This window comes from Sinohyriopsis cumingii, chromosome 8 (genome assembly GCF_028554795.1).
Source record: "Sinohyriopsis cumingii isolate HCF-2022 chromosome 8, ASM2855479v2, whole genome shotgun sequence".
NCBI classification, from domain to species: Eukaryota; Metazoa; Mollusca; class Bivalvia; order Unionida; family Unionidae; genus Sinohyriopsis; species Sinohyriopsis cumingii.
In genome coordinates this window covers 2862326-2923273 of record NC_142968.1, presented here as the reverse complement: position 1 = coordinate 2923273, position 60948 = coordinate 2862326, and the positions used below count along the sequence as shown (strand labels likewise).

Sequence of the window (60948 nt, the reverse complement as noted above, 5' to 3'; positions counted from 1 at the left end):
TTAAACTCTGTACGAAATGCAAATGTGTGTATTTATCTGTGGCATATTTTTGGGGGCTGATGGTGAAGTGCCTATCTTTTGCGTCAAAAGGCTTCAAGTTGCTTTAGGGCAGAGGGGTTGATGGAAGGTAAAGACTGTTAAACCGTATTTCTGATATTAATTTTGTTTTATACACTTCTCAAATTCAAATGCGGCTATGATAAGAAGGAAATAAATACTTCGACGGAAATGTACTCATTACAGATCTATACTTTATCGGTTTTTCTCTCTGAAAAGACCTGGCCAGTTTCAAGCAAATAATTCTAAAACGTTTATGTGAATGATTGGTGTAAATTAAAGGTATTAAAGGTGATATTAAGCACCAAAATCAATTGATTATGGGCAATTATGGGCAATAACTGATTATGGGCAATTGATGATGTCAATGGGCAATTGATTATGGGCAATTGATGGGCAATTGATCATGGGCAATTGATTATGGGCAAACCTTGTTCAGGACTATCATACATATTGATGGTCTTAATGAATAGAATCCAGCTATGAAGAACTCATGAGAATTGTTCACATCAATCGAAAAACAAATTTCAATTTAGTAAAACCTAACTAGAAAGCATTTTATATTGGAATGTCAAACTTACGTATGTATTTATCCGCTTGTTTCCGTCTTTAGAATGCTCCATATACGGAGACACATTGCTAAGATAGGGGGCTCTGTTTTATTCTCGAAATTACTATGGAAAGGGAGAGTATATTGTACTAGTCTTTTGCAGACAACGTTTAATGTGCCTATTTAATATTTTGTAAAACAATTCAACACCTGCATTCTATAACAAGTACTCTTGAAAACATATAGTGCTTTGGGGGATACAAAATGAGATTATGTTAAATAAGACTGACTATCAGTACAACATTAAATGCACAATTACAGAAGTGCAGTCATTAAGTGTGTGCGTCATTGCAGTTATCTATAGGTTGTAGGCTAAATGCACTAAAGAGCTCGTGAAAACAGATCCATATCCAGATGTTGCAACACCTAAGAATGCTGATTTCTAAGATATAGTTACATCAAAGTCGTTTGTTGTCCTCGTTTAGTCATATATCTCCAGGGAAACTGGAAATGATTTATACGTGTTGCATTTATCTTGTTCACTGTCCGTGATTCTAGAACATACTTAAGCTGCATCTGTACCGTTGTTTCTGCCCAGGAGAAATGTTTAATTTTATCTTAATTTATGTACTAGCTGTTAGCAATTTAATGTTCGCTATCAAATTTAAATTGTTTTGATATACTGATTAAACCCTCATTGATTTATTCTTTTTTACGGTTTATCTCTTGCATATTCATCACGTTACATTTTGTTTTGTTTTTTAAATATGATTTTATCTGTTGTTTCTGGCTTTTTCACATGCATTCTAAATGCATTCTAATCGTTAATGTTCAACGATTTTAATCAGTCCTAACCTGCAATTTTGTGATTGAAAAACAACATATAGTCACCATTCACCTGTATATTTTGTACCTCATTAAACTTCCTTAATTATGCAAACATAAAAATATCAATGCTGTCAACATCCTATAAAAGGAAGTTGCTTCTTGAAGGCTTTGGATAGTCCCCTAAGTAAAACGAACTTGGGAGGTGACAGCCTACGGAGATGGGATCTTTACTGCCCCCGTTTGTGTTCATTATGGCTGCATTATCCACGAAGAACTGCATTACAGCACGTAAGTGTACTTTTTCTTCAGAAAGATAATAGCGACGACCATTGATATCAAAACTTGTTTTCTTACTAATTTTCGGAGATTTGTTTTGAACAATATTTAGTTTCTATATTGTTTCATAGATTTACATAATTTTCTTCCTTTCTTATATCAGATGTGGTAAATATTGTGTACAAAGTATGAGTCAGACAAAATGTATGTATCTAGTGACAAGACTGCCTAATGTGTATTGCAGAAATAGCATCACCAATGGTGACATCTTCAAGTATAACTGAAACGTTTCAGTCTCAACAGAATGAAAGCCCACAAAACAACTAAACTCGTAGCAACATCAAACGAATAAACTCGTAGCAATATCAAACGAGTAAACTCATAGTAATATCAAACTACTAAACTCGTAGCAACATCAAACGACTAAACTCGTAGCAACATCAAACGATTAACTCATAGTAACATCACACGACTAAACTCGTAGCAACATCAAACGACTAAACTCGTAGCAACATCAACAAGAAAAACAGAACCAGAAACATGTATCTGATGATTCGAGCAAGTTTTAATTTTTGACAACAAACAGAAGGTGTTTAGAGTAACGTTTAAATTCATTTGACTTTTAAGAAGTGCATGAATTAATAATAATAATAATAATAATAATAATAATATTATTATTATTATTATTATTATTATTATTATTATACTTGCATAAAGCAACGCGTTATTTGCATAGGAGAAGAATTATGACGTGGTCCAGTGCTCGGACAGTAACCTAAATGATTACGTCATGAATATATTAATGTTTTTAAGTATGCATGTATATACTGAGTATACACACGTTTGTGAATATACATTATAACACAGAAAATATGTATATTACTATATTACTACAAGTTGTATACACAAACAAGACTTATGTATCAAGTCTACCTGCTACGTATTTACAAATGTTGTTGAGATACAACATTTACGTGACAAATGTATTTAACAAAAAAAAAATCTAATTTCCTAATTTATTGACAAAATCTATATTCAAAATATGAAAATAGTAAGTGTACAAATTTTGTCACAGTTGCAGATCTCAAATTTCATTTTCCTTCCAACCTATTTGGTGATGATGTTGGATAGTAATACCAAATGCAGATTTCAGTAGCGTACTTTTCACACCGCTAGAAACAGAGAAGTGTTTGACGCATGCGTGAAGCATGTGTAGTGTCAAAGAAAGACAGTGCAGGGAAAATATTAACACGATTCCAATTACCCACCACTGTCCAAGCTTGATCCCAGTAATGTGTGCCGATATATAGCATCTGAATGGCGGGGGTTGGGGGTTGGTGGTATTTTATTTGTGAAACTTTGTCTCTTTCTTTGTAGTAGCGCTCTACGGCATTTCAGTACAATGGTGGCCATAAAGCACACTGAGTACGCACTCGGTCGAGTTTCTCCTTTCAGGAGGCATGCATGAGCGCCATGCCACCTCATCGTCCGCACACTTCAATAGTGGGTTGGATGATCTTACGTATTACAAATTCTTTAAATTTAAGATTTATGTCATCCAAGAATTGGAACAAAAGAAATAAATTATAGAACGTAGTTTTATTAATAGAAAAATCACTTTTGATGAATTTTACTCAGATAAATAAAATTTGGAAATTAAAGTCGATATGTAAAACTACTCAGAGCACCATCTCTGCAACCGAATCTGAGTAAATTAGAAAGGATATTTGTTTCGTATTTATTCGTAAGCACAAGCAAAACAGAGCATTAAACAGAATATGTAGAACGATCTATATTTTAATATGTATCATACTCCAATCTAAATTTTGTATGATGTATCGAAATATTGTTTGGGAAGACAGCATGTCCTCAAAAGAAGAAAGAAGGTAAAGAATATCCAGTCTATATCACTGACTGTCGTAAAATGGGAACATAATAGGAATACAGTCTACTCTTCTTATAACACAGTTTGTTATTTCTTGATGTAATTGCACATTCAGATTGAACCCCACAGTGCTCTTAAGACGTATACGTGGTCTGGACCCCACATTATTTTATTGAGTTATATGATCTTTTTATTAAGTGAAAACACTTTAACCAGTTCAGTTGAAATTTTTTTTAATAATTCGGAAATCTGAATCTTTAAATTGGTAGATCGTTAGTTAGGAATGATTTAACCTACCTCCTCGTAAAACATAAAACTTTGTTCGAATTCCTTATAATTATTTGTCTTTGTTTGTCTTTGTGTGTCTTTAACAACAGGTTTGTGACGAGTCATCATGCAGCCATGATGACTATAAAATAATAATACTCATAAACCAGATAAGAAAAATGTTTCCCTGCAATTATTAATAAGACTTGATCTCATTTATAATTTAGAAACAACTTCACCAGAAATTGCAACAGCACCACCTCATATAACAACGGCAGCGCACAGTTCAACAACATGGAGGAATACTACGACGCCAGCCCCAATGACACCAAAAACAGAGAGTCAGAAAGCAGACGTAGGAGCAGGTATGCGTTCATCTTATTTGGTTTGAATTGCTACCTTTAATTTCATTTAATAATTTCTACTTGAGTTAAAATAGTACGGATCATATCAGAATTTTACAACTGAAGTGGACCCTTATAATTCGACCCACTGTTTTATCGTATCGTTAAATATTACCTTACCAAAGCAGCACACAGTCTAAACTGTCATTGTTAAATAAATGTTGAAAATTCCAGCATTTATCATATGTTCAAATGTCTTTACATTATGGCGAATTCTCTGGTAATGGAGAATCCGTGACATTATCCTTCGCTCTCATAATAAAAGGTTCGCTCACATGTAAACAAACTCATATAATTATCGCGTGCCTGATTCTCAGATTGAATCCTAGTGCCGCACCTGCACTAATTGAAAAGGTTTATATTTCAAGCTGGGAGTGTCTTAATTAGAGTTATCTGATAGACATTTAAATCTCTTTATTTCGACGAATAGCATAGCAAGCCATTCTCTTCTTTAATCATTTTTGTTAATCTGAATAACTTCGGGGCACAGAGTATCATGCGACATGGTACAGGAAATCTTAATAGAACAGCATTTTCTGAAAATGGCGCCTGAAGAAAAGCTTGGAAAGGTAAAACAAAGGTATAAAGTGTTGTACATTACTGTAGGTACGAATGTTCACCATTGAAATTATGTTGTTTCGATTTATCCTCAGGTATCAAACTAAAACTACTGGGATAATCGTGGTCCTATTGAATTGTTTACCCCCACACCGTATTGAAATGAAAATGTCACAATGACGAAGAAGGTGATTAAGACACTGTATATGTACAGCAAACCTGATAGTTTCGAAATTCCAACTTAGGAACAAAGTGTTCACTCTACCGAAGAAATTTGGTCATACATATAGCTTGCATCCGCCAATCTCTGAGAATGCAATCACAATATAGTAATTCCGTCTTAGAACAAAACTCTATTACGAATACATTGATCTAACGAACACCCACACTGGGATCCAATGACGGAATATTGTATTCAGAAAAAGCTTAAATGTTCTTTTTAAAATAAAACCAAAAATACAAAATCAAAACAGAAGGAGAGACTTTTCTGAATGCTGAAGCTAGAATTAACATTGGATGGGGAAGTATGAACACGACAACCTACCAACAGTTTTATTTCTTCTTGCAAAAAAAATTGGCCAACAATAGTATAAATTGTTCAATCTTAAAAACCGAATCAAAAAACAATTTCTCTATAATCAGTAATAGGACTGTATTTCTGCATTACATCATCAGCAACGGCAGAAACACCATCGAATATGGCAACGGCAGGAACACCATCGAATATGGCAACGGCAGGAACACCATCGAATATGGCAACGGCAGCACAAGTATCGACGCAACTTCCAGTACTATCAACAAGGCAAACAACAAAGTTATCGACAGGTATGAGTTCATAAAATATAACTTAAATATATGTTGCATGACCAGTTTTTGCTGCACACACACACACACACACACACACACACACACACATATATATATATATATATATATATATATATATATATATATATATATATATATATATATATATATATATGGCCTTAGTAGTTAAGTGGGATACTATAGGGACAATGGGACTTAGCATTAAAACGACCCCTGGGACACTTTAGGGACAATGGAAATTTAACATGGAGAAAAATCGTGGGTCACTTTAGGGACAATGGGAATTTAACATAGAGTTTGGGTCTGTCTAGGGACAAGGGAAATTAACATGGGAATAGAGTTTGGGTTTGTCTAGGGACAAGGGGAATTGAATATGGGATTTTTTTTTTTTCAAAAGTTCTTTTTTAAATTTAAATTTAAATTTAAATTTAGAAAAGGGGTAGGCAATGGAAAGGCTATCTCTTTTCGAGAAATATGGCTGGCCCTGAAAAGGGCCTTTGGGTTTATGTTAATATTAATATTAACATAGATGGCATCTGTCACATCTTCTTCTTCTTCTTCTTAAACTCCTTCTAACTACCGGTCCATACACAAGTACCCTCTTGAGACATCCTTGTCTTTCTATGTAAACTCTCCTCATCCATTGACTAGTATCTGTCCTATCAACAACAGTCCACTTTGACCTGACATACATGAGCATGTCCGTCCTAAACATCATGGAAGACACAAGGGTGGATGACTCAATGAGCGGGTACAAACACAAACACACAAACACAAACACAAATACACGAACACATACGCTAAGAAACAATAAACAAATCCATAATCTACTATCCACACAATCGTACGTGAGCGGGTACAAACACAAACACACAAACACAAACACACAAACACAAACACACAAACACAAATACACAAACACATACGCTAAGAAACAATAAACAAATCCATAATCTACTATCCACACAATCGTACGTGAGCGGGTACAAACACAAACACACAAACACAAGCACACAAACACATACGCTAAGAAACAATAAACAAATCCATAATCTACTATCCACACAATCGTACGTGAGCGGGTACAAACACAAACACACAAACACATACGCTAAGAAACAATAAACAAATCCATAATCTACTATCCACACAATCGTACGTGAGCGGGTACAAACACAAACACACAAACACATACGCTAAGAAACAATAAACAAATCCATAATCTACTATCCACACAATTGTACGTGAGCGGGTACAAACACAAACACACAAACACAAACACACAAACACAAATACACAAACACATACGCTAAGAAACAATAAACAAATCCATAATCTACTATCCACACAATCGTACGTGAGCGGGTACAAACACAAACACACAAACACAAGCACACAAACACATACGCTAAGAAACAATAACAAATCCATAATCTACTATCCACACAATCGTACGTGAGCGGGTACAAACACAAACACACAAACACATACGCTAAGAAACAATAAACAAATCCATAATCTACTATGCACACAATCGTACGTGAGCGGGTACAAACACAAACACACAAACACATACGCTAAGAAACAATAAACAAATCCATAATCTACTATCCACACAATTGTACGTGAGCGGGTACAAACACAAACACACAAACACAAACACACAAACACAAATACACAAACACATACGCTAAGAAACAATAAACAAATCCATAATCTACTATCCACACAATCTTACGTGAGCGGGTACAAACACAAACACACAAACACAAACACACAAACACATACGCTAAGAAACGATAAACAAATCCATAATCTACTATCCACACAATCTTACGTGAGCGGGTACAAACACAAACACACAAACACAAACACACAAACACATACGCTAAGAAACGATAAACAAATCCATAATCTACTATCCACACAATCGTACGTGAGCGGGTACAAACACAAACACACAAACACAAACACACAAACACATACCCTCACACTATCTTACAAAAGAGTTAGTGTTTATATTCACACTACTCTACCTACACATTGGCAAATTGATGGTTATTTCTTTTCTAGAGTATTGGGTAGCCCTGAAAAGGGCTGTTGTTTTTGGAACTTCATGGACACCTGGTTAATGGTGGCACCTTCCAGGCCTGGCGCCACATACACATCTTATCCCCCAGTTACTTTTTACTTTTTTGGGGGAGAGAGCAGATGCAGGATATGTCGCTTCAGAATCCCAATTTTCGCTCTCTGGGATTCTGAAATTTATTCTTCTTCTCTTCTTTTCCTTCTCCTCCTCCTCTTCTTTGTTTCTTCTCTCCTCCTCTTTGTATCTTCTTTCCTCTTCTTCTTCTTTATATCTTCTCTCCTCCTCTTCTTTTTTTCTTCTTTCATCCTCCTCTCTTATCCTTCCCTCCTCCACAATGGCTTCCGCGGCCAGTTCATTCAACAGGCGCCTGGCATATTCCAGATGCACATGAAGTTCCAACAATTTAGACAGTCTCGTGTTCATTTTTGGTGTTGATCAATCAACAAGGGTAGCTAAACTGCCCAGCGAGTTTCAATTTATAGTGAAAGCGCGGACGTGAAGGAAAACATCCCCCTAAAAAAACATAAAATTGATGTTACCTACATCATGACCAAAAACAACAACGCGCGGACCTAAAAGAAACACTCACTCACTTTTTTATGCTACCCATCACTATTTTAAAATTTTTTATAAATCACTTCAATAGACTATCCACATACGCAAAGCAATCCAATCTAACTCCAAATATACACCTCAAACACCAAAAAAAAACATGATTTTAATCTACTATTTATACCAACTTACTTAAGCACTTACTAACACACAAACACATACCCTCACATTTTTTAAAAAGAGTTAGTGTTTATTTTCACACTACTCTACCTACACACATTGGCAAATCGATCGTTATTTCTTTTCTAGAGTATTGGGGTAGCCCTGAAAAGGGCTGTTTTTTTTTGTTTGCTATGGCATTCTTTTTTTTAGTTTCTAAGAATGCGATGTCCTCTGAGGATAGACTTTCTGGCGATAGGTCTGCTTCTTCGGAAAGAAAAGAAGAACTCTTTGGTGTCGATACGGCAATCGACAAAGCCTCTGTCAGGTTCAGGTTGCTGCTGCTGCTGCTGTTGTTGCTGCTGTTGCTGCTGTCTCTGAAGTCTGTACTTCTCTGTCCATTCTTCTTTCTCCCTGTTCATTTCTTCTCTGAAGAGCTCTTCTATCAGGTCTTCAGTGATTTTTAACATTCTCACATTCTATATTTCTTCTGGCTTCGGTATCAGACTGTGTCTGACCCTATGCAAATTCACGTAGGCTTCGTTGAGTTTAGCTAGTTTGGAGCACATCTTCTTAGGAGGATGAGTCGACAATGGATGGTTAGACTGGAAACAACCCGGTTCTTAAAGTCAAAGCGCGGACGTGAAGGAAAACATCCCCCACACGGTTTTTGAGTCGCAACGTTTAGTGAGTGTCATGAGAGGGATAGTAAGAAATGAAAGAGCATCAATCCAACATTCTTATAGCTAAACAAAAGACAAAGGCATTTTTTTCAAAACACAACATTTTTTATTCAAAAATCACTTAACACTAAACAACAACTCTAACATTTTTTTAACAACAATGCAACACTAAAAGTTTCTCCACTAGGTAAAGAGGGATAACAGTCTTCCATGGTTTCTAGTAATCTAGGATGACTTCTCTCAAACTGTTGATTTCTATGGTATTATCGAATTCTGCATACAGGATGACGTTCACCGTTTCATCAGGGTCTCGGTCTTTAAACTGAATTTCCACACGAATCTGGCCGGATTTTATAGGGTGGAAATGTCCCTCGTCGCTGCCTTGGTCCGGAGTGAAATCGAAAGCCCACAAAGCGTAGCCTCCTGCATAATCCTCGTACGTAATACCGTGACTGGTATTGGTTCCTAACTGTCCGGTGGCTTCGTACAGGGACAAGTACGATCTCAAGTAATTCTTCTTGGTAAAGTCAGGTTCGAAAGGTCGGGTACACAAGGTCTTGCCATCGCGACTGACTTCGATTTTGGACACGCCAAAGTGTTGAAAGTAGAAAGGATTTTTTTCAGCAGCTCCGTTGAAGGCTGTATTCTCGACGATACCAACGATCAAACGTTTGGGTAACTGTCCTTGGAACAGATGATCTTCGATCATGGATCGCTGTCCCTTGGGAATGGTGAAGGTTTTCACTTCCACGCGTCGTATGGGATACTTGGCGGTCGTTCTGCTCAACGTCTGACTGATGTCGTTTCCCACTTTAGGTAACACTTCCACACGGCGTACGTAGAGTCTGGCTTCTAGGATTTTGGTTTTGTAACCGTCACTATCAGCCATCAAATGGAAAGCGGCACTGCTACGATTCAGTCTCAGACGGACATCCACCCCGTTCAGCAAATACTTTTTTTGCAACCACATGTCCAAATGCAAACGATCCATCAGTTCTAAACTTGTGTCGGCTCCCGTGATTCTCTTTCTTCGTTCTACAAATCCATCATTGTTGTCTTTCTTTTCATCAGTTTCCAATATTTCAAACTTGGTAGGTTCGTCAGCTTCCCATACCACACAGGCATTGAGATGAGTGTGCTTGGCATCTATTCCGTACGTCAAGAGATTTTCCAGGTAGGCACGATAAGGGTAAGTATCCATGCTGCTACTGACCAGTTTGTTATTCAAGTACAAGTCCACTCCACTGAACAAGGAATGCATGAAATTGTTGACGGGAGCTACTGCTTCATCGTCTATAGCACCTCCAGTCTTATCTAGAATTTTGACTTTTAGGTACAAGTAACTGCTATTCAGATCGATGTAATCTTCGGGCTGTCCTTTGATTTCAAACTCGATGGGAGCGGAATCGGTCAGTGAGGAGACGGGGTGAAATTCCACCCACTGGGATTCTTGCATCGTCATCATCGTGGGGGGCATGGCAAACAGATCCAGTTCCGTCTTGGAACAAGCGCAAGATTCTCGGTGCATCATTTTTTTTTTTTTTGGTCTCTTTTCTCAATAATCGAAAACGTCTAAGTCTCGAACGGTTCTTGTTTTCTTGGCCTTTCTCGCTTGAAGTCTGGTGAAAGGGTGTTTTCTTTGTCGTCTCTTTCTGCCTTGTCCTTGCTGAATGCCTGACTCGGTAGCGTGCAGGGCATTTATAGGTGTTTCTCGTTGGCCTAAAATGTCTTTGCCCGTTTGCAGCAAGACATTTTTGCCTGCCCTCATGAAGGCTTCTTTAGGGTTTTGTTTGTCGATGATGACATTTTGGAGAAATTCTTTGCCTTGCGTCAGTGCCGCATCTTTCAAGGCGTGCAATCCGCGTGTCACCATCGGTTTCAACACCGGGGCCACCGAACGAAAGGCCGATTTTAACATATCTCCTAAACCGTGTCCTCGCTGTCGAGCAACCCCTCGGTACACTGGATACATGACTTACGAATCGTGAGAAAACCGTTTTCGAAAATGGAGTTTCACCGTGACTTTTCCTTTGGTGAATGGAATATTTTGTCCCAAATCTCCTTTTATAGTAATGTTGACCGTGTCCAAATACGACTTACTGACAGGCAAATAGTGAGGATGTACAAATTCGCGGTGGACGTGGTAAGTGTTTCCACCTTCCTCGTCAGTGTTCGTGGCAGAATCCACTTTGAAAGGAATGACACGCAGTAACGGTACGGAGGTGTGTCCCACCACGTTATACTCCACCACATCGGAGTACACAAACATCAAATTCAGTCCTTGGTTCAGTTCTACCGGGGCACGAAATAACTTGCTAAAAGACTCGTTGTCGTGAACGATGGGTAATTCGTTTTTCTTGATCATGGTCTTTCTCATGTCCATGTCTCCGCCCAACATGTCAAACAATTCAGGACAAAATAAAATGGACATGATTTTACTCCGTTCAAATTTCATCAAGAAGCGACGAGCTGTTTTGTGGTACTCCATGGTGACACTTTTGTTGACATGCTCCAAAGCTTTCAGAAACACGACATTAAACCTGGAGGTTATGGTGCTGACCAAATGTTGACCACTAAAATAATAGCCTGGGGGAATGAACAAGTGATAGGTGGTGTACTTTTGATTTTGTGTACGGGTTTTCTTGTCATATTTGACATTGCTATCCATCCACTGTTGCATTTGCTCGTCATGAACTTCCACATCAAAAAAATTTTGATTGGGAAGGACATTGAGGACTTGGGTCGGGTGAATCATTTCTACTAAAGCCACTTCCCAATGGGCTTCGTGATCTAACTGGATGGCTTGAGGTAATTTGGCCGTGTAACAGCACAAGGTGTTCTTGGGAAACACCTCCATGGAACTGTCACTGGGTAAAGTTAAGTAAAATTGGTTTTGGTGACTCATAATTCCAGAGTTCTGTGGCTGTCCGATGGGTTACTGGACGTCAGAGGCGTGTCTCCTTCTAAAATGGGGTTCTGGTTGTGATTGAAGTGGTGACTGGCACTGGCACTGGACACAAGGTTCCCGTTGTTCCCGTTCGAGGTGAATTTCAGGGAGGGATTAGGAAGCAGCTAACCGATGCAACTGCTCAATAAAATGGTCCACAATTGTTTGTCTCCTTGTTGCAAACTCAAATTGGCGATGGCTGCCCCGATGACACAATACACCACGAAGATTTGGCAGAAAAAGACGATTTGCGTTTTAGGCACACGTTCTCCACACCACACCCACAAGGGTTGTTTTTGTAAATCTTGCACAGAAGAACTAGGTGAAGGAGGAGTGGTCGACGTAGCTGCGTCTGCTGTGTGAAAGGGCATGATGGTCACTTCTTTTTATAGTCGATGACTTGCGAAGCGTCGATCCAAGAATCGAAACTGGGGGGATATCCTTTCCAACGTACTTTGACTTCTTTGACACGTCGTTTGCCCACTTTACGGGTTCTGCGTTCGAGAATGCTTTCGATGTCGTACACGTCGTCTTCTTTTTTGGTGACACGTTGTAACTCGGGCAAATAAAACGTTCCTTTGAGCACTTCTCCGTTCATGTCTTCCAATTTATAGACGACAGGATGACGGCCATGCACTCGTCCAGTGACGCGAAACAATTCGGTCGTCCAGTTAGGTAAGTAACCTTTGTCGAAAGTGCGTTTGGTTTTGCCAATGCGCACCCAATCTCCTACGGCCAACATTCCACTTTTCTCGGGGACAGCCCTCGTCGGGGACGTACCAAACAGGCGCTCAAACACCAACACTTCGTTGTCGGGAGTCACGTCTTGCGGGGCACGTCCGATGCTTCGATGGTAAGATTGGTTGTACGCTTGCACCAGGTGCGGTAAGATGTCGATGTACTTCAGAGTGTGGTGATACGTAAAAAATTTCCACATGCGTTCTTTCAAAGTGCGTTGAAAACGTTCCACGATGCTGGCTTTGGTTTCGGGATTCTCGGTGGTAAAAAAATGAATGTCACGTTTCTTTAATTCTTTTTGGAAAGATTGGTTCAGAAATTCGGTGCCTTTGTCCGTTTGCCATCGAAGAGGGTGACGACCGCTTTGTTTCAACACCCGTTGCAGGGCTCGCACTAACTCACTGCTCGATTTGGAAGTCAAGGGTACGACCCAGGCAAATTTGGAAAAGACGTCGATGACACAAAACAAATATTTGTAGCCACGATTGTAGCTGGCCAAATGAGAGACATCGGCTAAATCGGCTTGCCATTGATGATCGATGCCTTCCACTCGGGTGCGACTTCTGGCAAACTTGCGTCGAATGGGTTTGTGTAAAGTGTAGGTAGCTTGTTCTTGTAACCATCGTTGCACTTGAGGTAAACGGAGACTTTTCAGTCGCGTTTTGGCAGCACGATACAATTTTTGAACTCCTGCGTAACCTGCAGGATGGGAGGGATCGTAGTAAATGCTGGCTAAGACTTTTTCCATTTTTTGTGTTGATTGGTGTGTTGATAAGACACCCACTCTTGGAGGATGCTACTCTTTTTCTCTTGGGGTATTTTCTTGGATTGCAATGCTTTGCGTGTGCGGCCAGCAATAGGTGTCGAAGAGGAGAAGGATGTCTGAGCGGGGGATATCGGTTCTTGTTTCACTTCTGTCTTCACTTCTGTCTTCACTTTCTTTTTCTCTTGTGATGAAGAAGGGGTGACCATCATCTTTTTAATCCATCCAATTCTGGAGGTAGGTGGTGTTGTTAACTTGCGTACTTTTTCTGGTGGAGTTTGAAACCCTTCCTCTTCTTCTCCTTTTTCTGTCTTGGTCACGGGTACTGGTGGTACTGGTACTGGTACTGGTACTGGTGATGGTGCTGGACTTTTCATCAAGGTCTTAAAATCTTTCAGAGTGGGTAGAGCTGTTTCGTCTAAAGCTTTCTGGTGAAAGAGTTGCAGTCGTTGCAAGAGTTGACCGCACTTTTGCGATTTTTCTGTTTCGGACAAATCTTGGCGATCCATCAAGGACTGCAATTCGTGTTGTAACTGGGACATCTCGCTCAAATGGGGATTGGGAGGTAAATGCGGGGTGTGTTGTTCTTGCCACCGATGGTATTCCATCCATCGTTTGTAAGGCACTAAAGCTAGTTTTCGTCCTTCCATGGGGTTGTCAGGGGTCGATTCTGAGATGTTGGAACTTCCGAGGCCTTTTTATCTTGCTCCCACCAGTCCTCCCAACATGGTTCCCAAGACTCCTTTCAGTATGGGGCCTAACAAGAGAGGTAAAATACCTCCACGTTGCACTAACATCTTCTTTTTTTGACGAATGGGAATTTTCTTTTGAACCATTTGGCGAAGAACGTGACGATGTTTGCCTAAGCATTGTTTCTGGTGTTTGGACAAAGGGATCGTGCCTTTCAAAACGTTCAAACAACATTCGCACACGGTATCGATGACCTCTTTGGAGGCTGTTTGAATGAGTTTTTTTCGTAGGGGTGGAGAAGCTTTGGACAGGACAGATAACATGTCCCCATGTTTGGCTAAACGTGGTGGCAGTCCTTTCCTTTTCTTTCCTTGGGGTTTTCTGGAGGGTGACATCTTTGAGTCTTCAGGAGCACCAAAAAAACACTGATACCCGACTTGGTCACAAGCCTTTTTTATACTGGAACGCGTCGCCACTGATTGTCTTTACGTCGTATCAGTTTGAGGACAGGCATGACACGTCGTGCAAGGGTACGTAACGGACTAAATCGAGCCAGTTCTTGCTTGGACAAATCCAGTAAACTTTGTAACATGCCCGATCTTTCTTGAACTTTGATTTTGGGAGAAGGTACTTTGTGAGCAGCAGCCACTGCCACTAAATTGGAAGGTCCTGCCACTGGGGAAGTTCTTTTGGGGGTCATCAACGGAGAAGTTCTTGGTGTGATCAACGTCTCCAAGTACTTTTCAGTTCTGGGTGTCATTAACGGAGAAGTGGACAAACGTGAAGCTGCCGGAGACGCAGTCACCGCCGTGGCAGGTCGTGGTTTGCGAGTGTAAGGTTGCGTCCTGGCTGAAGTGCCTCTCTTGCGACTAGTTTTCTGTGGACTTTTCTTTTTCTGGGGGCTTCTTTTCTTTTTCCGGGGTGGTGGTGGTGTCTGGTCAGAGGAGGGTCCTGCCACTGAAGAAGTTCTCCTTGGGGACCTGGTCTTTTTCTTCTTGGGGCTTCGTTGGACTTTTGTCTTGGGGATAACTTTGGGGGCATTAGGATCCCATCTTAAGAGTGAGCGAATGATGACCCCTCCTAGAGTACCGCTCCCTCCAGGTTTCAAAATGATTTGTTTTTTGGTTTGAGTGTCGATGCGGGGATCGGCCAGTTGGACCAAAGCGACTTTGTTTCGATCGAAAAAGCGTTGGGTTTGATGAGGAATCTGAATGATTCCTTGGAGTAACTGACGTGCCGTCACCGTGAACCATCGTAAGACTTCTTTGAGACTAGCTTCTAAGACACGAGCTCGTGTTTGTGGATCTTTTTCTCGACTGATGCCATACAAGGCACGAATCAATTTGACGGGAAGATGCGACTGAAGGGACGTCATGTTCGCACTGAGAGTGAGACAGACGAAAAAGGGTCTGAGGTTTTTATAGATTTTGTTATGGGGAGTGAAATGAAGTCGAGGACGGAGACGTGTACAGGACAGGCCCTCCGTCTTGGCACCAGTGGTGAAACAAGTGGGTACGAAATCGCAAATCCTCGGGAGTCGTAGGTTTCAAATCGACGAGTAAATAGGCGTGTGGCGTTTGAGTGGCATCGTCGTACGCCTGAGCCAGCCAAGGCGTTCCTAACTGTTTGGCTAAGACTTGCACTTGCGATTTATCTCGAGGGCTTTTAAACAAGACCACGTAATGCGCATTGAGACCGATGGTGCGATGGGCTTTACTTTGTTGAAACAAATTTTGGGTGATGTAAACGACACTGGCATTACGGTGATGCCCTTTGCGCGTGAACCACAGTTTAATTTCTTCTTCTTCTTCTCCTAACATGTCGTCGAAAATGACCAAATGGGTTAGACGGGAGTCAGAGACGATGCCATCGTCTTCTTTAGGAATGCCTTCCACAAACACGATGGAATCGCCTTGACTTTCTCGCAAGAGGCTGTACGCCGATTGCCACTCTTTGTAACACCACACGATTCGTTGAGGGGGTCGATCGATCAAATGATGTTTATGTTCGATCAAACGTTTGACGAATTCGGTTTTGCCTGAACCGCTAGGTCCAGCAATGAGCATGTTAAAGGGATGGCGAAGATACAAAGCTTCCCAACTGGCACGATCTAAGTGTTCGTCGATGACTTTGACAGTAGAGGAAGAGGGAGCAGACACAGCAGAGGTAGCCATGGTGTGAGAAATGTCACTTGTGACACGAAAAACAAACAAGACAAGAGTTTATATACTTTTTCAGAACACGTTTATTGAATGTTTCAAACATGAATACGAAAGACAAAAATGCATAAAAGCCAAAGGCTTAAGTACAAGAATAAAAGGCACATGATAACCATGAACGTGGAATAAACACAAGTGTCTGTACAACGTGTTTTGGGTAAAGTTCTAACCAGTTCTATAGTAGGGGTAAGGTCACACAAGTGTCCTCCCGAAAGGGTCTTTCAGGCCTGTCCACGACAGTCCTGTCCTGGGTGACGGGTTCTTCTGGCACCGTCACTAACACAGGTTGAAAAGTAACTTTTTTCCTTGAATAACTCTCGTGCATACTGGGCCCCCTCTTGTGTCCAAGCCTCAAAACCCTGGTCTCGGTGATGTCCAACATTTGACTCCTAACCAATCTGGTTTCTTCTTCGTCAACGACATGGTAAGTTACTTCAATGAACAATGAACTATCGATCTTGCCTAGGGTTCCTTTTCATATACAGACCAATACCAACGTGACCGTACGGTAAGGTGAAGTGATTGGCAAGTCGCACTCGCTTCTGGTATACAATTTGATAGACTTTTTCCAAGGGTCGACTGACGATGTGGTGAGTGGGTAAACGTACAATCTTGTTCGGTTGATAGGTGGTCACTTTAAAGTTTCCATCCTCTCCCGATTGCAAGGCTTCTTTCAATACCCCAAAGTTGACCACTCGACTGGTACGATGATTCAGAGTCAGTCCTTTCACTTTGCACGTCGTGTGCACTTCTCCTTGTTTGTCCCGGTATTCGTAGCCGTAATTTTTGGGACCACCACTGACGAAACTTAGAATCTTGTCGTCGGGATGCTCGTCTGTCCAGGCTCCTAAATGGTCTCCTTCGATGTCAGGGTGCTGTTGAATCGGGTGATGGATGTAAATGCAACTGTCCGTGTCAAAGTACAGGACGCGTTCTTCTAACAGTTCTAAAGCTTCGTACAATTTTAAGCGAGCATGAGCTGTCACGTAAGCCGCAATGATGACGTTTCCAAAAGGGTCGTCTTGTACAAAGTCCAGATCTTCTTCGTAATTGACCAAGATCAAATCCTCTCGAACGACGTCCACGTGTTTCATGTATTTGGTTTTGTCGTGAATCATCTGGAAGTAGCGGGAAGGTTCTGTCAAATATTCCGTCTTGGGTAAACACGGTCGTTGTGCCATTTTACCCCACAAGCAATTTAACATCACTTTGGCAAACGATCGCCTACCTTCGTTTTTTTCGATGTGGTCTAAGGAGATGCCTTCTTGTGCGTAGTATTTCTCTTTGAATTGTATTTGGTCTTCGGGAGTGTAACACCAGGAAGGATAGCCGCTGGCTTCTTGTTTCAGTTTCAAAAAGGCATCCACGTAGTCAGCGAAAATGCCTTTCTGAGTAGGGTCACCCTTGTGGTACTGTTGTGTCTTGGGAAAGTGGCAAATTTCGTACACTTCTAACAGTTGGTATCCCATGTCCAGAGCTTTGAACAATTCCACGCTGACCCAGGTTCCCGTCAAGGCACGTTCTTCCTGGCTGTGATGGCAAGGTTGGTCCTGGTTGCACGTTTCGGCACAAGTACGGCACAAGGGAAACATCAGTTTGCCTTGACAATGGTGAGGTAAGACGGGATGGTATAGGTTCGTGGGAGGCAAAACTTTACACTTGATCAAGCCTTCGTATTGTCGAATGTTTTTCAGGTCGATGTGTTCCGTGAACAATTGCGGGTGCCCTACAGGAAAGCGACAATATTTGCACACGTAGGGATACAGCGAACACACGTCCAAGTATTTGATTTCTTCTCCTTTCTCTTCGTCGGCTTGGTACAGCAAACAGGTGGCATTGGTCCTTCCTCCGTACAAACTATCCCTCGGGTTCAGCGGGTCCATGAACTGGTAACTTTCCACGAGGCGTTTAAACTCGGGATCGGTTTTCAAACGGTGATCGTACTCGTGTTCCCACATTTCCACCACTTGGTATCCTTGCTGTTCTAACTTTAGGCGTCGCTGACAAGTGTCCTGGTACAAGTCTTCCATGGTTCGTTGCAAAAACTGATTTTTAGTGCCACGGTCAGGGTAACAGACGGGACATCCGTGAAATAAGCAACCGTTAAACTCGTACACGATCTTGGGGTTTTCTAAGTCCCAGCCATCTACCGAATACGTTCCGATGGTCTTTTCGCCTCCTCCGTTGCGGGCATGCTGAATCCACTTGTCTTCCTTGTCGCACAAGTAATGTAACCAACGTAGGGCTTTGACCGAGTATTGACGCTTGACATAGTGGGTCGTTTGAGGACTGATGACAGCCACGGTGTTTTCAGGCATGAATCGTTGTCGGTACACTAAGGAACACGCTTTGGCAATGGTGCAAGCTTCTTTCAAAGGATCGACCCCTCCGTGTTCCATGAACAGTTCTCGAAATTTTCCACAGCAACGCCGTAAAATGTCCACGTCGGAACGACAATACTTTAACATTTCTTCCTGAAAGTCGAAAGGGTCCGAGGCGTGAGCCTGGTACCAAGCGTAGAAAGCTTCTCGTTGTTCGGTACGCATGTTGTCGGGGTCGTAATAGTGAGCCTCAGGCAAATGGGGTAGAACAGCATGTTGATTGGCTTCCGTATTGAAAAAGTGTGGAAAGTACCCTTTAGCCATTTCTGTCATTCCAAACGTTTTAGGCATTCGGCTCAAAGGCATGGCCAAGTAACTCATCGAATCTTTAAACTGTACTTGTCCCACTTGCATGAAAATGATTTTGGCTCCGTTCAAAATCACTTTAGGACGTTCGGTGCCATGTTCCGTATAGTACCTCAAAAGAAACTGTCCATCGTATCCGGAGAAATTGTGAGCCATCACCGTGGCATGACGATGACAATCTCCGTAACGTTCGATGTCTTCTTGGCTCCACGTCTTGTCGATGGGGTCTAAGACCCATTGGGCAAAATCGGCTAACGTGTTTGGTCCCCGAAAGATTTTTTCACGCCCTCCAGGAATCTTGCTGCAGTGAGGGCAATGACTGAAGATAGGTTCTTGAATGCACTTCTCGCACGCTCGATGAGCCACGCAGAAATTAGGGATGTGAATGCCAGTCTCTTGCATGCATTCGAAATCGAAAAAGATGAAATTGCCTTTCTTCTTGTGACCGTCCTCTTTCTCTGGTGGGGGTTGGTATTTTTGCACGTAGCATTCGTGTTCCAAGTCCACGATGTGGTGACAAATGTGACATTTTTTCTTTCCTCGACATACGTGTGCCTTGGCATTGTTGGTAAGTATGCCTTGTCCACAGGTAGGGCACAATCTCAGCAGTTGACAAGCACATTTCTGCTGTGAACCTTGCGTCTTCAGATGTTGCTGGTAACAGGCAGGGCTGACAAACGTACGCAGACAAGTTGAACAAGGCACTGGTTCTTCGCTCAGACAGGGTGGAGAGGCCAAACATCCTGGGCATTTCAATCCACAATGCTTGTGTTGCTCTCGATTGTTATAACCATAATCACATTTCTCACAATAATAACCGTATCCCAGGAATCCAGTGATACTGGTAATGGTATCGAAATGGTCATCGTGATGATAGACATGAATGTATTTTCCGTCCTTAAAGTCTTGGCCTCGAAACAACAGAGACTCGCGCATTTCTTGAGGGTGCACTTTCAAGGTGTAGCGTGGAGCTAGGGCATCTTGCAATTTTTGCATCTCAGGAATGCCACAGGGTGTGTCTTTGGACAGGCCAGCTTGTTGCAACAGGAGTTCTGCTTCGTTTCGTTGTTTGGTTCGGTTGGATTTTCAAATGTTCTCCCAGGTTCTTTTCCATTCTACCGTGTCGTTCTTGTTGGCATAGGTTCGTCCCACCACGATGGCACGGGCTAAGCACATCTGGTCTTGAGGGTTGTTAATTCGGACAAAACTACGCTTAATGTTGCGAAGGTCGTCCACCAATAACATCTTTTTGCGTCCTGTCCCTTGAGGAAGAGAGACGTGAGCCATTTTCAGTGTGGCTTTACCATCGGTGATGTCAAACTGGTCATTAGATTGTTGTACGTGTTGAATCTTGTCCATGACTTTGGAAGGGGTTAGTTCTGCAGGTCTGCTAAACTCGATCCAAACAGGGGATTTCAAACCGTCGTGATCTATGGATAGTGTCAAGCGATCGTCTTCTTTGGGTTGACATTGTCGCTTGAGTGAGGTGAGCAAAGAATCCCACATCTCGGTGATAAACCCTTTTGCTTTCTCCAAGGGTACGTCGGCCTTGAAATCTTTAAACTTCACCGTGTAGGTGTAAGCCGTGGTTCTAAATTTTCTAGAGGAGAGCTTTTCCGTCTCTCGAATGGAATAGTACTTTTCAGGGTTGACTAAGGGTGGTGAACTTGGTTTAGAGGGTTCGGATTCTGGTTCACTCATGTCCTCTTCAAAATCACTGGCATGAATTTGTGCCAAGATTTCAGCCCTGGTACGAGGCGATAGATCACGTTTCTGCCTCTTACTTTCTTCTTCTTCTTTCTTCTCGAATGAATGGGATCGTTTCATCTTGAGTGCAAAACGTCAAATGACTCAAGTTTAAACACCACAGACTAATTTATAGTCTTGGCAAACCAGCGTATATAAAAAGGGTGTGTGTCTTGTTCTTTCACTATTCATTTCACTCTCAAGCTGAGCACAACGATGGAAGAGACTACCCAGATGGAACGTTTCGTCAGAGCTTTGCGAGGGGTCATTAGAAAATTCTCTTTAGACCAGCCGACGGACTACTCTCCTTCCTTTCGAGATAAAAGTCAAGATACTTGCTATATCTGTCAGAAGAAAGGGCATTGGTCTTCAGAGTGTCCAGGCCGTCAAAAAAGAACAAAAACAGGGACTAAAAGAGACAAAAGTCAAGATACCTGTTATTATTGTAAAGAAAAAGGACATTGGTCTCCAGATTGCCCAAAAAAGAAACAAGAGGAGTCAGAAGAAAAGAAGGATTCTTCAAAAGAAGAGAGGGATTCTTCGGAAGAAGAGAGGGATTCTTCAGAGGAAGAAGAGGAAGAAAGAAGACAATTCTTTTTAAAAGAAGCAAAGAAACAGGAGAAGAAAAGAAGAAGGGAAGAAAATGAGGTAAAAACGGTGAAGAAATTCAAAAAACAGAGAGACTAAACAAGGAGAAAGAAGAAGTCAATGAACTTTTAATTAAAGTGTTCTGTGGTGAATTGTGAATTGGATTGTAAAAAAATGGATAAAAGAATACATGAATGATATAAGGTAAGTGTCTTTGAGTTTTGATTTTAAAATGAGAAGCTACACTCACGCACTCATACACAGACACGTACTATAAGGGTAAAATGGGTGGGGTTTATTTTTGAGTTATTGACAAATTGAAATTGTATTTCTTTTCGAGAAATGTGGGTGGCCCTGAAAAGGGCCTTTTTATTTTGGTGTAGGAGTGAGTTTAACCAATCAACTTTAACTGCCTTAAGCCTTTGCCACGGCCAAGGCCTACTTCTGATGATTGGGTTGAAATCACTAAGGGTGGTACGACAGGCTTAGTCACAGGGTTGGCGTGTTTAGCTCGGGAAGGTCGTATTCTCTTCGGTCGTGATAAAGAAGTCTGATACATTTGTTTCAGACTTCTTAACTCCGCTAAAATGTCCAACAGTACCGTAGCCGTTTGATTTTCACCCTCTTGTTTCTTTGCTGCTACTTCTTCTTGCTGTTGTTGCTGTTGTTTTTTTCTTACCTCTTCTTGTTGCTGTTGCTGTTGCTGTAGGAGAAAAGCTTGTTCCGCTTCCTTTTGTCGTTGCATAAATTTCTCCAATTCTTCTTTCTGTCTCTGTCTAAAATTCTCCACTTGCGGTAATGAAGAAGGTAACGAAGGTTCTGGAACAAATTCTTGCGAGGTAAGAAAATCCACAAAATCCCAGTGTACCTCTTCTGAAAGTAAGTCCGGGTTCCCTTGGGCAGTCTCCCCTGCTGGTGCACCCCAATGGATCGTTTTCTGAGCTTCCGTCATGTTGAATCACTGTCGCATAGATTGACTGCACACAAGCGCTAACGAATCTATATAGACCACGTGACGTCACAGACTGCTCTCTTCGGATTGGATGCGAGCTGACTGAATTTTGTAACGCGTGTTCGGATTGGTGAATGAATTCAATCCGTTTCAATCCTTCCTGTACCTATAAATAAGCACAGTTCACTGCATTGATTCACCTATTCTCGTCGCTTCAAGATGTGGACCACAGTTGAGTCATCCACCCTTGTGTCTTCCATGATGTTTAGGACGGACATGCTCATGTATGTCAGGTCAAAGTGGACTGTTGTTGATAGGACAGATACTAGTCAATGGATGAGGAGAGTTTACATAGAAAGACAAGGATGTCTCAAGAGGGTACTTGTGTATGGACCGGTAGTTAGAAGGAGTTTAAGAAGAAGAAGAAGAAGATGTGACAGATGCCATCTATGTTAATATTAATATTAACATAAACCCAAAGGCCCTTTTCAGGGCCAGCCATATTTCTCGAAAAGAGATAGCCTTTCCATTGCCTACCCCTTTTCTAAATTTAAATTTAAATTTAAATTTAAAAAAAAAATTTTTAAAAAAAAAAATCCCATATTCAATTCCCCTTGTCCCTAGACAAACCCAAACTCTATTCCCATGTTAATTTCCCTTGTCCCTAGACAGACCCAAACTCTATGTTAAATTCCCATTGTCCCTAAAGTGACCCACGATTTTTCTCCATGTTAAATTTCCATTGTCCCTAAAGTGTCCCAGGGGTCTTTTTAATGCTAAGTCCCATTGTCCCTATAGTATCCCACTTAACTACTGGCCTTAAACTAAAAACAGAATGAAGAAAAATCAAAAAGTTTTGTAAATTAGCAAGCATATATTTCTCTTAGTCACAAAGAAGAAAAAAATTGAAGAAAAAGTTATGGTATTGTAAATTAAATTCCAAACAAAACTAAAAGGTCGATCAAACGCTTAATAGTTTGAATTTCCTAATGAATTCTAATACTGAGAATGCTATGTCCCAATATTTTGATGGTTCACAATGATATAATCCAGATTTTCTTTGACTGAATCACAACAATCTAACCGCAGTGTTTTATTCCAAAATGTCAGTGAACACTTTGTAATTGCAATAAATAATTCGAAACAGAATATTTCCTCTAAATTTATATCTGAACATAACAGTAAATGATTCCAAAGACTAAACTTGAAACAGGAAAGTATAGCTGTGTTGACCTCATTCTAAATATATTAATTTCACTTGACTTAGGATACAATAAAATGAACACAATGTGGGTCACATGTTCGCATACAGAACACTCTAAGTTTGTGATTAAAGCCATGCCTTGGGAGTGTTTGAAAACTATGATGAATGCAATCCCAGTCGGAAGACTGCCTTTATCCATAATTAAGCCTTTATAAAATTACGGAATCTTCGAGCATTTCTTTCGTGGCTTACCAAACTGATATAATGTTATAAACCAATTAATGCAGTTCAGGGGCTATTTCAAAACTAGCTGCTATCCGATTGACATCACTGTCCTTCGAATGACGTTGGTGACTAACCAATGGGGTGGGGGCGCATATTTAATAATCATGGACCTATGGTATTGACTTATCGATTTAGTTTGGCTACCAGCAGAAAAGGTACTTTCTACCTTTTCTGCCTCAAGTTTATTCAGTTCATCAGACAAAAAAAAAACAACGATCTGAGAGAAAGGTGTTTCGTTCTAAAAACACCAACGTCATTAAGTGTAATCAATTTTAATTTTCGCTACAAACGACTATGTTTGGGTTTCCCAAACATTGAGCAAGCTGAACTGGGTGATTTTTGAGGTAGTACATACGATCTGCTTAGTTATAACCGTCCGCCTCGGATGCGGGGGTCGTGGTTTCGATCCCCGGCCGAGTCATACCAAAAACTTACAAAAATGGTACTAACAGCTTCCTCGCTTGGCGCTCAGCATTAAGAAGTTAGTGTTAGGACTGGTCGGCCTGGTGTCAAGATAATGCGACTGGGTGGGACATCATGCTACATGTCTGCGGCATGATGCCCCAGTGCTAAACATCACAATAAACTGTTACACTGCAGACATCATAGCGATATGACTGAAACATTGTTAAAGCTACGTAAAAAGTCCAAATAACACACACACACACACACACACACACACACACACACACACACACACACACAGTTCTTACAAATGACTTCGGCATGATGTTTTTTTTTATTTTCTTCCCTGCTTTGTTACATTTTAACGATAAATATATAATTAAATAGGTCATTGTTGAATGTGTTTCTCTTTTTGTGTTATATAGGAGTTCCTAAGCGACCCAGTAACTGTTGTTTCAACGAAAACATGGTTATTATGCTTCAAAAAGATCATCCAGTTCTGAATGGTTACGTCCCTTTTGTCTCCGTTGTTGAGCAAACGAACGGTACTGATACAGCTGCTTGCGACGCAAAGGTATTATTGAAGGCTACCTTTAGGAAGAGTAATCAAACCGTCCCGTGTCAGGGCTGCACCAACGTTCCCCAATGTGGAAATCAGATGCTGAAAATTGAACTGTGGATGTCTCCTAATAAAACTGGCGTTTCCTTCCACGTCGGTGATAGCATAACTAACGACGGATATGGTGAGTATAGGCCAATGACAGGAATACGTCAGCAAATTTTTATTAATTTCTTGGTCCATGCGTTTTTTAAACAAAATTCTTGTAGCCATAGTTTTGACGTTGTAATCGCTATTTTAATTAGTCATTCAATTGATCACTGAGTGTTGAGTCGGAGCTCGCCTTTGAATGATAAGTCTATTGTACTCGTTTGGCAAATGCTATCATGTATGTATAATTTTTACAACCAATTAGTCAAAACAGCTGAATAGTATGTGTTCATTTTACGTGAGCATGTAACCTTTAGAAATAAATGGATGCTTTAGAGTCTTAAAAGTCAAAGTGATCTAAAATCAACACAAATGTATAGCTTCATATAAATACCCGTTCGTTGCTTTGAGTTGAATATATATAATAGGAATCTGGTTAATCCCTACTCTTAAACCGGAAACCTCGCTATGCGGTCATACTTTATCTGGGACGGAATTCCTAAACGTTCCTTTGCTCCTTTAATCCAGAAATCCGCGTTTAGGAAAAGGAAACGGGGATCAAAGTTTAAAATTACTACAAACATTGCCCCGATCATCCGGAAATAAGGTATCCCAAAATAAGAAAATTCGAAGAATTGTATAACAAAATAGTTAGTCGGATAACACAGATTCGCTTAGGCAGATTTGGAGGTGTGTCAATTTGGCATTCTCTGATTGGTAAAATTCTAGCTGTAAGTTAAAGTTATAGTTAATGTTATAGATTGATCATATAAACATGTGTATTCAAAAACTTAGAGTACGTGATCATAGCGTATCCAGCTATTGTATAAACAATGTTTGTTTTTGCTGTTCGCCGACGGGGTGTAAATAATTAAACATACTGAGATCAAGTCGTACAAGTTGTATGTCATTAAGTCTTTGTATTGTTTACCGGTTGTATGTAACAATCACAGTCTGGTGACGGCTGTACAAACAAAGTTGATTGATTTAAGCTTTTGACTGTGTATGGTTTCGTTTCAGAATAATATTATTGGCTCATTAGCAGGTATAACTGTTGTAAAATTATATATTTTTTTAAAAACTGCATTTTATTAGTTTACCATAATACATTTACCTGCAATATATTGGTGTGTTTTCGTTGTAATTCGTACGATTACATGCATTACGATGACACCATCAAGCAAGAGCAGACGAGTGTAGATAAGAGATTTTACGGTAATTGTTTAAACTTACATTTATGTACAAGTGCATGTTATAATAAAGTGAAATAAACAAATTAATAGATGCATTCAACCATTATTGAATATACATATACAGCTAGAAAATACATGTATATGAATACCATATGATGGCATTGTCAAATAATAATGTGCGTGATTCAATTATCCGGAATCTCATTAACAATGCTCTGTTATATATATTCCCATTTACTAAGCTGTATGGGATAGAGATCCTTTTGATAAATTTGCTGTGTAAAAAGACAACTGAATGAATATATGAAAGTTAACTAAATTTGTATACGTTGAATACCATTGACTCCCATTGTCAAATAATCAAATAGAAATACTTCGTCTTTGCTTTTTGTTTCTCTTTTTACGCTCATGTGGGCCCAGTGGTTTATGCGTCCTCTTCGGATGTGGTAGGTGGCAGGCATGAGCCCCAGTCGAATCATCTCAAAGACTTATAAAAATGGCACTAACAGTTGCCTCGCTAGGCGTTCAACATTAAGGGTTATCGTTAGGACTGCTCGGCCTGGTGTCATGATAATGTGTCATAATGCTACATATCTGCGGCATGATGCCCCAATGCTAGACATCACGATAAGCTGCCACACAGCAGATATAATAGTGATATGACTGATTTAAAAAAAAAAAACGTTAAAAATCCAAATCACACACACAAGCGCGTTGTCTATGACACAATTACTGAGACGGAGTTTGGTTTATCCGCATCAGAAAGTCCTGTTTACAGCTGGTTGAAATCGCTAGCCATGTCTAAGAAAACACCGAGTGTATTTTTTTGTTGACTATATCGCTTTCTTGCACATGATTTTTTTGTTGTTGCGATTATTAACGTTTCAGCATATTTCCATTTTATTACATAAAAAGACACCGAAGTATCTGCCATATCCTTTTAAGCCCAATATATCCCAGACCATAATGTTATGATACACGTGAGAAACAACTGATGTCATTATGTGATATGCATTTCAAGTTATGTTTGATGTTACAAACAGCGAACAGCGTTATGAATAAGTTTAACTTTATTGCAAATTCAGCGCTATATCGTATCTCAGTGACTATGTATTTTGACAAAGGAACGAAAACATAAGCAAATCTAATGGTATGCACGTATTATGTATACTTACAAAAGCTACCTGCTTGCATTTTAATATATATGCAAAAAATCTACATGTTTGCGCGTATAATGTAGAGGTAAAAAAATCTACATGTTTGCATGTATAATGTATAGGTACATCTACTTGTTTGCACACATAATATATAGGTACAAAATCTACTTGTTTGCATATTTAATGTATAGGTACACGAAGACGAAATGTAAAAGCGATAACATTACTACATAATAACACCATTTCCAAGCCAACATATGAAGTAAGGTTATTACACTAGGGTTGTTACATAGCATAACAGAAACATTCAGCCTGTGGTGCGTACTCTTTTCCCCCTTACTTACTAAATCAGTATGCATCAATCAATTCACATCAAATCTATTTTTTAGGTGGAGACGAAAGCACACAGGAGAACGATGCAGAGTTTCACTTGTACAACTATGAACAACGGCTATACGGCAGCGACAAATGCGTGAATATGTCCCAGCTTCTTTTCAGTCTTCCCAACGCAAGTGCGCATTGGGTCACCATCTACATAGGCAACGAGTTTATTCGGGTTTCCACCCCACTCGGGGACGCTTACGAGCTGTGCTCAGATTGTTTGTTTGCACTGAATGGACAATCGGATTCCCAGGGTACCGTGAACGAAGACATATACATAGGTCTGAATCGCATTATTCGCAGCTCCAATTTAGGGGGCGGAAATGGTGTCTGTGGCGCTGTGATAAGTTGGGCCTGCCCATGGAAAGTGTAAAAAGTCCGGAATCATTAGCATGGTACAGCGGAATAATAATGGAAACATGTTTTAATATTAAAGTCTTGAATGATTTTACCATTCGTACACATTCCTTACTCTAAAAACACTCTCTGACATGTATTCGATGCACGATCAACTAGTGCATTATATTGCTTTTTATAATGATGTAGCATGTCAACCCTTGAGACCGAAATAGGACAAATTTGGATTGGTCGTGAATCTTGTTAATTGAAACACCTATCTTAACACTGATTTACTTTATCTATACCTAAAGCTGCTCGTATGATATTCTCTGTATCTTTCTTATTATTATCTTTTGTTTTTTCTTATATAACCAAAAGTTAACAATATACTTTTCAACAGCATTAATTTCGATTTCCTTTTTCTGTGTTTTATTTTTGTTTGTTTTGTGTTGTCTTGCTGTTAGAAATTCTCCTGTCATTTGCAGTGCTTCGTTAGTAACTTAAATGAACGGAACAACATATCGACCTTTAAAAAGCGAATGGTTAGAACACCATAAATAGTGTCTGAGTATATTTACATTTCTCGTAACTATTTACTTCTTGTCTCGATAACGTTATATAAAACTGCCATGAACGAGAGGCACATAACTCAAACAATAAATTTAGTGTACATTCCCACCGATAGGTTAAAGTAATAAACATTATAAAGATATGTGTCCAGATTGATATTTGAGTTACAGAAGCATGCAAATGTTGAAAACAGTACTCATCCTCAATTGAAAACAGCACTCATCCTCAACTGAAAACAGTACTCATCCTCAATCGTAAATCGTTGGGTTATAACCACAGTAAGGTGTCTCTATATACTGCGTTGAATAGCTTCTGCCCAACGGTGACTTCCTTTTCTAACTGATATTTCGGATAGTGTTTGAATTATATCTTCATTTTTAGTTTTATTTCTTTCTTTCTTTTCTCGACTTTTATGTCCTACCCAAGAAAGTTATTGGATTAGGGTATGACATTTCTGGAGGCGTGAGATTGTTTATGTTTGGTTGACTTAGTGTCAGTTAATAGATTCTTGCATTAGTTTTAGGTAATCATAATTTCTTGCCATCTGATCATCTTTAGCAAGTTCATGTAGAAATGTTTTGTCCTTTAACCTGGGTCAAAATTTGATCTACAGTTTAGATTCACTTAAGGTAAATAAAATATAGCTTCGTCTCTTTATTTAAAACTATTTACATATATAAATGTAAGTAAGAACAAAACTAAAGACAATACTATGATTCAACTTTTGCCATTAGTTTGGATAAATGTTTCCCGTATTCCCAACAAATGTCGCCAGCAATACTTTTTATGTGGCCACAACTGTAATTCTGTATTGCCAGTTACCAAAGTGTCGCAGCGATGGCTCTTGTAAAATATCGCCGGTAGAGTGATGTCGATTCAAGTTCTTAGAGACCTGATTCCTCGAGGGAAGAGCGTATATTAAGACCGTTTCTAGTTCGGTTTCGTGTGGCCTAAAGGTATTTTGCAGCACGTGATATGGTATACCTGACGACGAGTATCAAAAATCAAGAAATGCTTATCTGTCTGTCTGACTGACTCTCTTTCTCTCTCTCTCTCTCTCTCTCTCTCTCTCTCTATATATATATATATATATATATCTTGCTCACACCATCTACACATTTTAATGTAGATATCACGGTACGAATTGTTTCTCCATAGATGTCAATACTAACGTTTGTTAAAATTAATTTATCTTTACCTAACTTCTTCGTTCGTGTCACACACTTACATAGAGAGCGAACTTAAACTTAAATTGTCAGCTGACACCAGACCCATCGAGACCACGTCACTTAAGGGATACAACTCTGCAAGGAGCTCGATTGGATGTAAGAGTTTTCTAGATATGTATTTACAATGATACGTAAAACGTATTTTATTTTAGAAAAAAAAATTAGTCACAAGACAAGACTAATCAAGTCTTCTCTCTCTACATGATGTACCAGCCCATCCTTAATAGCAACAATTGCCAAATCTAAAAGTGTGCAGAATATCCCACTGAAATTCATTCTGAGGATTACAAAAGGTATCCAGTTTGCTTGTTATCCAAACATAGAGCCAGAATTGTTGCATTCGAGGTATAGTTGATTGTATATGCATATGTGGATCACATCAATGGTGTTGTTCTCAAAAGGACTTACGATACTAATTCAGCTCCATGGTAAGCCTTGGAAACACCATAATATTAAAATTCAGTGACATTAAATTGCTGAATGCTCACGATCAAGCCCTTTTTTATCAGTAAAGACCTGCGTTTAGTAGAAGCTTCTGTGTAAAGAAAAACGGCATATTCTTGGTCTACATCTATCTGAATCACGTGTTTTCAATTATGCTGCAAGGTGCCAATTTCACCAATGAGTGTTCCAGTGAGTATTCCAATGAGTGTTCCAGTCTCATATCGGTAAGAGGACTTTAATTCCATCAATGAAATATTACCTCTATGTTTTATACTTACAGCTAGGATAAGCTCTCAAACGAGTAATTTTACAAAAGTTTTACTTTCATTATCTGCCAAACCTGGCCAGCAAAACCGACACAAACTTTATTTAATGTTGAACCATTTCTAAACTGGTTCCAATTATTCCATATCATTAGAACCTTTAGTCCTAAAGCTTCGCCCACTGGTCATGGTCAATTGGTACTTGTAGTTATCGGTTGTGCATGCCTACAAAAATGGTGTATAAGTATTGTTGATAAGATGTAATCGAGGTTGGAAAGTGTCCTGTAACAATCATATCTACAAGAAAGCGATCAGATATTAGGAAATACATAAAGGAGGTGATTTCACCAAGGATTTTGCAAATGTTGGAGAAATTCTTTAAATGCTGAATTTCGAACTGCAAGGAAATGTAGAAGGCTTTTTGATAACACGAGACCATGTCTACAAGATATATGTTATGAGATCTGATTCGTTCGGTTCTCACGACATTGCAACTCAGGCAGGTTGTTTAATGCAGATGCGATGTGACTTGCCGAAGGTCGCACAACGGTATATTAGACGGACGTATGCCATGGTACGATTAGGATCGGCGACCTTTCGGTAGCGAGTTCTGCATGTTCACAACTGATCAACAACGGCTCATGGGGGTAATTGTGACGTGACGGGTTGTTATGCCACCATTGTGGTAGGTGTGTTATTACGGTTGGGGTGGGGTGCTTCCAATATTTTATTTAAATTATTATAGAAGTCCCACCGAGGCTCGATTTTGGTTGGAAGTTAAAGTAGTGAAAGATAGATGTAAATATCCGAACCCCCAGTCAGCAATGCCGACGGTTATATGATTGAATATATAAAAATGTGAAATTCAACGAAAACGAAATTAATAAAAATGCAATAGTCAAATGATTACAATTTCCTAAGAACTCTTCTTCCGCTCGACCCTGTGATAGCCTATTGCATCATTTGATTAGTAGTGTGAGATAGCTTTCCACCTGTCCTGCTATTCTACTGATATGTGTATTCTTCTCTAATATTCCTCCAATTCCTTCTCCTCTTCCTTCCGACTGTCTCCAAATTCATTTCCCTCTTTGACTTCTCTATATTCCTCATCCTTCTCCACTTTCTCCTCCTCGACTCCTTTTCCTCCTCCTCCTAGACTCTCTCCACCGACTAGACTTGTCGACTCCGACTGCTCTGTTAGTCTCACTTCCGTCACACTTCTCTATTGAACCGGAAGTTCTGTATCCCAAGAAGCTTTCTGTGAAAACACAAGGACGGTACAATATTTTCCTTAACCCTCTCAAATCACACTACACCCAGTTTATCATCAGATAACGGCTATTCTATTTCTTCGGTCATGCATTCTTTCACATCGAAATGTTATACGTTGTTGTATGGTAAAACAACGTCGTAATAAAAGCACGGTATCCATTACTCCTCATACATAAATCACTAAATTGCGTCACATCAGTACATATTCCAAATCCCATTATACTAAACAATATTATGACAATCAGACGCAATTCTTTACACTACAACTCATACAAAGTACACAAATATTCAAATATCCATGCTATGATATATCCATACATCCATATCACCTAATCTTACTCACTTCAAACATTTTCCAAATTCACAATTCAAGCATGTGCAAATTCTAACATATCACATGAATAAACGCACTAGTTTATTACGAGGCAACCTATTAGCGAATTACAAAATTAATTCTGGCCACAAGCTAACAATCTACCGAATTCTCTACATAATATTCAAACTCATTTCTCAAATACGCATGTAAATTAAACACTACAAAGGTAATTATACGTGCCTAACGATCCTAGTAATTTAGTATACATACAACACATAATTATAATTACAATGCTGTAATATTCTGCCAAAAACAGGCAAATAACTTACTGACCTTTACGATGCTTTATCCTTCCTTAGAATCTCCTCTCTATGTTTTACAGCCAATTTACAATGGTTTCCTCACAGTAACACTATATTGCTCAGCAAACTTCCTAGGCGGGACTGAATTTTCGCTTGCTATTTAGAAGTCAGAATTCGGATCGAAATTATTATCACAATTCCGATTGGGTGTAGCTTTGATTCCATCCATCAAACTTAGTGGACAATGTCATTCTAGCTGTCAGTCCATGCGGTGACGGATTTTAAAAAAAAACATTCCCTCGCAGATTCCTGTGACCTTAGGAATAAGCTATAACACATAGGTGGAAAGTCGCGCAATCTAAGATCTGTGCCGATTCAGATGTCGGGTCTTCTCTCTGGTCACGATAACCTTGCGTAAGAGTTTAACTCTTGCCTGAGGCAATGTTTAGACATCAAAACATGGCTTGTAATAATACCTTAGTTTATACACGACTTACAAACTGGGGCTGAGCAAACGTGACCGTGATTAATAACTTGTACTGAATAAAAATCATTTGTCATAAAGACTGGTATAGTGGCAGTGATCATGTATTATAATTACAAATCGTACTACGTCATATGATTTTTAACTGCACTTAACAGCCGGTATGTTACCACTTAATATCAAGAACAGCATCTAAGCCAATTTGAAATCAAGCCAAGAGCAAATAAGAAAACTCTATTGATAAATAAAAAAACAATGAAACCATCCAATTCTACACCTCGAAAAAAGTCCCTTAGCATATATCTATGAACCCAAACATCGATGCTACATATGTGTGACAATCAATTACAGAACCATTACACTTTTTTAAATGAACAATGCATTGATCATACTTGTTGATATTTCCACACATTGACCAAACGTGCTGACTCAGATCTATATGTGTGGGTCTGGGGTTGGAGTAAGTAAATGTTAATCTATCTTTATGTTTGATTTATTTTCCTATTTTTGTGGAAGAAGCTATTAATATGTTGTTATTTTATTTTCAGGCTAAGTCTATTTGATTAAGACAGATAGCTTTGCGGAATACTCGGGTCGCTAAGACATGTCAAAGACATCTGATCTTTTTTATTCCCTAATTTTAAGTTTATTAGCCTGTCTACTAGTTATGATAATTGTTCATATTTTGTTTTTCTATGTGATGTTATTTTATTTTGATGATAAATCTATTTTGATAAGACAGATATCTTTGCCAAATACTAGGGTCGCTAAAACATATCAAGGACATCTGTTCTTATTTATTCCCTAATCTTAAGTTTGTTAGCCTCTCTACTAGTTTTGGTAGGCTTTGACTTATTTATTATTTTTTTGATTATTATCCTAGCTTGTGGATAGAGTTATTTATGTGATGTTATTTTCAGGCTAAATCTATTTTCATAAGACAAATACCCTTGCCGAATACTAGGGTCGCTAAGACATGTCAAATACATCTGGTCTTGTTGTTCCTTACATTTAGTTTGTTAGCCTGTCCCTTAGTTGTAATTAACTGAATGGTATTTATTTATTGTTTAGCGGGTCATAAACTTTTGTTTAAATCCAACCTTTTTTCGTGTAAAAAGCAGCGCCTTATACCACTCGGCCACCTGTCGGGCTCGTTACGTTTTTTTATATAACAGAATCCAGTCCTACCTGGTTAAATCATGTTATAGTAAAATCTTATCCCGAGACAGTACCTGTACCTAGCACCAAAAGTATATACTGGATTTTACGTTTTAAACCAGTTTATATTTAGCTTTGTAAAAGTCATACATTAATCCCGAATTATTTCGTCTTCTCCTCCAGTTAAAGACCAAACCATCAACACACTCTTAAGTTAACAATAGCACAATTGCATTCATTTCTGCACTGAGATTTACCATAGGAGGTTGCAAGGTGCGGGTCTCATTTTCACAACTACTGCACTGACAGTGCAATATAGCAAAATGACCAACTCTGTAAACTACCACATGGAAAACCATACTACAATATATGATTGCATAGGTTACCAATACAGTGGTTATAATTCTCGTTACTAGCCATTATAACCACGAGTTGCCATATGGAAATTAAATTAAGACTAGACTGGCCTTGGCACGTAATTTGTAGACATATAGAGTAAAGCGATTTTATAAAACAAACTTCTTGCTCTATGTTATGAATACCAATCAATGAAATTTTAAAATATCAGTGACAAACTGTTTCTAAATGTATGTGTTCTTTGCTTTCACATACAAGAGCTTGGACGCATTTTTCGACGCGGAAGAAAGTGCCAGAATAAGTATTGAAACGATGGGTCCTTAAGGAATAAGTATTGAAACGCTGGGCCCTTAAGGAATAAGTATTGATACGATGGGCCCTTAAGGAATAAGTATTGATACGATGGGCCCTTAAGGAATAAGTATTAATACGATGGGCCTTTGTACTTTATAAGGCCTAAGCCTGAGTTCATTTTCTAAGTACAAGTAAGGTATCTTTAGTTTTTGTGAAAGCTGCAAATTCAGGTCTGTGTATTCTCCTATCTGTATAATTTCCAAATATGGGAGAAATTTCAAACTACGTTATAGGTAGTATATTAATATTTCAGTAATGCACTTTAGGATCAGAATAATATAAAAAAAAATGTACATAGAGCAGTTGCGAGATTTTAAACACTAGATTTGTTAGCAAACTTAATAACTACAAATACTTCTTCAAAGTCTGATCACGTGTTATGAGAGCTACATGGCAGAACAAAGTAAGCATATAGAAATGTTCGCGCTAAAGCAACCAGTTTAAAGGGAGAATCAACATAACATTATGAGGAAACGCAAAATTCCTGACGAATATGTTCAAGTTGAAATCAAAATACAGAAGAGATGGCTAAAGACATTACAAAGTCGTGCTTAAAGGAACTAAATCTTATGAATAAAATTCGCTGGCAAGAAAAGATACGTACTTTGTTCTAATCATGTGTCGGTAGCTTAGTTGCTTTATTTGAAACAGCTATGAATTGCGCATGTTCTCAGCTGAACACGTGACCACTTTAACGGATCATAATTGCTTAAGAGGTTTAGTATCGCTTATTAAATTGTGTTCACGAGCCACAACAATTTCACGTGTTCACGAGCCACAACAATTTCACGTGTTCACGAGCCACAACAATTTCACGTGTTCACGAGCCACAACAATTTCACGTGTTCACGAGCCACAACAATTTCACGTGTTCACGAGCCACAACAATTTCACGTGTTCACGAGCCACAACAATTTCACGCGTTCACGAGCCACAACAATTTCACGCGTTCACGAGCCACAACAATTTCACGCGTTCATGATCTACAACACTGTTTTAGAGACATCTTCGTTTTGTTAGATCACGGACTGTCAAGAGCTAGTCCTATTATAGACCTACAAGGCCCCAAAAATTTGTGTTCTCTATTGCACTGATTTTACAAATTGGGTAAGAAGGTCATTTCTTTTAAACATTATATATATTTAATGCATTTTGTGATTTTTTTTAACCATTGGGGAAACAATTACTAAGGTGGGCAATGAGAAACAGGGACGGTCGGCTGACCGGAAACACATTTTGGTTTGCCTAAAAATCTATGCTTTACATACACTTAGTAAATGAATTGAAATGTCATCTGCAATCTAATAGTTCCCAAGAGTAATACAAATACGCCACGATTAATTCCATCTTAAATACATACACTCTGATTTGTTAATGTTTACTTGCCCCACAGAACCGCGTACCGATAACTGATTTGATAACTGATTTGATAACTGATTCGATAACGATCGTTTAGCTTCTGTAATCATCAGTACTGTTTATTCTGATCCAAAGTGATTTCACACGTAGTTTTTTTTATGCCATATCAACGATGCACATGAGTTTTTTTTTTTTTTGGGGGGGGGGGGTAACTTACATTCTTTTGTCTATTAGTTTACAACATAATTACGTCAAACTTATCACGCAAGGATTTACTTATGAAAATGTTGTACAATACAAACCGTATCCCTCCACAACATTTACCATAACTTTTTTTTATTTCTAAACCATTTTGGTCACGTAACCAAGTGACAAATGATGAAAACCTAATCAGCATTTTATTTATTTGTTTCAAAAGGATCAGAGATTCTAGAGATTTGTAATGGCCTCAGAAAAGGTCCAAAATTTATTTTCGTTTTTAAAAAAAAAAAGTTTTATGTAGTTTATATAGACATACCTTTGTCTCTAAGAATAAGTTAATTTTTTATATTTATCGTTTGCGAAGACGTCATCGGTATCCTCGCGCGAGTTGTGGAATGCTGAAAATGTGAAACATGCAGTCGATTGCAATGTATTTATACAAATTAAACTATTCTCGCAGTCATGAAGCAGCATGAAGCTTTCAAAAAGATTTACTTTTTAAACAAAATGTATTTAAAACATGGCAAGAAATGTATATAAAACCGAATTTGCAAATTTTTTGTATACCGGACCTTCTGCATATTTTCAAAACATCATACATTGCAATACATACTAACAGCTACGCTTTTATCGAGCAACAGTTTGCAAGGTACGTAAATTTGATATCACAATTAGTATGCTCTAAATTGCGTAAAGTATGAAACTAAATGGAGTTTTACTTTATCAGATACACATATTCTTTATATATTATGGAAACTTTTCACAGTTTATATAATTCCAGGAGGTATCGATTTGCAGACGATTTGTTTTATGGCGATACAGTCAAATCAGTTTCGTTTATCAGAGATTTGCATTCAACTTGTATTAAGGACAAATTTACCTCTATACCAATATTCTTTATACTAGTACGTAATATGGTATAACGGTACCAATTGCGCAAGTCCAGGTGGGCGGAGCTTAATGTGTAGGGAACATTGTATTCAGAATTAAAGAACAACACTAGCTGTGATTGGTGCATTATGTAAGAGTTGTACTTTCTGTTTGGCTTAAAAAATAAGTTGAGCCTCTTGGCAACATGTGTATTTGTGTTAATTTCTATCTAGATCATATTTTGTATTTTTTATGATTTTTATAAAATATGGTACACATGGCTGAAAATGTGCTTGTTGTGACTAGATAACTCTTACCCCTGTCTAGTTCCAGTAGAGTTATCTCTCTTAAATGCAATGGAGTACCTGGTTATGTCATTGTCAAATTGACAATCTAGCATTGTTCTATATGACAGTGTGTGACATGCATGCCCAAGTAGGACAGAAAGTATATTTATTACACAAAACATTAGCACTGAGGTATATGGAAAAACAATTGGTACCGCGATACCATATGGCACGCCTGTTGTTCATTCACTTGGAATTTGTTGGCAAAAGAAAGTACAGTTATAGAAACAGATTCACATACATGTAGACGCTAGAGTATGGAAGGTCTTAAACAGTTGTCACATGGAACCAGTTAGACCTACAGCATGTCCGTCACTTATTCAAGAATCTGTGAAGTTCAATTTGCAATGCCAACATAAATAGTCAAAATTAAATATAAAGTTCATCTGTCTCTGCAAAAAACAAAAATACGCCATGCGATGTAACGATAGTACGGTAACTAGTGGCTTAATTCTCTAGTGGTTAGTCCACATTCATTTTGTTTAGAACTGGAAAGGTTAGTGAGGAAAGGAATCGTGAAAAAATATTTATTTCAGATTTGCAAACAAGTACTAAGCCATATCGGATATAACTTTCTGAGCATCAGAAATATTTACCAGAAATAAAAATCTTAGTGACGGCTACAGAGTACAATTATAGATCATATAAAGATCCATATAGCATAAAATGATTTTGTGATCCAAAGGTATATTGTATACCTACAGACATAAACTTGTTAGGTTCGATTCCCGTAACTTGAATTGTTTCCCCTTATTCCCTCTTTCTTCTCTCCACTTAATAAACAATGTGACCACTAATAATTTCATTTTCTTTATTGCGATGAAAAGCAAAATCGTAATAGTCACCACATATGGACTTTGATTTTGTAAACAATTATACCACTAAATAAAGCTAGTAGCATGCAATAATTGTATTTTGCAAATAAATATAAATAGTCAACGCTTATTTATACCTGTTGTCACCAGTTTTATATTTATAAATAGGTGTACATATTATCATACCTTTTGTCGTAATATATTTTATTCTTTAGCAGATAGTTTGAATAAGTAATGACCAAATTACGAGAAAATATGTGATTTTGGTGCAGGAAAAAAATGTCTGACTCTAAAGGCAGGTACTCGAAAAGTTTAGTATGTTGTTACGTCAGAGCTGAATTGAGTCATACAAAAGTACCACAGAAGGTGCAACTTATTACATGTACAAATGTTGGATAAAAGTAGACATAGCCACGAAATGCATTTCATACCAGCAGGAAAAATAACTTATTGAACTGAATATTCAAACTAGTAATTAACATCGGGGATTCCAATATCGTTTTACAAAGGAAAAATCAAACAACTAATTTCAAGACACATCATCTCAACACTTTAGCTTTAAAGACATCATGTTCACAATCACACTACAAGTTACGTACGGCATGATTATATTTCATTTTGAGCCTATGATTTGCTGATCATGAGACATTGCTTTTTTAAACTTTTAACGATGAAGATGCAAATATTGTGTAACACAAGTTTACTTCATGATAGGGGTGCAACGATAGACCGGTATACTGGTATATTACGGTTTGGGGCCCCGAGTGGCCGAGTGGTCTAAAGCGCTGTCCGTTACGGACCACTGCAATCTCACCTCTGTCTGCGTGGGTTCGAGTCTAGGATTCGGCCAATGTGGATATGTGAGAAAGCATGCCAGTAGCTTCTCGTGGGTCGGTGGTTCATCCCAGGGTTTTCCAGGGTTCTTCCTCTACCATTAATACTGGCCGCCATGCATAGCCTATCGTGTGCTGAAAAATGGCGTTAAACCCCACTACAACAACAACAACATATTACGGTTTGTTATTCTGGCAATACATGCCAAAATACGGTTTTCTGTACCTCTATTTTCCACAGTCTTATTTCTTCCAAGAAATCTCTGTATACCGCAAAATTATTCAAATTTAATTCAAGAACTGTATTTTCTTATTTACGCTGGATGCGCGTTTTACACGAGATTGCAAGAGAATGTAATACGAGATGCACAGTAACATTATTTGGACAAAGTTTAATTGGGTGGTGGAAAGTCAAGACCAGGGGATATTTTTCCCGCCATAAATAATAATTTATAACCTTCACTTTGCCTCACATATTTATGTCCTGCTCGTAATGTCACTAAATGACCATTATTCAAGAGTCTATGTACGTAGATATATCACTCCCTAGAAAATAATTTAGTTTTGTATAATATGACTGGAATGTACATACATCAATGAATTCGACATCTTTTCGGTATTTGAAGACTTGTTTCATTTTTATGTGAATTATATGTTAATTTGACTACCATTTGAAATCTTACAAGGTAACCTCACTTAGAGATGTTTTGTTTTGCAAGTAGCAATTGTTTTACTAATTATGTTATTGTTTTCATTGAGTGTTACTGCACTGCCATACCTGTATGGTTGGGTATATCGCAATATATAGCAATACGGTTTTGTGTTTATCGTTCTACCCCTACCTCATCGTATTGTTTGCTGTAAAGTGCGTTCTACACCACCAATTTCCAACCTAGCATTTTCTATATGAAGAATGTCCGACTGTACATTAAATAGCATCCTATTTTTATGCATACGTACTACCATCGCTCAGGCCATATTAAGATGACTGTAAGCACTGCAGATTTTTAAAAACAAAAAATTCCTCTTTTCCTGAAAATACATAATAAAACAAACACAACATAAAATATTTAAAATAAATACAATTTCACTGCGATGTGAAACACCCGCTTGGTGGATCCCAGGAGAAACTGATCCCACCTTGACCATCATATCGTGCACTACCATTAACACTAGTAAGCTTCTGTCATTTTCATCCAGATTAATTGAACCCAGACGGTATCCTTGAATTGCCTGCTCATGACAAACTACTCCAAAAGTACATCTGATACGATCTGAGAATACATCAGATAAAATATCTTAGATCGGTATCTGGACAGAAACATCTATTTGTATTTCACTGACGTGGTAAGAATGGAGAATTTCATTTTTTTAAGATATTTTGTTAAGTACCTTCTTTAATCATATCAGATGTAACAAAATGTGATATATTCGGGTAGGTCTGAATATCTGCCAAACTCATATTTTCATCCTGTTAAACATTTTTAGCAATATTTATTTTTTTCTGCTTCCTTGCGGTTCACGTCCGTGACTCACAATACCTCTTGACCCTCTGTGTGTGTGTGTGTGTGTGTGTGTGTGTGTGTAGTAGTAGGAGGTGGGATGGGTGACTGGCACACTGTTAGTCTGACATAAATGCAAGTAAAACAAACCTGAACAGGTTTGTCAGTTTCAAAACAAAAACGGCATGTCTGTATATATACACTCACATACGATAGTACATCCGCACATAGCATACATTGCAAAATTAGGGACCATTTGCGGGGGTGCGGTCGGGCCGTGGGAGGGGAGAAAAGGACACCCTGGGACGTTTTAAGCAAATAAATCCAGTAGAACTTGATATTCAAAATGGATAGACTTAAGTTTCCAAGTCATTAAATTTACAATTAAATAAATAAACACAAAATACTGAAAATGAATGTATCAAATAGCTTTTTTTTCAAAACATAGTTCTAGAACCAATGCCTGATTCTATTGACCTGTATTCTTTATAAATTGATAAAATGATGACTTCCAAGAGCTCACTGGACCAAATACATTGGATTCGTATTAATATCTCAACTGTCTTAGTTCTATATTGCTTACCTTAATTCTGGAGAACTATCTGATATAAAAAAGAAAGGATCCATACATTGTATATGTCAAAAAGTGGCTGACAGGAAGGGATATGTGCCTTTAACACCATGTTTCAGTACATATCAGGCAATATATTTTGTGGAGGAGGAACACAAGAAAACAAAGGGAAAACCACCGACCCAAGGGAGGCTACAGTCAAACTGTCTTACACACCCACGTTAGGCTCGAACCCATGCAAAAAAAATGTGAGATGAGAGTGATCTGTAAAGGCAAGTTACTTAAACCACTGGGCCACTAGTGGCTAAGGACAGGATGATAATTTAGGTTCGGCAAGGTCTCATCTGCCGGTTATGTCACAATTCTTTTTGTATATCTGAAACGATTCGAGAATGGACAAGACAAATTATCTTAGATCTGTAAGCCTAAGTGCTTTCCACTCTTAAGGAGTCTTTTTCAAAGGCAAATACAAAACATAGACAAGACAAACAAATAAAACAGACAGACCGTTGTCTATGTAAAACTTTACACGACTTTGACTTGTTGCGGATGCTGAAAGTTATTTTATATTGACCTATATAAACTAGAAACCAGAATAAAATCTTTATGTACACAGTTCCCCTCTGCAATATGGAAAACCAGGCTGCAATCTTTGGGTATACAGTCCGCCTCTACAAAAAAAAAAAAAAAAAAAAAAAAAAAATCACACATGTTGCCTCTTCATAAGCATTTATTTATCGTCGGCAGATCCTTTACACATGGTTTATTATACAGAAAGAAATTAAAAAGAGAAGAGAGTGGTTTTGCCGTATAACTTTTAAACACATATATAAATAAAGTCATTAAAAAAGTTACATCTTTTGTGATATATAATTAATATCAATAAGTAAAAGTTTGAGATAATAAACATAAACAGTTCATTAATGTATTTTTCGCTTTTACATGTGCGAAAGTTAATGCCTACGCTGACGTCAAAGCGAAGGCCATACTAAGTCTTAGAAAGGGTCATTCTAATTTACACTGACTCAGATGCTACTACCCCTAAAATAAAAATAAAAAATAAAAAATAAAAAATTAAAAAAATAAAAGGTACAATTTCGTCAATACATTCAATGCAAATGTGTTTATAACATCTTGCCTCGAACGTCTCTGAGTAAGGAAGAAAAGAAACACAACAAATCTATAAACAAAACAAGGGCTAATACATTGTGTTTGTTTGTAGTCTTTTCTAATAACAACAGAGTAGATAAAATAAATCACGAGTAGCATATATCTGTAAGAAATAAGTGCATGAGTTGGTTGCTAGCTTTTGGACGCTCGAAATGTTTATCACCATAATAATCACGAACGGACCCGGAAAGATTAATCATGTGGACTGACAATTGTCAAGTACCACATAATAAATAAACACAGAAGCTTTACCTGGCACATATATCCTGTTTTAAGGTATAATTAAACACCCTGAAATAAGGAACTACTAAAAGGTGAAATAATGGAAGACTTTTACGATTTGTAACCACATACGAGACACACATTAATGAGTGACCGCCTTAAGAAAATTTAAATATTTCATGGTTAAAGTGTCTGAACATTACGATTTGGATGGGTAAAATGAACATGTATTTGTCTTAACACTCACTAAACATCTTATATGTATTTAACATTTTATGCACGATATAAAACTATTAAAGGCGCAGGTTGTATGTGGCACCCGTGGCCAAGTTAAGAATGCATATGCGGCTAAAAAGTCCAGCAAATGTAACAATTTCAAGCTTAATACAGTTGAGTTAAAGATCTTGCGATTTTTCACATAACTTCTCCATTGCTTCTGTGTCAATATATCCAGGGCCGGCGCGAGACCCGGCCAGACTATCTGGCGCCCTAGGCAAGGTTAGATTCTGGCGCACCCCCCCCCCCCCCCGGAAAATATCAATTTCAAAATTTATAAGCAATTAAAAAAAATTAAAAATGCGCCCCCTGAAATCAGCGCCCTAGGCGGCTGCCTAGTTTGCCTATATGGTAGCGCCGGCCCTGAATATATCTACTGATTTACTTGCGTACTTATTCACAAACGTATTCATGTTCCACACCTACACTACTGTACCGATAATTGTGGTATACAACCTAAAATGTTTATTAAGTCGTGTACTTTACCCAACAGACTGTAAACATCGTTTATATCATCTGTTATTTCGGAGCAAATCTATTTACATATAAACACTTTATGTGATATTGACGTGCTTACGTCATCACTGAATATATAAATAAACTGAAACTATCGTTTCTAAAACCCAATTACTTGATATATTATAAGGTTCATCTCCTTGGTGAGATCCGCTTCGGTGGCCTAGTTGTTAGAGCGTTCGCCTTGATGCGGCAGGTCGCAGGTTCGAACCCCGGACGGTAATACCAAAGACGTATACAAAATAGTACTAACAACTGCTTCGGCATTATGAGGTTAGTGTTAGGACTAGTCGGCCTGGTGTCATGATAACGTGACTGGGTGGGACATCATGCTACATGTCTGCGGCATGATGCCCCAGTGCTAGACATCACTGTAAACTGTCACACTACAGACATCGTAGCGATATGACGGAAAAATTGTTTAAGCTATGTTAAAAATCCAAATCACACACACACACACACACACACACACACACACATCATCATCATCATCATCATCATCATCATGTGATATAATCTCGTTAAACTAATTTGCACGTGTTTCTCTTCCCATGGGATAATTCTTTGTCTTGTTGGTCTTATGTTGATCGTTAAAGCTGATAGAACACACACAACTTGTTTACATCATCGACTGAGTCATCAATTACGGTAAGCAGGTGTGGCACAAATGAGGTCAAACTTGAGACGGAAATTTAAAATGTACTTGCTTAAACAATCTAATGCGCAGTAGAAAAAAAAAAAACCCTCAAACAATCTGGAGCATTCGCTCTAAAGATACTTGTAAACTGCGACATAGCAATTTTGTTTTTCATACAAAATGGAGTTATTCTACGTTGCAGTTGTGCTCTTCGTCGTAACCACGTCTCTAACAGGTGAGACCTTTCAAAATATTGATTCTTCATGCTAACAAAATATATCTGGAACTTGTAAACACCTATGTCTTATTAGGAAGAGGTAAGTAAGGCCCCAGCCTACAGACCACCGACCCCTCTCCTGCAAAAACACACACAAACGCACAGGCATATTTGCACACACACATGCACACACACACTCCTGCAAACACACACACGCACACATAACCATAACAATCCATCTCTATCTCTCCATTTTGATGTGACAATAATATTGATATTTATTCTTCATAAACGGGCAAAAGTAGTCACCATGTACTTCAGATAGCCCCATAAACAGGATATCATATTGGAGGCCTAATATAATTAGTACACAATGGATATGATAAATCCAAAAGATGTTGTAAAGGCTTGATTCGACCATTATTTACAGAACATGAGACCTACTCATTACTAAAGATTAAGTTACTCCATGTTACTACGCCATGTTACTACCACAGTAGTTACTACCGATTAAGTTACTTCATGTTACTGTTCCATGTTACTACTACAGTAGTTACTACCGATTAAGTTACTCCATGTTACTACTCCATGTTACTACTACAGTAATTACTACAGATTAAGTTACTCCATATTACTTCTCCATGTTACTACTACAGTAGTGACATAATTTCTCAGATAATGTTTGCTAGACAAAGAACAAATTGTAGTAGCTTAAATTACGATTTAAACAGAAAATACGAATCAGGTATCTAATATTAAGTATTACTCAAGTGGTGAAACTGAGAATGCAAAATGCTTTATTCTACAAATATTCTAATCTTACATATCAAATCCTATATACACTCCCTTTTGCTCTTATGACTGACAAATCTTTATCTGGCAACCTTATGTTAACTGTAGAAAACAGTACACAATTATAGTTGAAATATGGCTAAAATAATGTTTCCATGTATGTATGTATGTATGTATGTATGTATGTATGTATGTATGTATGTATGTATGCATGTATGTATGTACATACGTATGTAGTATGTATGTATGTGTGATGTATGTATGTATGCATGTATGTATGTATGTATGTATGTATGTATGTATGTGCGTCTGTCTATCTGTCTGCCTGTCTGTCTATCTATCTATCTATCTATCTTTCTATCTATCTATCTATCTGTCTGTCTGTGTGAGTGAGTGTGTGTGTGTGTGTGTGTGTGTGTGTGTGTGTGTGTGTGTGTGTGTGAGGGAACGCCAGTATTGGTCCACATATAAAATTGACATATTTAATAATAGTTACGACCAAAGAAATCATTAAGAGCAACAGTAGATAAATATAAATATATGCAATTAGATAAACAAAATATAAATATTAATAAACAGAGAAGAAACATATGATTTAATTAACTTAAAATAATTTAAATGAAATCGTTATCATTACAAAAATGTTCAAGTTATATCATGCGATCTATTTGCGTTTTATGGGATGTCAGTTTAAACCCATCTTATAAGTCACAATGTTCATCAAACGTAAACATGTCATTGTTTTGTTTTGTTAGTGTAGATCTCGTCATAAGGGAAACACTTTTTGACTGTGGTGACAAAATTTTAATAAAGAAATACAGAGTGTGCATCATTTGTAATATTGATATTAAGCTGCCAAACATTATTAGACACGTGTCTTTGTATATCAGATTCTCAAGTTTTATAGCCGATATGAGGTGATTTCAAGATTTTCATATATCAAATTTATTTTAGCATCAGGTCGGAAAAGCGCTCACAATTCATTAATTTCAATTTTCATTTGATACCTTTACTCAAAGGCAGAATAAGGTTCTTAATATGTGGTAGAACTATCCGGTGTTGAGACAAAATAATTCAGACTTTAGCATCCAACTTTAATGAAAACTCTTAGGCACACAGACGGTTTAATGTAAGTGTAAAACTATGACCCAAGTATTGTAGTGGGATAGGGTTAGCGTTAGGGTTTAGGGTTAGGGTTAGGGTTAGTCCGTATGTATGTAAGTCCGTTCTGGGCATTTAGTCGGCCGTATGTACAGTACACTCTTAAAAACATACAAAGTAATAATAATGTAAGCTTGATATCATCATTAGTCTTCCTGTAATAAGAAAGTGTAAAAGTAGCTTGTATTAAAAGCAAACTGTGAAAAGAGTGTATAATGGTTTAATGTTGAATTAGTATCAAATAAAGATAAACTTGGTCGTAAGGATTCAACTACATCTGGAATTAACATAGTTTGTTTTATGACCTGTAGCTTAAATACGATCCATAGATCCGATAGACATCCATTCCTGTGTTCATCAAATCAATCTACTATTCCTTTATTCTTCCATTTATTTATTCGTCAATTTTTGGTTCTCTCTCTCTCTTTCTCTCTCTCACTGCTCCGGTGGCCTGGTGGTTAGTGCGTCCGCCTCGGATGCGGAAGGTCGTGGGTTCGATCCCCGGCCGAGTCATACCAAAGAATTACAAAAATGGTACTAACAGCTTCTTAGCTTGGCGCTCAGCATTACGAGGTTAGTGTTAGGACTGGTCCGCCTGGTGTCAGGATAATGTGTATGAGTGAGACATCATGCTACATGTCTGCGGCATGATGCCCTAGTGCTAGACATCGCTATAAACTGTGATACTGCAGACATCGTAATGATATGACTGAAAAATAGTTAATACTCCAAATCACTCTCTCTCTCTCTCACTCTCTGTCTGTCTGTCTGTCTGTCTGTCTGTCTCTCTCTCTGTATCTCTCTCTCTCTCTCGCTTTTGCAAGGCTCGTGCGAGTCCATTTATCACCGGGGTTTGACTTGCATTCCGGTATCATCTCCACCTGGATATAACAAAGATTAGCATTCGGCGTTAAGACTTGCTTTCTAAATGAAAAACATTTTCTTTTTCGTTTCCTGTAACTGAGTTTCCGAAACCTAATCTGACCTCGTCGAATCAAACAAAATCTTAATAAACATTTTCTTCGACTATCCTAGTCAATATTATAAAATGTATAAGGTATAATACGGGATATAAAATTATTCGCATTGCATACAATTTTGAAAGAAATAATTTCATTTCCCCTCTCTGTCCGGTTCCAAAGACCTTAATAAAACTAGTTTAATATAGTAATGTGACAAACAATCATGAAGACTTATTGTTACCGGATCTTACTTTTCTTACGCACTTTTCATTTTGGATTCTGCACGATCGCTTTGTGCAACGTAAATGCTTTATACATTAGCTCGTGAATTTTTTAAAATATCATACCGATTACGTCATATGGAGACTGAAAGAACTATAAAAGTGTATTTAAATTCTCTTCAGAGTCTTGCAATACGAAATGGCGGAAAATACTTGAAAATGATGCATCTGGCTCGACTGTCACAGGAAGTAAAGAGGACCTTGTGAAAGCAGTTCTCGGTGGAGCGCAGGTGCGAGTGTATGTTCCAGAATGGGGTTATCTGACAAGCCTTCAGAATCTTCATGCCATCTCTAATAATATATGTGGACAGGCTGTTTTTCATATCAGCAAAGCTGCTTATGACCGCTTCCAAACCAATGCTTACTGGTATTTCCTAAACCTTTGTAGCACTGGAAATGCTCATGCGTCAAGATGGCTGGTAGGGGAACACAAACAGGTACAACACGAGCCTGAAACAAAGTACAGCCTTGGAATGCAGTGGTTTATTAGGTATGTATGTATGTATGTATGTATGTATGTATGTATGTATGTATGTATGCATGCATGCATGTATGCATGCATGCACGCACGCACGCACGCACGGACGCACGCACGGACGTACGTACGTACGTATGTATGTATGTATGTATGCATGTATGTATGTATTTATGTATGTATGTATTTATGTATGTATGTATGTATGTATGTATGTATGTATGTATGTATGTATGTATGTATGTATCTATCTATGTATGCATGTATGTATGCATGTATGTATGTATGTATGCATCTAACAAGTTAAAGCTTGTTGACATGTTTGCGTTGCATTCTAGCAAGACCTGATCTTTAAAAACCAACTGGATACTACAAGCATTGATAGAACTATTGCATTGCCCATGAAAATTATAATATCTTTTCCAGGTTCAAATCGACTTTGGTCAGGATTTTAAAGTCTTCATTCCATGTTTAAAATATAATTTTGACACATATAATTAGACAGTCACCTTTATAAATAAAACAACAATCCCTAAAAGTAGTCATAGTTTCCTTTCCCACTGTCATATAAACGTGACATTTAATGTTTGGTTCCTTAAATGTATTTCAACATATAGAGTTTTAAACGTCGTATTTGATATTTGTTTCTACACTTTATTTCCTATTTTCACGGATTTAAAGTAAGATAGACAATTAGTTATATATGGTTTTTCATTTGACTTTAATTTTAAAATTAATTGGTCAATATTTATTAAAAATGAATAAGTTATACAACCCTTAGATTGATTGACATAAGTCGAAGCATCAGAAAAACAAAAGTAAGTCAAGTTCTTGCTACAAGTTAATACATAGACATGCTTCAAAAAGGTTCTAGGTCGCGAAGTTGATACAAATAGAGGCTTCACAAGCAACCTGTTAGGGTTCAAGTTAATACATCTATAGTCTTCGGAGAGACTGTACTATTTTAGACAGTCCGAAACCCAGGTTTATAATATCTTAACCTCGTATTTAATTTGTTAAATTATTTTCATCTCCATCATCAGAAAACTTGGATGCAGCCAGGATCCTGACCTGTCAAATACTGAGGACGGCACAGTAATATCTGGTAATGTTCTAACCCTAGCCAATGCAGTGAGGTCTGGGTTCGACATCAGAGCAGTTGACCGCCGCCTTGGATACGCTTTTGGCATTGACAATTTGGATATATCTATCAACAACGGCACCGTCGCAGCCCAGAGCTTGTGGCACGTTAGTCAACAAAAATCTGGTAACCATTTCGAGTTTCAGCCTGATTCCTATTGGTGGTTTACCATTTGGTCAACTGGTGGTCACGTGGACATCACTAGATGGAGTATAGGAGATCACAGCAGTAGAGGAGACACTCTACTAAAGGAGCCTGTTGACTGGTTTTCAGATCCTTGCTGGATGCTGGCGTATCAACATAAAGAAAATGGAACACTTGCAGACGGATCGCTCGAACTCCTTGTATCCGCTGTTTTAGGCGGCCATAGGGTTAGAATTGTAAGGGGAGGCTACTCTATTGAAGCTGACCAAATCAACGTAAGAGCTGGACATGTGAACGCACAGGTGTTAAGTCATGTGTCCAAGTTAAGCATAACTTCTTTTCAGGAAAATGTATACTGGTACTGGCAAGAACTAAGCACAACTGGATCTGTCAGGACCGTTCGCTACAACGTCGGTGAAAATACTAATAGAGGCAACACTATCGCTGCTGAAGAAATGTCCTGGTACATCGATACACGCAAATGGCGGAAGGTGTATGGTACGGATTTACAGGGTTTCTTGACATTTGGGAACAAAGTTGAGCTGGCAAATGCAGTGAGGGAAGGAGCAGAAGTGAGGTATCGACTATATGTGAAGGATCGTCCGAATGAGGCTATTGTCATGCAAGCTGACAATTTAGCGGTAAACAGTGATGGGAATGTAGGTGCCATGCATGTACGGTCGGTTAGTGCGGCAAACATAGGAAGCTCTGAAGTGGAATTTCAGGCCAACCCTTACTGGTGGTTTACAATAGTATCCACCACCGGACGAGTGGATATGTCGCGTTGGACAGTCGGAGAACACGTGGATCGAGGACACTCTGATGAAATCATGGGTGTTGACTGGTTTGTCAACGAGTAAAAATCCTTAAGTTACATCAATATTCGAAATTATAATTATACGACAAGAACACGCATGCGCATTCATTGTCATGCCTATACCATCTGACATAATGTCTTCTTCGATATTTCCTCATTCTTCTTGGTCATACCTGCCTAGTTATGAAAGTTCAAATGATGCTTATCAATCCATCAAAATTAATATCAAAGCCACGGACACACTGTTAAGATTGTATTTTGTACTTAAGAAAATGTTTGTAATTAAATGTTCTGTACCACCCAAGAGTTTTGCTAGAATCAATTGATACAAATTCGTTTGTCCCCTTCTTTGTTAATACATGTCTACATGTAGAGATTCATTCCAGTTATGGAATAAAAATCAATCTTCAACAGTTATGCTGCAAAAGTTAACAGCAGTTAAACGGACTTTAAGAGGCCACCTGTATTATGCAGTGACCCGTCATGGAAACCGCTACAATATCCCTCAATTAAACCACATTACTAATAAACCGGACCCTTTTCTAGCATTTGTCAATGTGTTTCTCTTGGCATAGAGTCGATAAATTCAAACCGATTTATATGTATGTATGTACGTATGTATGTATGTATGTATGTATGTATGTATGTATGTATGTCTGTGTGTGCGTGCGTGCGTGCGTATGTATGTATGTATGTATGTATGTATGTATGTATGTATGTAATACATGTATAGGATTTAACGGCACGTCAACGCACTCCTGGTTACAACAGGTTGGTTTATATTCATGAAGCATACATTCAAAGTTCTGAAAATAATGAAATGAAATCGAACTTCATACTTTTACAAAACGAATCTTCCCAATATTATTTCAATGTTATCCACTTGCAACCCTTCTAAATACGCTTTGTTGATAGTCATTGCTTACATGTGTATCAGCATTACAGACACAATTAAGGGATATATGAAAAAATATTTTAGCAAACCATTGACAAGTCACGGTTTTCGTTTTTAACGAAATAATTTTAGTACAGAGGCTTGATTCCTTTATAAGTCGCTAAACAGTAATAAAAACACTCAAGTGCCCTTGTACCATAAGATAACAAATGGAAATTATAAATCTAAACATGAACATAAAGACCACCTTTATATATGGACCGATAGGTGTCGCTTGTCATTTTGCGTCACAGCTGCGGTCTTTGCGTGATTTTCGAATAAAACTAGGTTGAGACTTTATAGGTTCGTTTAACAATTCTAGATCGAAACTATAAACACCCTATCTGAATGACCAGGGATTTATACCTCATAGTGCTTTGTCCGCTCAAACAGTAAGTATCGCTGTGCACGAAACCTGGGGCTTGTGATCAGTGAATACAATAATCGGAGATGGAGCTGAACTAATATTCACTTCAGAGAAAAGCAAAGCCACTATCAAACATTCTTTCTCGATTGTAGAATAATTTCTCTGGTGCTTCTTCAATATTTTAGATCAATAGCAAAATGATGATCTACATCATTCTTGTCTTCTTGGATCGATACCCCACCCTCTCCTACATCACTTGCATCAACATACGTATTAGAGTCTAGGCTCTTACAGAAAGTAACAGGAAAAAAAGTGAAGGCAACAAGCTATGTAAAATCTAACAAATAATTTATTTCCCTAGACTATCAAGTAAAAAATCAGAAAACTGAACTTACGGTTTTACGACTCAAATCAAAAAAATAATCCAAGAATTAGAAAAAATAGAAGTCCTAGCAATAAAAAGTCCTGAATGAAACTGAGTTCGAATCCGGGTGAAATCCAAAATGGAAGACGATGACGTCTTTTGTAACCTGCGAAGTGCTGCAGTGTTAATAGTCTATTGTTGAATTACATAAAATATTAGTCCAGTTTTTGAATTCTGTATAAATTTCGATAAATTTCCTTGTCCAAGAATTAATTTCGAGCTCTAGTATTTCCAGGGAAAATAATCACTTGAAATCGTATAATTAGCCCAAACTGGTCACAACATAACTTTCAAGTGTTAAGGCACTGCTGACTATTCTTTCTCATTATACCAGTAATAAGTCCAACTAAGACGCAAAACTGATTCTCGGATGAGGGTCAACCTTATAGAAAATTTTTAAGTTTGTAAAAATAAACACGTTTCATATCACACACTCCAAGTATAGCCTTGATTCCGCTGAATGAATCTTACTCTGAGAAACAATGAAAAATATAAAATGTTGTTTACTAAAACTATCACTGGGTCTGAATCAAGGTCTGAAACAAGATAAAGTGTTTCTATTATTAGTTGTTTACGTCAAAAATAAAAAATAAAAATCAGCCAGACCTAAACTCTGTTCTAGACAATATCAAATCCAGTAAACAAAGTTACATTACAACAGCAAGGAATAGAATTTTGCTTATTTCAATTTTCAACATTTAAAACAATAATACTTGGGATTTTTAAAAATTTCAAAAGCTATGGGAATTCAAATATAAATAAAGAAAGTTTGCTGAAATATTTAGCCAAAATACTTCTATCCAATGACGAGCAACCCCATTTTTATTTAGTACGTGTTTAGTGTATCATAAACAGTAGCAAGAAAAGAGTGAAGACAACAAGCTTTGTAAAATCTAGCAAAAAATATTCGTCCCTTAAAAAATAAGAAGGTATAAATGGGAAGCAAAACCTACGATTTTAAGGATCAATTCCAAAAATAATTCAAGAATAATTCAAGAATAAAATTTGTTTAGAAGACCTATTAATAAAATGTTCTAATGAATTCAAGATCGAGAAAATGGAAGGTGATGAAGTATACTGTAACCAGTTCTTCGTTGTACCACATGAAATAATTGCAATAAATGTCTTTGTCCGATAATTCTGTATAAGCACTTTAATATTCCCAGGGAAAATGAATCTCTAAGAATCCAAATAATTTGAAGAGAAATTAAAATGTAACTTCGACTAGTCACAACAGTAAAATACACCTTGATATCAACTTCCAACTTTGTATCATTGATTATTTAAACACATTAGAGAGGTCCCAAGGGAAGTGTAAACATACCATTATGAAGAATTATATTGTAGGTTACTTGGTGCAATTTCAGTTTCAAGGTTTTTATCCAGCCCAATTTTTATCTCTCACTTCAGATTTATACCTATTTTGTCCCGTGCGTGCATAAGAGAGGAGGGGAAAACGGAAAAAGAAGGCATTGAGATAAAATTGTATACCATGTTAAACTCATTTAGAAAACGGGAATTATTATTACTTTTTATATTCATTTTTATATCTCACTAATGATTAATGAGAGGAATAGAATGAACAGCATACAGTTCCAAGATTATTTATGTATGCGTATTATTGCCCCATGGGCAGATCACAATTTGATACACCTGTAGTACTGGTATATCAAATTGCTTTATACCAACGCTTTGAATGCCATATTATTTTTAACGTATTTGGTTTATTGCATTAAATGCAATAAATTATAAATGCATTAAATGCGATAAATGCAATAAATTCATTAAACGCATAAATTTATTAGTGTAGAAAACAATTCAGAGGGCTGTCCACCACGCGCTCTACGGTCAACAGGATACGTACTGATCTTATATAATTTTGGAATTATTAATAATCAGTACATATCCGGTTGACGTTTGAGCCCAACGTCGACAAATGTTGTATGTCACGTAGATTCGAACCTGAAGTATGTTTCACAAGCCGACCATGGAACGAATAGTGTCGTCCTCTCCAATCCTTCTACCATCGCATCACTTGCAGGAGATCCTGTTGGAAGATATATATTAAGAGAGGACAGATGTAACAAAATGTATAACTCTGTTATAATTATAGTTCTGTTACCGTAACAAACAGAGAATTATCAGTATGAGTGCACTGTGAGTTCATCTAATCAGTTATAAATACGTGCACCTGTGAGGTCATGTAATCAGTTATAAATAAGTGCACCTGTGAGGTCATGTAATCAGTTATAAATAAGTGCACCTGTGAGGTCATGTAATCAGTTATAAATAAGTGCACCTGTGAGGTCATGTAATCAGTTATAAATAAGTGCACCTGTGAGGTCATGTAATCAGTTATAAATAAGTGCACCTGTGAGGTCATGTAATCAGTTATAAATAAGTGCACTGTGAGGTTATGTGATCAGTTATAGGCACGCCCAGCCATTTTTCATATACATACACACACCATATATAATTCTTCACACATAGAGAATTTATAATTTCTTACAGACAGAAGAAGAAGAAGATATAACCTCACACGTGCGGAATTTCCTACGGAGGGAATTTATAAGCAGACGATCTGTGCGGTACATGTAGCAGGTCGTTTTAATAAGTGCTTACTATAAGCCTGCCTAGACACTAATGTTGTCATTGATTCAAAACAGATAGCCGATTTCAATAGCGTTTTAGTGTGTTATGCATGTAGTTATTTGGTCTTTGTAAACACAGGTAAAATTGGCATGTTATGTTACTGACACAGAGGTTATGTTACTGACACAGTGGTTATGTTCATAACTGAACGCAAGGCATATTACAGAAAGTCGTTATATATAATTTAAAAATAAACCAGTACATTATTTGCTTGCAGCAGGGGTCAACCGAATATTTTACCTAGACAATTCGATATTGTGGTGCTGGATCGTGCAAGCTGATTGAAATAAATCATGTGGGGTTTTAGAGCAGGTGAAAAAAAATTTCTAAACTTATTTATGTCCATGTCGCTTGGGCACCAGGTCTGATGAAAATTTTGTAATGTATATGTATCAACACCGTTAAAGACAACCAAAAAAATATAGTTATCTCTGATCACTTTGGGAATCTGAGTGCACCGCTGTTTAATGTCAATGACATCTGCGTTTTTATGCCTGGCTCTTCAAAATATTATGGCTGGGTTTGTTTGACAAGCATGACATTATCGTAAACCACAAGATCATTGGTGTCACCCCATTACATCAAGATCCTCGACGGACGGTGCATCATCGATGTCAGTGATATTTTCAATAACATTATTACCATCATTCTTTGCATTTTCATTAAATTCCTTAAGAACATTATACCATTGTTGGTCATCTACGGATGGTGTTTCTAAATAACGTTTTTCCCATTGAACCACCTCATGATCAGGTTGAGCAACAACTGAGTTTTGCCAGACCCGGACGGACACATTATAATGGCTCTAATATAATTTGGTAACACTGGATGATGCTTGACGCGCTTGCTCGCGTGTCGCTGAAAAGTCAATTACGTTCATATTGTACGATTAGCATTTACTTATAATCATGAGCTTTTATTGTGTTCGATGCAAGACGGTCACAGATACAACCGGGTTTAAAGAAACAACGATGAAAAACAACAGGCGAGCACTTACAGGTAAGTGTTTACAATGAGGCATACAAAATATAAGTTTGTGAGAGCCGACACAAGCACTGGCGGTGACATTGCTGCTACACTTGGAAAATTACCATTGCATCATAGGCTAAGTACCCAGGGGGAAAACATCTTCCGGGATATAATTAGTATGATCCTGGAACCTGACTTGATATTAGACTAGACGAAAAAATTCCACCAAAACCAGGCGAATTTGGTCAAGTATGCCATACTCAGTATATCGCGTTTAAAATAAAAGCTCTGCCATACTCAGTATATCGCGGAAGTAAAGTTGTTTCACACGTTGAAGTCGATAAAAAAGATATAAGAATCACTCGGGAAGCGGTTGATAAGATCGGTTTGATGAGTGGTATGTTAGCCGTAGAAGCAACTAATTGTCCATTAATTAATAATAATGGAGTCGATTTATTATAGTCCAAGAGGATACTAGACAGGCACAGCAGCAATTAGTAAACTCGCCGATGCAGCGGACGTCACACGTGCTGTTGCCACAGTTTGGTTGTCACGACAGGCAATATGTCAAATTTATCTGCCGCAGCCGAAAATCATTCAGCATGGAAGGTTTGATGTCAGCCAACCCAACAAAGTTCATCAGGCAGATATATTACTTTTACCACATGACGTCACTGGCACATCACGTAAAGGGCACACATACAAATATGCGCTGACGGTCATCGATGCTGGAAGTAGATACAAAGAAGCGGAACCTCTGTCTACTAAAACAGCAGCTGAAGTTTCAGCCGCGTTTGAGCGAATTTATGCATGTGGATCCCGGCCATCTGGCGGCCTGCGCTGGCCACGATTGTTACTAGTTGATCCTGGCAAAGAATTTATTGGTGTAGTAACGACGTTGATGCAACAGCATAACGTTTAAATCAGACGTGGACACACAACGATACATCGTGATAAGGCAATCGTTGAACGACTTAATCGAACACTTGCAGATCGATTGTTAGGATATCAGTACGCCCAAGAATTAATGAGTAAGGATAAATCTCGTGAAAAGGTTGCGACACTATCTCACGTGATAACCGCGTTAAACAACGAAATCATGCGTGAAATCGCTTTGAAAGCCATCGATGCAATAGTAAAGAAACACATCCCGCGCCGGCGATGCTACAGCAGGCGCAGTGATTATTTTGTCGTTGTTTCAGCGTCATGATAAATTCAAGATCAAGATCAAACTGGAGTTTGTTTTTTTTGTTTTGTCTTCTCACACATAACCAACTAATTTCGTAAGCAACCTTGGAAATCTCATTGACAATTCTGTGCAGTTTAGATATTTTTTTTAAAACTCCCAATGCTGCCAAATATACTAAATTTGACCGTTCGATGCGATCTTAGACAAGCAGGATATTGGTATCTGAGATTGTCAGCCCTGCGAAGAATGAATTATTATTGCATATCCTAGAGTCCAGAACGATGGCAACGACTTTGTCGCCGCTAGAGTCTGCTCAACAACCTCTGAGGGAACTTCAGCGATATCATTAAACACGACCTTTTGCAGTGTATCCGTTCCTTGAATCGTGATTGGAATATGTTGTCTACGTTTATCCGCTAGACGATAACACAGATGAACCGGCAGCGCTGGAAATCTTTCCGGTGAAGCTCAAATAGCCGATGTTGAAGCGAATCGCAGACGTTTTTTTTTCGTGATACAACTATCAGATAATTAGGGTACCATAGGTTCCAAAACTTCAGCATGGACGTTACAGATATTACACTGTACATTATCTCACACTGAATCCTGTCCGGCTGAAGACTAATTAGCATTTTCAGCTCACGTAGCGATTCATCGATATATCGTTGGTCGTACAACATTTCCTCATAAGCGTCGGTGTAATGTTTTAGCCAGATGTGTGGCGATTCTCCTGTAAATGGAAGAGGTTGTCCTTGATGGCCACACATTATTGCCGTGTTTTTTCGTAGAGAGCCAGTCGAGAAAGATTTTTAATGTGTTTATTGAGACCGTGCATATTTCGTCCCAAATGATGATTTTAGGAATATATTTCTCACCCATCCGCGTGAAAGTCCACGCATCACCACACCATCGAAAGAAGATGTGATACGTGGATGACGTAACATCCGCCTGGCAAGCCGTTTTGCTGGAGTTAACACAAACGTATCTGAATTTCTGAATAAATTTATCGCAATGTTTGTTTTACCAGAATCATCAGGACTATCAAGATAAACTAATCAATGTCTTGCGATTGGATCATACACAGATAGACTCAGCGACGGCTGTGATAATATATTGTTGCAGTAATACACAGCAGGTGGTTTGACATCATCTGATTCAGAATAATTACGCATTTGTTCACACTTTATTCTATAATGACCCCAACGGTTGTTGGCTAAGCTAACAGTAGCGTCTTCGACGAAATCGCTGTCGATAAATGATTTCACAAGGTCCATGCGCGATCTACCTATGTTAAAAGAATCCATTATAAAATCTGATTGTTCTTTCTAGTGGACATTTTTTTTCTACAATCAGTATTGGGGCTCCGTTACTATAATATATGACTGAAAATATTGTTGGTTATTCTGTTACTACTATTTTAAGCCTCAATATTTCTTCAACACTGGGACGTCATCAAATTTTGCTCCGTTGATGAGAAACTCCTCCCAGTCATTTATTTTTTATTCATGATTCTGTATGTCCATTTACTCGTCTCTAGTTCATAAAATGCTCTGTTACTCTCTAAGCCACGCAATTTAAGATACCTGTTCTCATCGATTGAAGAGCATTAATATCATGATTGTTCAAACGGTTGAATGGGTAAACAACACTGGTCAGTTAATACCAGTCAGCCTGGTTTAGAATTTTTGTCCACTTTGACAACATTACTCCGTCGTCTAGACTGTTTATCTTGTTCAAGCTGATCATGTATAATACATGTTGGACCATCCTTAATGTCATAGTGTTCGACAATCAATTTTATTCTAAATAAATACCGTTTATTCTCCAGACAATTACTAATAATAGTCCTCGCGCGTTTGTCATGCATGCTGGAGGAAATTAAAATGCCATCGTAATCTATCCGGAATGTTGACCAAACATAATCAGCACCATCTTGTTTAAACTCATCTTTGGACATTCTGATAAATTCGTGTAATTGTAACTCAAATGGCTAACGTTTCTTATCTTTGTGTAATCTGTCGAAATCAAATATAGTGCTGTATTCTAATTTAATCTTTGATAATCTCTAAAATTCACTTCCGTTTAACAATGATTTTATCTGATTTCGTAAATTTTCTTGGGCAATCTTTCACCTTGGGAATGCTGGTTTCACCCTAGTGAGGTTAAAATACTGTTCCTTCAATTAATTTGCAACAGTCCACGATCTCGTTAATATATTATCAGATAGAATAATTCTCTCTATTATAAGATAACTTACTCTAATTAGATGTCATCAGAATGTTATAATATGCCAGGAGCAAACAATAGTTGTAAATGGCTGATGATTGGCTCGATAACACCATGTGGAAAATCATGCCGTGGTGGTTATTGTGCATTTCAGTTGGCCAGTGTTCGACGAGGCAGTTTCGAACCGAGACCTTCTCTAAACTGTGAAGTTGGAGTTAAAGAAAAGCAGAATTATGTCACATGTGGTGGACGAAAATATCGTGCGCTAAAGAGATATTGACGCTGTTAAGATAAAGGGACACAAGAGATTATCTAGAGACTAAATTAATATAATGAAACAAGTTGAAAAAGTAGTGATCTTTATGAATTTAGGAAATACCCAGCATTAGTAAATTACGAGGCTAACAGAGCAGGTGTTGTGAGACACTATAAGAAAAAAAAACAATCGGCGCTGTCGATAAACATGGCTACCTAAGTATCAGTATTGCAATTTCTGGCAGCTAACATTTTTAAAAAAATCACACAGATTTGTGTACGAATACGTCTATGGCGTGATAGATGACGGTCTCGTTATTGACCATATCAACTCAGTTAGAACAGATAATCATATACAAGCAATCACACAAATCGAAAACAGCAAACGTGGGAAAAATGGCAGATTTCTTTTTGAAAAATCCCACCATGACAAAGTAAATCTATAAATTTGAAGACATTCGAAACAAATGGTTTTTTTTATCAATATCAGTTACTGGAAAATAGTTCGATATAAACCTCAGATCAGTAAAGTATGTAGCAGATGGTGTAACTAATTCAGCTACATCGTAGTTGTTTAATAAACAAATAAAATGTTTCTTTATCGATCAATAACATAAATTTTACAAAATCAGTTTTTGAATGTTAGGTATTGTTACATTTAGGCTCCTACAAACGCAACAAGAAAAAAAGTGAAGACAACAAGCTTTGTAAAATTTAACATATAATTTATTTCCCTAGAAAAACAAGGTAAATTGGATGAAACGAACGTACGGCTTTAAGAATCAAATCCAACAAAGATCCAAGAATAATCCACGAATTAAAAATTTGAAATCCTAGTAATAAAATGTTCTAATGAATTTGAGTTGGAGCCTCGAAGAAAATCCAAGATGGAAGGCAATGACGTATACTGCAGCCAGCATAGTACTGATGTCTACATTATATATATATATATATATATATATATATATATATATATATATATATATATATATATATATATATATATATATATATATATATATATATTAAGATAGAGAGAGGGGGAGACAGACAGACAGACAGACAGGACAGAGAGACATAGGAGATTGACTGATTGATTGGTATTCTTTTATTCCTCCCAATTCTGAAGATTATAAGGCAAAATAAAGAAATGCAATGTACTACATAGAATCATAAAATATATTGGATTCGTTACTTATGAAGTCCTCTAAATTATTTAAATAGCAAACTAATAAATAGATTAATACCATTACTAAACTAGATAGGTTATAATGTTTCTGCTTATATAACCATAACTACAGAGAGAAAAAAAAATTACATTTGTTTGCATGAGTTAGATTTATTTTATTGTTGAACCAATGAGATTTTCTTTGAAATCCTCAATAATTGACATATATGAAAAAATTAAAATCTGTCAAAGATTTTTTTTTAAAAAATCACTGCCGTTAATACAAGTATTAGTGCCCTAATCACCAAGAAGCCACTTGTTCCAGTTGTGAACACAAGTATCGGCAATCAGTTTGGAACTTTCGATGCCGCATTGGGTGTATGAATCATCACCACCAATGTTATTGTTGTTGTACCTGTTAAAATAATAATAATAATAATAATAATAATAATAATAATAATAATAATAATAATAAATTATAATCATAAATTAATAGCATCATCAATTGCAATAATGATAAAATTAAAGGAAATGTCAAGAATGAAAATATTATTCGTAATATCAATA

General features: G+C 37.9%; 2 protein-coding genes across 2 annotated transcripts; both read left to right on the top strand.

Annotated features, from left to right (window-relative positions):
- Nucleotides 1-1581: 1581 nt before the first annotated feature.
- On the top strand, nucleotides 1582-28545 carry LOC149792860 (uncharacterized). Its single transcript, XM_089966646.1, has 5 exons — nucleotides 1582-1723; nucleotides 4091-4228; nucleotides 5501-5650; nucleotides 24786-25103; nucleotides 27809-28545. The coding sequence occupies exons 1-5, from the start codon at nucleotides 1654-1656 to the stop codon at nucleotides 28171-28173; spliced, it is 1041 nt and encodes a 346-aa protein (XP_089822772.1). The 5' UTR covers nucleotides 1582-1653; the 3' UTR covers nucleotides 28174-28545.
- Nucleotides 28546-44274: 15729 nt separating this feature from the next.
- On the top strand, nucleotides 44275-50501 carry LOC149792859 (uncharacterized). The gene is made up of 3 exons (XM_089966645.1): nucleotides 44275-44442; nucleotides 47744-48110; nucleotides 49139-50501. The coding sequence occupies exons 1-3, from the start codon at nucleotides 44388-44390 to the stop codon at nucleotides 50238-50240; spliced, it is 1524 nt and encodes a 507-aa protein (XP_089822771.1). The 5' UTR covers nucleotides 44275-44387; the 3' UTR covers nucleotides 50241-50501.
- The last annotated feature ends 10447 nt before the right edge of the window (nucleotides 50502-60948 follow it).

Excerpts from the sequence above, each read along its gene's own strand:
- LOC149792860 (XM_089966646.1), top strand. The coding sequence starts at position 1,654 with ATGGGATCTTTACTGCCCCCGTTTGTGTTCATTATGGCTGCATTATCC. Across the intron at positions 5,651-24,785 it reads AACAACAAAGTTATCGACAG|GAGTTCCTAAGCGACCCAGT; the intron begins GTATGAGTTCAT and ends TGTGTTATATAG. Across the intron at positions 25,104-27,808 it reads CATAACTAACGACGGATATG|GTGGAGACGAAAGCACACAG; the intron begins GTGAGTATAGGC and ends TCTATTTTTTAG.
- LOC149792859 (XM_089966645.1), top strand. The coding sequence starts at position 44,388 with ATGGAGTTATTCTACGTTGCAGTTGTGCTCTTCGTCGTAACCACGTCT. Across the intron at positions 44,443-47,743 it reads CGTAACCACGTCTCTAACAG|AGTCTTGCAATACGAAATGG; the intron begins GTGAGACCTTTC and ends AATTCTCTTCAG. Across the intron at positions 48,111-49,138 it reads GGAATGCAGTGGTTTATTAG|AAAACTTGGATGCAGCCAGG; the intron begins GTATGTATGTAT and ends CTCCATCATCAG.